Below are 72,089 nucleotides of genomic sequence, written 5' to 3' on the forward strand. Positions count from 1 at the left end.
TATATAAATTTAAAGATTAATTTGAATATTAATTCGAAAACATATAATAGTATGTAAGATAATTATTAATCAACATATAAATTTAACTTTTTATTTAACTTTTAATTACTTTATCATGAGTATATGCAACCTCTTTGTTACACATTGATATTTTGTGTTATCGTATTTATTTTCATTATTCATAGTTTATACGATGTTTTTTTACTCTTTGTCTTAATTGTCAATTAAATGTTTTCAACCCTTTAATGCCGAATTTAATCTTAATGTCATTGCGCGTGAAAAAATTTTAGTCGTAATCGTAAAATGGAGCATCTTCAACATGGTAAAAAAATGTTTCGCTGTGATTGGTCGATTTCTTTAAAGTTACTAGATGGTAACGACAAAAATGTTTTCTCACCGCAACTCTACGTTAGTTCGCGACTTCTTCTCCTGACAGCGCCACCATCACGCAAATTGTAGTTGACTCTCTTTCATTGCATATATCGTGCCTCTTCTCGTATACAAGTCAACATGGTGAGTAAGATATTGTGAAATATTCCAATTTTAATCTGTAAATATTGCAACAATCCGCAAAATCTCGCAGAAAATCTATGCATTTTCGTTTCATGAATTATTCACTTAAGCCGAAGATGCAAATATTAATTGATTAAACGTTGTTGTAATAATAGAAAACTCGCAACTTTAGTTTTAGGGTTACGTTCGAGTTTTGATCTGACGTCACAACAATAACGGATGAAATATATTGCACGAGATTCTTGACTTAATTATAATGCTTTTTTGTAATTTCTAGAGTCGTGTCAGAACAAAGACGGTCAAAAAGGCCGCAAAGCTAATTATCGAGAAATACTATCCACGTCTCACCTTGGACTTTCATACGAATAAAAGGATATGTGAGGAAATCGCTATCATTCCCAGCAAATCTTTACGCAATAAGATTGCGGGGTAAGTACACGATAATATCAATTTCAAAATAAAAATATTCGTATTATTTCGTCAAATAATCAATACTAAATTTTATACTTTCTGCTTCAGTAAAGAGAGTGAAGATAATTACTTGTAATTTTAATGTTCAGCGTAATAGCATAATATTTAACATAATAAATAACTACTATATTTTTATATATAAATTTCTAAACTTTGTATCGATTGCTTAATTCTTATTTTTATAATTTTATACAGGTTTTCAGTTGAGCGATCTTAAGATTTTCAGTAATAATAATAGTACAATAATTAACTATCGTAAAAAGTTTTATAATTATATTTTAACATATAATTTTTATAGTATTACGATAATATAACACAATTTCATATATAAATTAATTTGTGATGATCGCTGAATTCATTATTTTGTTTTTCTTTATCAAGCGACTCAAATAAAATACCAATACGACAACTGTAGGTATAATGTATTAACTATTTTTATTATTATTAGATTTGTCACTCACCTGATGAAAAGGCTTAGGCATAGTCAGGTACGTGGTATTTCCATCAAACTGCAGGAGGAAGAGAGGGAACGCAGAGACAACTATGTTCCTGAAGTTTCTGCTTTGGAGCACGACATTATTGAAGTCGATCCTGAGACCAAGGAAATGTTGAAGATGCTGGAGTTCAATAACATCACTGGACTTCAGTTGACGCAGCCTGTTCCACAATTCAGCAGACGATCTTAAGAAAATTTACTTCGCTTTACACTATAAACAAAATGGTTGGTCCTGCACTTTTTAAAAAATAAAACTGCGAACCAACACTCACGAGTTTGTACTACGTGTCTTTTCCACACAACACAAGGTATTTTCATAAACCTCAATAATCATTCCTAATCTTGTCAATTTTAGTAGATAGTATTAGTAGTTAAATGCTTTAGTAGTTTATTAATAGTCTCTATTAGTCTCTATATTACCTTCAATCATTGAAAGAAATATTTATTTAATTGAAAATAATTTCGATCGCAAATATTTTATATTTATTCAGTCATATATATTTTCAACGTTGAATATTGAAAATGATACGATATACAAATAGTCTGAAAGGAAAGAAACAGCTGATACGACGATGCGCGTGCGCTCAGTTCGCCATTTTAATCGCGTTGGAGACATGCAGAAGCATTATTCGTAAACCGGAGTACTGCGACGAAAAAAAAAAAAAAAAGCGCTTAAAAGATCCTGTCCACCGCTCGATTCCTATGTAAAGGCATAATCATCGTCGTACATGATCCTGTATTCTGTAAATCCACGTCACACACATAGATGTACAGATAATCTCGTCGCACATGTGCGCGCTCATCAGGGCCATCGTCGCAGCTGATCGCATCGAGTTCCTTTTTTTTGTACCCTTTTCCGATTCGATAATGTCTAACGTCCTCTAGCCTTCGACATCCTCGCCGGAGGATTGCGCTGCCGTTTCAGAGAAACTGGTCCTGCCGGCTCGCGACGTTTCTTACAACATCGTGCGCGATTCTACATCAAGGAGAGGGACAGGAGGGTTTACATCCCTGACGTGTCACATCGGCCAGGTGCAGCTCGAGCATTTCTCAGCGCCCCAGCAAGGGTGTCTCCTATCTCTCTCTCTCTCTCAACGATCCGATTCTCTAACAATGCTATTCTCGAATACGAGGGAAGGGAAACGAGCCGTTGCATCGAGGCAACCCGCTTTCTCCGGAGGATTTATCGAATGCATCTCCACCCAACGGAGCGTACCCGGTCGCGTGATCACGGAGCTATCTCATCCTCCATGCGCAGTGATTTTACGCGGCGACGAGACGTAATAAAGTCGGCTCGATAAATTCGCGCTCGCGACGAAAAGCGTCGTCCTGCGCAAACCCTGATTTCGGCCCTGATGAAAGGCTGCGCGCGACCTAGCGCGATCCAAGGCTAGGCAAGACCTAGCGCAACCTCGCAGGAGGAAGAGAGAAGGCGATAGCGGAAGAAAGGGCGCGACGTGAGCAGGAAGAGAGAGAGAGAGAGAGAAGCTGTGACGCTGCAGGCGGTGCGGAGACGCGGGGACAAAGAGGAAAGCTCGTGCACGACCGACGAGAGTCAGTCGACTATTAGTGGTCTGCGCCTGTGGAGGTGGGCCGGCCACCGCAGAACCGAGCTCGGGCGCGCTCGGCCGCACTCGGCCGCGCTCGGCGCCACTCGGCCGTTCTCTTCGCGCTCCTTCGTCCGTCCGTTCGTTCGCGCTCGCTCGTCAGTACGTCGGGAGCCGCGGAACGGGAACGACGCTCGCAACATCAACTCCCACGGTTCGTGTCCGTTTTTATTTTTTATTATATATATATATATATACACACATATATATATATATATATATTATTAAAGGCGACGTAACAGTGTCCTCGCCATCATCGCGCTATGTGACGGATATCGCGGGACACCCTGGTGTCTCCTTCGCTCGTACTCGTTCCCTGCCCCCTCCAACGACGCGCCTCGGGATCCCTCGCCCTTTACCGAGACACCTACCTACCTCCCCTCCCCCATCCCTCCCCTCCCCCCTGACCGATCTTCGTCCACCGCCCCGCTGTGGAAAAAGAGAAAGACGAACTGCCTCGTGAACGCTCGCACCACAACGACGACGACGACGACGACGACGAGGCGGCCACGAGGGCCTCGTGGAGAAACGTGCCTGGAGGAAACATGGAGTGCCCGCACCTCGCTCAAAGCGTGCAATTCGGCGATGACAACGTAGAAGGATCGGGCTGTGCTGTGAAGGATTTGCCGTTCGTCTGCGCAGGTAGGAACTTGTACAAAGCCTCGGGAAAGAAAGAGAGAGAGAGAGAGTTGTCTACTGATTCTAAGCTAACTCGAGCGAGAAAGAAAGAGATGGAGCCGGCTCTTCTTTCTTCCTCGATTCTATCTCTCTTACATGGAACGCCGCGGTTCTCTCTCTCTCTCTCTACATCTATCTACGTGTCTATCTTTCCCCATCTTCGTCCCTTTCTCCCGTATATGTCGTGGCACGTTCCGTCTCTCTCCATCTCGTGACCCAGGCCCCGGCCGTTCCTCTCGCGGCCTTGAGCCATCGCAAGAGCCGAGACGAGACGGTGCGAATCTCGCCGCTCGTTTCCCTCGGGAAAAGCGCAGACAGGTCGCTCTCCGTTGCGCATATTTTCGCGAACGCCCGCTATCTCTCTCTTTCTCTGACGCGCGAAGCAGCAACGAGCGGTATCGAACGCATACGTGTGTATTTTTCGCACACACACACATATATATATATATATATATACAAGCTCTCTTTCTCCAGGGTGATGTGCACGCGTGAGATGCGAGCGAGCGTGCAAAGTGATATAACGATGTGCATGTGTGTGTACGTGCTCTCTCTCTCTCTCTCTCGTGTTCGCGGTCCCATGGCTCGTTCCGCGCGGCGTGGTTAGGTGATGGCGATATGGTGGTGTTGGTGGTGGTTGTGTGCGCGTGTGCATCGTCGTTGTCCTGCTGGGAGTTCTCAGTATGCGGCGCGCGGCCGTCATTGGAAAATCAATACCAGACGGCACTAATCAGCTGGCCCTAAGACACTCCGTCATTGAAATTCGCCGGTGAAGCTAACTGACACGATCCTCTTCTCCGAGACGACTCGCCGTCTTCCTCCTCTCTCGTGTCGAACACTCGAAAATGTCCACGGGCGTCCACAGAATTTTTTTTTTTTTTTTTAGCATAATTAATTTTATTTTTGTATCAAATATGCATAAATTTTTGCGGTGTTTGTTCAAGGGGAGGAAATTCTGAATGTAAAATATGAAAATGTAATATTAGATGTTGATCGATCGAAAGATCGATGTTCTACCCGAAGAAGGGTACCTGAAGAATGGATGTCTGTATAATGGATCTTCGTCCTTCGAGTCAGCCAGTGACATTGTGGTCGTGCTCGCTCCGAGTTATCGATTTAAAGATACACGGGCAATTATATATATAGGCAGCCGTCATTATAGAGGGGTGCTATAGAGACACGGAGGCCGTTGCCATAAACATTATAAAGTTAAGTTTCGATCGATCGATTCCTCCTTCCCTGGCCTCGTAGATTTTTCCAGGTTTATTTTTAGCTGCGGAATCCTTAAAAAATACGTCATTAAGCGTCGAACGACGATGATTCATATATTATGTCGAACCGAAAAAAAAAAAAAAAAAAACACGTAAACTCGCGCTATCGCTCGTTTACAGAGATTAGAAAACTTGAAACGGCGGCGGATAAGGGTTATCGCGGGCCGTTGTTAAAAATGACGGCGTTCACGAGAGACAATGCATGATGGAGCCCGGAGAGACTCGGGGTGGGAGAAAAGAGAGCAGACCGACGACGACGAGTCGCCCTCGGAGGCCATGAGATCCACGACGAAGGAGAAAGAGAGGAGGGCACCTTATTCCCCGAATCCTGGTGCAATCCTCTCCGCGCTTCTCGAGCTCCTGCCTTTCTCTTTGCGCGACCTCGGGACTATATTTATCCGAAACGTACGTGTTTTTTCTTCCCTTACGCGTTTACCGTCTTCCTCCCTTTGTCCTGAGACCCCCCATTAATCGGCGCAATTGAAAAGCAAAGTACGCCAACCAGAGACTCCACCCGAGTAAGCTAATTCCGTTCGGTGATTCGCGCTTCTTGCTTTCGTGATACCGTCGATATCTTATGTAAGCCGATGCCTGGCATCGTTTGCGATGTCTGCTCTTGGAGTGACAGTGAAATATCTTTCCTTTTTTTTTCTATTTTCTTCCCCATATCTAATTGCACGGAGAAGGAAGATGTAGAGCATTGCAATTTCTGCACTGAAAAAAAAATGTTCGACTAAATATTATTTTGTTGATTGAACATAAAAAATATTTAAATTGAATATAATATATTAAATTTAACACACAAAACGCGTATATTTGACTTTAATATTAATATATGTTCGATTAACAAAATAGTAATTTAGTTGAGAGGTTTAGTCAAATTAACAAATTTTTTTTTCAATGCGCTAATGATGAATTATTTGATTAGTTTCTTTAAATCGAAAAGTAAAAGCAACGATGACTCTGTCCAGTATCTCTGAGTAATCAAAGTCCAAAGTAAAGAAATAAATAATGAGTTTCGTCGGACGAAAAATATACTTGCGTTTATTTTTACGAAAAGATAAAGCAAAATATGATATAATAGAAAAACTAAATTGGACACACATACTTTCTCTCTACCGACAATGAGTTAATTTACAACGTTAATTGCTCTTCTCAACGCGAGCGAAAATTCTCATTTACACAATCGATTTCGTCGAGTCAATTATCTTTTTTTTTTTTTTATACGAACGAACAGAATATAATTCGCGATTTGTATGACGTCGGTTGCGATTTTCGAGCCATAGTTGCTCGTTACCAGCTAAAGTTGCGGCGCGTCTTTCTTCTCGCCGCGACGAAATGATGGAGGGGATGAGGTATCGGTAGGAAGCGTAATACACAGTCAGACCGCGAAAGAAACAGGCTGCCATCAATTTCGGGCGTGGGCAACGAAGGGACGTGGATCGAAGAAGCTCGAGATGACATTAGAGCGAGAATTTGCTATTAAATGATTAATTTCCAACGTCGCGCGAGCACTTTGACATTTGTAGCCACAATTTATTAGGACAATTTCTTAATTGCATCTTAAAATCTCTTTTTTATATGTTGAAATATATATATTTTTTATATATTTACCACAAGAAAAAATATTAACATGTACATATTAAAATTAATCAAACATTTTATATCTTATTGTGGTAGATATTAATCAGAGAAACTGTTATAAAATTCTTCCATTTTTTAATTACGTTTAAATTACATCTTAAAATCTTTTTTAAATTCGAGTTGTAGGAGAATAGATATACTTATATAGCAATGCAATGCGAAACGGTGTGATTGAACATTATATTAAAGATAAAAATAAAAAGTTATTCTCTCCTCCAAATATGTACTCTATTAATGATCTTGGTATATTTTCGTTGACCTGAGTTCTTCGATATTTTTCGGTGAATAAAAAACAGTTCTTTATTTATCCGTATTTACAAATGTGTGCGTTGTGTATATAAAAATCGCGAATGTTTTTCTGCGATTATCTCTCCCTTTCGCAAACTATATAATCGTACTGAAGACAATAATGATTATTATTATCGACCAGATTGAATCAGAGAATAGAATATAGTTATAATATTAAGATAGACAAAAATATTAAAAAAACAAAATGAGATTATTGCTCCATTGTTGTTCAACATAAAAGTTCATGAGAGAATTTCGCAAGATGGTGTAATTTCAATGTAATGCTATAAATCGGCAAGAGAAAGATGTGCGAACATGAATCAAGCTTTATCTTACTTATTGTTAAATGGGAACGAAGTTATCTATTAGTTAATGGAAGAAAGAGAGAAATTGAGAGAAAGAGAGAAATGCATAAACATCCAAATGTCCGCATCAAATTGCATACATAAACAATAAATATTATGTCTATTATGCTTATCGGATGAGGAATAGCTAGCTGTTTGTTGTTGTAAATTCTAGCTCAAGTCTAGGAACTCGTAGGAAGAAAACTTTAGAGATAACTTCGTATCTGATAATACGTAGACGCAAGAAATAACACACACGTACATGTACATATACAATGAATAGTACGTCGGTGTAGGAGATTGATACGTCACTGACAATGATGAGTCAATATTCCGACGAATGGACGGACCGACAGACGCGCACTTTCCTCTTCGTGGACGTTTGATTACTCAATGCGATGCTATCAGTGATTAGCCTCCGGGTCTATGGTACTTTCGGCGATCTGTCACCATGGTCATCTGCCAAGGATGACCATCGACACGCGGATATCGAAAAGGATCCATATATATATCTACTAGAATCCTTTCCAAAATTAAATACGAATTAAAAATGCATGAATTTTTATTCTTTGCAATATTTAAATATATAAAATTTTAATTTCTCCATTTTATTTGATATAAAAATTATTTATAAAAATCTTTCCTCAATGGTAAAAGTCGACCAAACTGCCAATCATTTAATATAAATAATTAGTTAAAATACAACGTTTCGGCTGTCATTGCAGCTCTTTTCACAAGTAAATCTATAAAAAGTTACATAAAAATTATTATAATTTTAATACATTTCATCGCAACAAATAATTATAAATTCATATACAAAAATTATTTATATTCAAAATTCTTATCTCTGTACTTGATGTTTAATTTATTCGTACAATACTTTCAACGTTGTATATTTTAGTGATCGTTATTGTAACATTTAGATTGACTATTTTCGATTTCTTTATAATAAATTTCATGACTCATCGGCAGATCACTCAGGAGAAACATTAATTGACAATAAAATACTCGTAGTATCGTATAAGGCGTATGAATCATATGTATATATGAATGACATTTCGCGAGGAGCAAAAAAGCATCGAGAAACTTTTTTTTCGAAACTTCCTCGTCGCCGCTCTCGAGGGTGTCGACGAGAGGACATCATCGCGTCCGCGATTAGCGTTGATTAGCGTCGCGAGAAACCGGGCGCGAGAGCGCGGTTCATGCTCGACGAATCGCGACGTATCCGGCGGCGGATCGATTTAAATGCCTCGGCGGAATCGCGTCGCCGTGCGTTCCGCGCCGGCTGAGAGCGAGCGAGAGACAGGGAGAGATAGGGAGAGAGGGAGAGAAAAGTATCGCCCCTTACGCACTATAAAAGGACCGCGCCGCCGCCCCTCTTCCGCCGCCGCTTTTCCTGCTGTTGCTGCGCCGGCTGCTGTTGCTAGTGCAGGCCGCCTGCCTGCCTTCGGCTACACGGCATTGCAAAATCGATAATCGCGCCGTTGCTAATCCGATAGCTCGTTGCGAGCGAGAGAGAGAGAGCGTGGACGCTTATTCGATACCGCTAGCGCGGATACTTTGCCCCTGATATCGAGCACCTTTGACATTGACAGCTCGTCTTTTTTATGGTGGATATGCCGAGGCGTTGATAAACCTTCCGAGTAGTAGGATAGCACGTGTGGGTGCATGTGTTAAAAATATCGTCAATAATTCTTGGGTGATAAGATTTTTGTATAATGTATGCACAGGGAGTATCTAAATAAGTGCGAAAAATTTTAGATTATTCTTTGTCGTAAATTAAGCGGGGTTTCTTATATAAAAATTACATTTTTTTTTAAATTAATAAATATCCTTTTTATCAATGGAAAATATCCATCAAATTTCATTTTTTTAATTTGTCTGAAATTTGAGGGAAAAAATAAAAAAAGTTCCCTTTCTTCAGGGAAGGGTAATCTTAATTTTCGATAAAGAATCATCTCCTAAAATTTTTCGCACTTGAATATACCCTGTATGTATAGAGAAGCGTGTGATAAGATTTATAAGATATTATTTTATATAAATATGAGCGAGTAAGAGAAAATGCTATTTTCTTAATGATTAATAATCTTTATTTATGATTAGTTGCTCATACTTATTTTATATAATATAATGTATAATATACGGAGCATTTATCTAAAAATCTAAACATTCATATCATTTCACTTCAATTAAAATTGCACGAAGAGAATTTTCTCTTGCAAGAATTTATATAGAGGGAAGTATTGAAAGAATTTTATGAGTTTCTCTGATTGATATTTACCACAAAATAAAAAATAATATGTACACAATAAATTTGATTGTGTACATAGTAAAATTAACCGAACATATTTTATATCTTATTGTGGTATAGATATTAAGATTTTTATCTCTTATAAAATTTTTATAAAATACCACATTATCTCATACGATTACCATGATTCTCAGGGTAAATTCTAAGCGAAAATTTTATGTAATTATTTTAAAAGAAAATAATTCAGTTATAAAGATTTTGACGTATCAGCGATTTTAGCATCAACATTACATTTCTTCACTTAATTGCCTCTTTATGTAGACACTTTTGGAAATAATTAGAATTTTGAATAGGCGATATTCGATACGGAGTATGTCGGGATATCGATACACCTATATCTAAGGTATCGTGCTGTCATGGGCAAAGTTCTTTCCGCCACTCTTTCAGTGTATCGTGACTACTTTTTCGATCGTCGACTTTTGGGTGACAACGATGATGACATCGTTGACATAGGCGTGGCAGAATCGAACGAGTCGGAGAAAAACGAGACGAGGAAAAAATCTTGCTCGATACAGTCGTTTTTTCTCGAGCACGCACGAATATTTCCACCTGCTCAGATATACGTTAACGGTATTTCGCAACTATTAAAACGTATTCTCTTGCAATTCTCGTTTTTCTGGTTCATCATCGCAGATGCTCGTTCCTGATGCGTCGTACGCTGATGCAACATTCCGGAAAATACATAACTCTCGAAGCTTAATCAGCGACCGTTTCTCCTCGAGGATCGTCATCGGTGATTTGCGAACAAAAAAAACCGCGAAATATGTGTTCGCGACACGTATGTAATCTCTCTTCGCGTATATCTCATATTTCTATCTCTTTATCTTTTCTTATATACGTAGCTCTTATCTTTTCTATAATCATAAATGATTCACGTGATCAGTGATTTTTAAGAGTATATCGCTAACAATTTTTAATGTTAAAATTGTAAAAGATTTAGAAATTTTAATTTAATATAATTTTCAACAAATTACATTTAAAAAATATATATTAAGTGGACATTTATATAGTATATTTCAGGACCGATTTTTTATTGAATACCAATTTTCTCATAAAATATTCCATGAAAGTGTCACACTTTTTAATATTTTTCAAATACCTTTGTCCCCCAACTTTGAAATTAAACGACGTGAAGAAAGAAATAATGTTTAATGTTAATAATAAGACTTTATATATTTAATTACTTCCCTCTTGTATTCGATGTCGTTATATTACGACAAACATTGTCATCGTAATAACTATTATTCCGACGATCCACGAGGAACATCCGCGTACACGAGGATACGGTTAGACCGATTCATTGAGCAGGCGGACATTGAATGAATGGACGAATGTCTGTGCGAACGACTTGGTGTAGTATATCGTGATCGACTGTAAAAATGTATGCATTTTTGGCTGATAACATTCCTCGTCACACATGTGCGTTTTGTCTCGCAAGAGGATGAGATGTTGACATATTTAGAAACGTATCGCCAACTCGCTGCAGCGATTTATTTTTCAGCTAATTGTTGTAATAAAAGGAAGGAGGTGTTAAACACACTTCTTTTCTAGTCCATATTTCAACGGATAATGAAAAAATCGCAACGATAATTGATATTTTTATTTCGTATACCTGACTCGGTTAATTAATTTTAATCAACGAATCTTATCTCTATAAATCATGCTTTTTTTTCTCACACACATACTCTCTCTCTATGTCTCTCTCTCTCTCTCTTTTATTTATATTTGTTGTAATCTGCAAGAATAACATCAGACACACAAAATGAATTCGAAATAAACATATCGCAATAGATAATAAATGAGCATTAATAAACATTAAAAATTCTTGACTTGTTTACTGTTTTAAACAGCTATATCAATGAATGATTAATTCATTAAAGAACTTATTTTCGCTCACTTTTAGTATAATTCTAAGAGAAAAATTTTAAACACACAACTATACGTATATTTTACTATGACATACTTTAAGAGCAAATGTTTGGGTAATAAAAGTTAAAATTTTGCTAATATCCAGATTTATATAGAGTTGTTATTTTGTAGAGACATTTCATAAAATTTTTTATCATATTTTTCTGTAAAAAAAATTGCAACTCAACAATGAAAAGAAAACATCTTTCCCTAGCAATTTTCACAAAATATTTGTACTTGCAAGCAAGATGTTTTTTCTTGAATTAAATTCAGATTAATTCTTACCTATTTTTTTCTTGCGAGGAGATTCTCGTGGCAACGAATCACTGATTAAAACGTGCCGATGGAGCACTCGGTGTGTTTTAAGGCTTCCTTACATCGGCAAACCGCGAAAATGAACACGACTCCCCAGATAGAAACGACCTTCGATGAGATCAGATTTCCTTGCACGGACTTTTGGCCGTTTCACTTTTCACACGTTCGCGCTTTTTAACCTCCGTTCTAGAAAATCGTCTCCCGTTCTCCATATTGTATAAGATTACACACCGTTGTTCGTGAATGCTAGATAATTGGTCTCCTTGAGAAAAATAAGAGAGAGAGAGAGAGATCATGCACGATTTTCGACGCAGACTCGCGAAATTGTATATGCTTTGCATATGTAAATCGATGACGAATTTACATCTACTCAAATCAGTTGATTCGAGTCATGTAATTATGAATGTTCTCCTTTCATCTTAACCGTTTATTATTTATGCATGATAATTAATTCATTTCTTGATTCTAATCCAATTTTTTTTTTACAAAATACCCGTCGAAAGGAATGAATGAGATCATCTACGAAATTATTTATTTTCATCCGTATACTCGGTTATTGTACTCGAGTTTCTTTCCCTAAACTTGTATAAATAATAAGTTTCTTGCTGTTTCTCGCTCGTGTCACCTTGATTATCATCGTGTTTTCTGGAGAGGTTTTCGAGTGGTCAAAAAAAAAAAGGGAGAAAAAAGCAACGAATCGCCGGGAATCCGAAGCCCGATGGAATTCCGAGACATTTCGCGATCGATCGACTGCGAAGGGGGTGTGTCGAACCCCCACTCGCCACCACACCCCTCTTTTACGCGCTCTCTCGAGAATTACGTAAGCTGAGACGAGCCGAAACGGCTGGGCCGACTCGTAATTTCGCAACCGCCAGATATATCATACCCTGCGACTGGACTGGTTGTCGATCGGTTCGTGCCAGATTGTCGAAAATCATTCCGAGAACAAATGCATCGATGCATTGTACGAACTGCATATGCGCATCATCGCGCAATTTAATCTGGCAATGGATTGAAAAAAAATTAATTGCAAAAAATTAAATTGCTCGTATGATATAAGAATACGTAATATGACGACGTCATCATGTGATTATGACTGTTATTATAATTTTCTGCATGTTTTTTGGTCTTACGTGGAATATTTTAGAATATCGCTGTGTCATCTGAAGCACGTATAAACATATATTAATATTGAATGAGCAAATTATTGTAAACTAACAGAATTTATATTTCCGTATGCATATATTCTCTCAACAATCTTTCAAATGCATTTTTATCATCTAGAAAAGTATATGATAGAAACAAGTGTACTTTTTTAGATATATAGATAAAATATGCATAATTTATTTGGATTTAATACAGCGAATGAATTAGAATAGAGATATTGTCTCGAAATCCATATATTCTTTTCTCCTCCCTATTAAAATTTTATATATTTTTTTATTAAAATTTTTATTTTCTCTTAGAATCTACCCTGAAAATCATGGTAATCGACAATATATAATAATATTGGAAGAATTTTCTAAGAATTTCTATAAATTAATATTTATTAGCACAATAAAAAATATTAATATGTACATAGTAAAATTAATCAAACATATTTTTTACATCTTATTGTGGTAGATATTAATCATGGAAACTAATAAAATTCTTTCAATATAGTCCCATGATTACCATGATTTTCCGGTTAATTAAAATCTGAATATTTTACACATTATTTTTCTATATTAAAGCTAATTTTTCCAACGCCACACGATATTTCTATTTGATTAACACAGTTATCGAGCTTATTCTGCAATTGTCATTAACATTTTATGTTCTTATCGTGTTTAGTGTGCGGCACCGAGAAGAGTCCCTGGCTCTGTCTGCACTGCGGGACCGTGCACTGCGGACGATACGTGGCGGGTCATGCGTTGCAACACTACGAGACTAATACTCAGCACTGCGTGTGCATAGACTGTGAGAGCCTGGCAGTATTCTGGTGAGTCCGACCCTTCTATACCCCTTTGCTTTCACCGCCTGCGCGTGCATCCCTTCCTCCTTCTCCCTCCACTGTGCATATACTTTGTGTAAACCGGTATAATTTCGGAGAGCTGTAAATTTTCGGTACGAGACACGCGAAAATGTGCCTTACGCCAATATATTATCGCGAGCTTTTATTATGTCACGAATAAATTGGTAGACTTATTAATTAAACGTCAAAATGTAGATAATTTTTTTTTTTATAATTTTGTGTTATATCGATTTCTTTTCACCGCAGAAATGCTAAATTGTGTCTCGTTTCTTGCAGCTACACCTGCGACGAATACGTGGTGAACGACACTACGAGCGGGCAGATCGAGAAGATACGGCGCGTCACCTTTCGCAAGGACGAGCACAAGGAGAATGACGAGAGCTGGAGTACGTCGCCGCCCGCGTCACCGCCGTCCTCGAGGACGCGCGACAGCGGCGGTGATCACGACAACGATCCGGACGCCCTTTGGAAGGCGGAGGTGGTCGTTAGAAATCTACGACCGAGAACGGCACGCAAGAGGCTACACTCGCTGGACGCCAGCAGCGCGGACAATCGGCCGGCCAAGCGCCGTAGTTCCAAGAGTACCAAAGAGAAAAAAGTCGTCGGGCTGAGAAATCTCGGTAACACCTGCTTCATGAACGTGGTGCTGCAGTCGTTCAACAACATCAGCCATTTCTGCGAGTACCTCACGCAGATGCCGTGCCTGGAGGGCATCGCGTTCGACGAGTCCACGGGGCCGCCCACGCATCGCGGTCGAATCGTCACGCCGGGACGCGCCAAGGAGATGTCCATGAGCGACGCCTTACTTGCCGAGGAGCTACGAAAGGTGCTGCTTGGATTAAGCCTAGGTGGCTCCAACGGCCAGGCCATATCGCCCGAATGTCTGTTTCTGGCCATTTGGAAGGTCGTACCGAGATTTCGTGGCTACCAGCAGCAGGACGCCCACGAGTTTCTCACCTACATGCTGGACCGGCTTCACACCGAGCTGTTGCAGCTGCTGCCCAGGCTGGGACACGAGCCTCTAGGATTGCGCGGCAAACAAAGCATCGTCACTGCCGTATTTGGAGGCACTCTTCTCAGCGTGGTAAGTTGACCCGACCCGACCCGACCTTAGACAAAGAGCCTCGATTGCGCGCGAAACGTGCCGTCCTTGCAGCCTATTTGGCAGGAAGGAATTTCTGCGCTCTCGAGAGACCGATGTCGCTTGCCAAAGTCACGTTCTTCTTCGTTTTTCTTCTTGGGAGAAGCGCGGACGAATTATGGATCGCGTTTCCTCGCGCAGGTTCACTGTATGAACTGTCGAACGGACTCGAAGACGCACGAGCCCTTCCAGGACCTCTCGCTGGACATACCGGACAGGCTGCAGAGGACTAGGACGAAGGAGCAGGAGGAAGTATGCAGTCTGACTTACAGTTTGACAAAATTCTTCAAAGTCGAGGAGTTGGCCGACAGCGAGCTCTACTTCTGCGACAACTGCATGGGCAAGCAGAGGTCTACCAAGAGGTTCTGGATACACAGGCTGCCTAACGTGAGTATCGTTTTCTTACTTTTTGGGGAAAACTATATGCAATCCAGTAAGAATAGAATCGGATAAAAAAAAAAAAGTATTAAAAATTTTATTTTGAACAATTTCAATTTAAAAGTTGTGTATTTTTGCCCGAGTTAAATTTTTTCTGTATACCATTATATATTTCTACCGTCTCTCTCTTGATGTATCGATTTTTTAACGGTGCTCTAATTTTACTGGACGGCAATGCATTCGTAGACACGCGTGTCTCGATCGATATAGTTTGCACGAATAAGTGTGACCCCAAAAGCCAACTTTAATCGAATAAAAAAATATACACGTTCATACGTAGGACTTAATGATCGTGCATTCATGCTTTACTCTTGCTCTTTCCAGGTGTTGTGCCTTCACATTAAAAGATTTAGGTGGTGCAATTCCTATCGCTCGAAGGTGGACACGCAGGTGGATTTCCCGATGGAGTCTCTCGATATGTCCGCGTTCACAGTGCGCGGCGTGACCGGGACGAGATTGGGCGCTCAGAATAGTCATCTCTACGACTTGGCTGCCGTTATCGTACACCATGGTTCTGGGTACGCTCTCCCTTAAATTGCTTTTAATTAAAATAAATTATTTGACGAGGAGAACATATCGCAATTTTCCTCAATAGTTGCAACTATCACGCGATGTTGATATTTGATAAGATAATATACACTTGTTCAATACGTTTATAATCTATAATTGGAAATAATATCTCTAGCATTTCTCAATGATCGTTGAATTGATACTCGCAAGTGCATTCTTAATTTTGAAAAGAAGGAAATTCTCGTGTTTATTTAAATTCGCAATTGCGTTAGTTTACCAATCGTTGCATCACACAATCATATATCCATAGATATTAATCTTTATTAGATTTAATCTTTAGATATCTACATGTGTTTTGTAGAAACTTTACATAGTTTTATAAAAGAAAAAAGTTTATAATCAAAGTTAATAAATGCAAAAATGCAACCGTGGAGAATTTTATATTTATATTAATATTACATTTTTTACAGTGCCGGTACTGGACATTACACTGCCTTTGCCGTGCATGACGGTCAGTGGTTCCATTTTAACGACAGCTCCGTGCGACCGGCGACTACCGACGCTGTCGCCAAATGTAAGCCTTACATTCTGTTCTACGTGCGGAGAGAGTTCTCCATTCCACCCCCATTGTGACGTCGTTTCTCCGACAAGAAGCCCCGTCCTGGCAGTGCGAGCCTCGACGACGATGACGATAATATGGATGTGGAGCGAATAAAAGAGAACTGAGCGAACGTTCCTTGCGGAATCTCGCACGAAACGAACAACCAAGCGGAAGAAAAGCAAGAGGATCGCCGGATCGCGCCTCGAGAAATCGGAAGACGGAGACTCGTCCGCTTATCGCATTAATGATTGCTCATCGTTGCCAAATCGTACAATCTTGTTAGAAGCATAATTCGTCCGCGTTCGTTATCGCGCCTCGACAAACTGCGACCTTTGAGACGCGATTAGGATAACCGGCTGCAGATATAATTGCGCCGCACGCAGTCGCTTGAGCGCGTTTCTCCTCGTGCTTTATCAGGCGTCGTTAAGATAATTCGCGCAACTCTCGAATATCCGTGAAACAAGAAATTGGTATACGAGCACGTATCGCGTCATAGATAATTACTCTCACAATTTTTCCAATCATGTTTGTTATTTTTGTTGAAAATACTTTGGCCTGTCTATTCATCGTTGTTTTACAGAGATAGGACTATTTTTTTTCTTTTGGACAGCATCTTTTTTCGTTTACTTAGTTTCGATCAAGATCATAATTGTAACATAAAATGTTTTTATTTGAAAATATGTGGAATTAGAAAAAAAAAGCTTGCGCTCTTGCAATGTATATTTAGTTAAAATGAATCGAGGTGCTCATTTAGACGATGCGCTTGGATGAGTATCGAATCGTACCGAGTTATTTGCTTGGAAATAAGTGAAAGAGAGAGAGAGAGAGAAAGAAAGATTCGGAGAAGGCGAGAAGATGCGAGAGAGCGTTACGATGTATGATTGATGCCGGACACGCATGCGTAACGTGTCAATGTACGTAGCACGCATGCGGTCAACGTGTACGTGGAGGTGCGCGATTGTATGCGAAGCGTGTGCTGGCGGGCGAAGCTTCTCTTCCTTTCTCGGTAATGGTAGAGAGAAGGAAAAAAAACAGAAGAAGAGAGAAAGAGGAAGGTAGAGAGACAGAGAGAAAAAGAAGGAAAGAAAGATGGATGACCGTGCTCGAGGTGGATCGCGGAAACGCATTGCCTTTAGCGTCGATTTTCTTACTTTACGCTCTTAAGCGGCGGCGACCGTCGACCGCCCTTCCCCCTCCCCCTTCCCTATCCTTGGTCGGATCGATTAAAGCCCTCCTCGGTAGCGGAATAATCGCGTTCCTCGTGTGTAGTTCTTAAAAACGCGAAAAACGACTGGTCTTCTCGGTAGATAGATCTTTTTCTAGGCTTAGCGCACGCGGCATCGTTGTTTCGAGGGAGCTGATAAAAGCAAGTACCGTATAGGGCCAACACAGCGTTACTTCTCAAGCGATAAAACACCTCCCTTTATCCTTCCCCTTCCCATCCTGGATCCGTATCTCGGATCTCCCTCACCTCGTTCCTTCATTATACATGCGTTATTCCATGTATACTCACGCATGCACATACACACACGCGCAACGTATATGTGTTCATGCACGTACATACGCGCATGCATGAATGTCACGTGTTCCAGGATCCTTTATCCTTTCCCAATTCCTTTGAGTCCTCCTTCTCCTCATCTCACGAAAGGCTCTCGACGACTCTTATGTGATTATTTAAAGACTTATTTTTTCTATAATGATAACGATAATAATAATAAGTTAATGCGTAGCGAAGAAACGTTTTATTAAGGCGATAAACTGCGATAACTGCGCATCTTCGGCAAAGACTTACTCTTCGTGTATGAATATGACGTACGGAAGTAAGCGTGCAGCAACAATATTATTGAGAACAAGTGGATTATGTACGAACGGCGAATAAATAAAGAAAACACATGACTCGACGACACGCATCGATTACGTGCTACCAAAGCTCTGTCCGATTCAATCCTGTCGCAATCCTGAATATTCGTAAAATTTATGTCAATTCCCTGTGCTGTTCTTTATTTATTTAGACCGTTTATTCTCTCTCCTTTTTTTTTGTTATACACTTAATGAACGCAGATTTAAAGTTGAAATAGTACTTTGTCAACTATTCCGAGAAAATTTATACACGAGCTGTTATAATTACATGCGAAGTTGTTATAAAATCTAATTGTTACATTCTAATTCTATATGTACAAAAATTTAAGAAAAATCAAATGTTACTGCATGTGAGAATTGCAAAGGTAAGATCATTAAAACAAATATTGTTAAATATCGATAGTTGATATTTTACCTCAGCCGACAATGAAGTCTAGTACCAGTACCTGGTATCTCATCAAGAGTATCAAAGCACACCTTGTTTTCTTATGTATCGTCTGGAGGAAAAGTATCAGTTGTCAATGTCTCAGAAATATTTTACAAAATTGGCAAAATTCATTTCTTTCTTTTCCACAGCAGGAAACTGGATCTCTTCGTTCTTGAAGAGGAAATTTGCTCCCTTATTGACGAGCGATATCTGGATGGCGCGATTATACGACAAAGTCTCCAGCAGATGCAACCAGTCAGATCTTCTATCTCTTCAGGTAGAATATTTGATGTAATATTTCGATCGATACTCTGTTTACTTTCTAATGTCACATGATCAGAAGTTGCATCGCAATGCTGCTTCGGAAAGCTATAATCAATATTTGACTTTGATAATTTATCGGAGTGGAGATCCCTTGCGAGAAAAATCGAATATGGATCTTTTGGAGAACTGTCCATCAAACTGTTTGCTTTGTCCTTTGCTCGCGACGTGTTATCTTTTTTTATATTAAAAGATGACTCTTTGATGTCTTGAATCCATAAATCATCTCGATCGTATTTTCTGTAGGGATGTTTCCGAGCGATTGCTTGAAGGCTCTCCGTCTTCAGGATATTTCCGGAAGAGCATTTTTCAGCACGATGTTCGATCCAACGATTGTTCGAAAACTTGTCAAAATTTATTTTACGAGCTTCCTCCGTCGACGAATCGCCCGAACAGCTGTTTGCTTTAGAGTCCACTTGACAGGCGCGATTTTCGTAAATGACCTTGGTTGATTCCAAAGTTTTATCATCGTTCACCTGCTTCGGGGCTCTCCTCGGTTTCGAGGAGAATATTCTCTGCACAAATGCCTTCATTCGAGATTTCGAGGACGATTCAACTTCTTTTTGTTCCTGTGCGACGCAACACAGAATATCAGCCACAGTATCCTCCAAACCCGAAGTAGCCAATCTCGTTATACTAGGATGCGTCTGCAACCGATGCATAGTCTTCTCCTCCAGCTGATCCTTCGTTTTTTCCCTGCGGTCGAGATTTTTATCGGGCAACAGATAATCGCTCACGTCTTGATGTTTAATTGCCGATGCTTCGGAGATCGTGAAAGGGAAACGTTCTTGGCTCTTCTTCTTCCTCTTCGACTCGTAGTTCAAGTTAAATGTCGACGACGATATTTCGGATAACTCTCGTTTTCTTTGAATCCGAAACGCCATCTTCTCGGATTTCGCAAAATTTGGATCAAACCGATCGCCCTTAAATGCAGGAATATCGCCAGCTTGTTGCTTTCCAGCGCCTGTCTCGATCTCTAGCGACGGATCCAACCGAAGATGTTGAATCGTAAACGGGGAGGATGGATTGCACGTTCTCTCTGTCGCTGATTTAAAATGCTCTTTTGTCCGCAGGTATAATTCATCTGGCTTCTCGTCGTACAAGCTATAATAATCTCTAGCCTTCGCGTCTTCAGGGTTTTCTTCGTCGTTAATGGACGCGCAGTCGTCCTCCGTTCTCCAGGTGGCATTTTCCTCCGCATTTCTCAACGACTCGTTCTTCTTGCTTTCAAACATATACGGCGACTGGGTGACGCTTGTGACGTCATCCCCGCTCTTCCGAGACATGCTACGATCCGATCTGGACCGCGCATCATCGTCAATCTTCGCGTAATCGCGATCACCGGAGTAAACCGTTTTGTCAAAGAGCTGGCAAGTTTTTCTCCCAGATCCAGTCGCGGGGAAACATCGCGTTCTGTCGTAGATATAATCGCCGAACGGGGTGCTCTGAGGATCCCGTGAATTCGAGGACGTTGAACTTTCAAAGACGCGATCGTTGATCTGGTATTTCATCGTCCCTATGTTTACTTCACTTCTATCGTTGATAAAGATTGTTTGCGCATCGTTCTTATTTATCATCTCCGAATGTTTGCAGCACTCCGAAAATTCGGCTGGTGTAATCTTACTGTTGATTCTTACAGGTATTCTGGAAGGAACGCGCGACAGGGATTTTCTAGGCGACTCTGAGGATCTCGGTACACGCCACGTTTCGCCTTTCGCTGGGAAATTCGATGCGTCGATCGTGTTCTTAGCGTGGCGATAAAAGTCCTCGCGTTTCCTCGAGACATTCTCCTCCTGTCGTTTCCGCTTCAGAGACACATCCGATAGGGCTCTGATCAACGCGTGAGGATCCAGAGATCGCGTGGCCGAATATTCGCGACTACCTGCTGACGTCGAGTACGAAATGTCTTGCGAGTTCAATGCGAGTGCCGGAACTTTCGTCAGGATTTCCTGGTCGTAATTTTCCGACGTGTCGATGTCGTTATTTTGACGTCTTCTACTCGAGAGAGCTTCTTGCTGCAAATATATTTTAGGCGTACAAGATGACCGGCTGCGACCTTCGCTCTCGAATGGTCCTGAAGCTCGAGACGATGATAAAACAGCCTCTTCTAAAGTGTCACTTTGAATCCTTTCAGTGAAATGCGGAGTCTCGACGACTTCTCGAGTATAAAGACTCGTTAATCGATTCCATTCTGAAGTATCGAGAACATTTCTGTCGATGTTTCCGGAAGAATTTGCCTCCAAATTTAACTGGTCCATCGGACAATCGAAGATAAATTGATATCTGTCACCGCGATGATGTATTTCCGTTTCTTCTTTCTGATTGCGTTTATCCTCAAAGCCCAAGGACTCGATCTGTTTAAATTCGTTATACAGGGTGATTCAAAACAACCGTTTGTCCTTAAAATGTCGTATTCCTGACTCAATTCTAAGACGATTTTTCCTTTGCCAAAATTTTATCCGAAGCTTAGTTTTTGAAATATAAAAAGAAATAGTTAGCGAATTACAGCACGAGTACGGGCGGTAATCAGGAGCGGCGCACCACATTATCCGACGCTGGCGATTACGTGGGCGCTCGAAGCGATCAGCTGTTTGTTACACGCGGCGTTTTGTGTGTGTGTGTGTGTGTGTGCGTGTGTGTGTACGCGTATACACACACACACACACTCTCTCTCTCTCTCTCTCTCTCACTGATTCTTACCTTGTAGAGATGTTTGATGTCCTTTGACGAATAATTGTTGCCTGACTGGATACAATCCGATATTGACACACTGTGACACACTGCATAATGAAATCATTTTTTTGTAATAAATTCTATTGACACTTTGACTCACGCACTTGATTAAAAATTATTGTAATAAATAACTGATTACAAATTACAACACATAATCACAATCTGAGATAATTTTCTCTTAGAATTTGCCCTGAAAATTGTGGTAATCGTAGGATAATATTGTATGGAAAAAATTTTATTAGAATTCCTCTAATTAATATTTATCACATTCAAAATAATATCTATCACAATAAAATATGAAATATGTGTGATTAATTTTACTAAACTGTATAGTAAAATTAATCAAACATATTTTATATTTTCTTGTGATACATATTATTATTTTTAATATGATAAATAGTAGAGAAATTCTAATAAAATTCTTTCCACATCATAATGTCCTACGATTACCATAATTTTCTAGGTAAATTCTAAGAGAAAATTCTCTTAGATTGTGATTATGATTGTCGTGTCCTTGCCGTGTAAACTATTGCCGTCCGCATTGAGTAACGTGTGCTGTGCGCGCCGCGCGTTTTTACAAGTAATTTTTAATAATTAATCAAAACACTGAGAGAATTTTCTCTTAGAATTTACCCTAAAAGTTATGGTAATTGTAAGAGAATATGGTATGGAAAGAATTTTATTAGAATTTCTCTGATTAATAATTATCACATTCAAAATAATAATATTTATCACAATAAAATATAAAATATATTTCATTAATTTTACTTTACGGTTTAGTAAAATTAATAAAACATGTTTCATATTTTATTGTGATAGATATTATTATTTTGAATGTGATAAATATTAATTAGAGGAATTCTAATAAAATTTTTTCCATACAATATTATCCTACGATTACCACAATTTTCAGGGCAAATTCTAAGAGAAAATTATCTCAGATTGTGATTATGTGTTGTAATTTGTAATCAGTTATTTATTACAATAATTTTTAATCAAGTGCGTGAGTCAAAGTGTCAATAGAATTTATTACAAAAAAATGATTTCATTATGCAGTGTGTCACAGTGTGTCAATATCGGATTGTATCCAGTCAGGCAACAATTATTCGTCAAAGGACATCAAACATCTCTACAAGGTAAGAATCAGTGAGAGAGAGAGAGAGAGAGAGAGTGTGTGTGTGTGTATACGCGTACACACACACGCACACACACACACACACACACAAAACGCCGCATGTAACAAACAGCTGATCGCTTCGAGCGCCCACGTAATCGCCCGCGTCGGATAATGTGGTGCGCCGCTCCTGATTACCGCCCGTACTCGTGCTGTAATTCGCTAACTATTTCTTTTTATATTTCAAAAACTAAGCTTCGGATAAAATTTTGGCAAAGGAAAAATCGTCTTAGAATTGAGTCAGGAATACGACATTTTAAGGACAAACGGTTGTTTTGAATCACCCTGTAGGTCTTCGCTATCGGATCCTCGTGAATCTGTTCGTTGCGAATGCTCGTTACAAGTTCCGCTGACTCTGACGTAAAACTTCTCGCGGAGAAAGTCAATGTCTTTTGTGGCATCTCTTTCTTCTCATCATCCCCGTATTTCGGATCGATTCCAAGTTCGTCGCAAGTTTTCGTCGCAAATTCATCGCATCTCGCTCGTTCGTTAAACGCGGCAACGTTATGATTTATTTTTTCCAGCTCGTTAGACATCACAAATCCGTCACGGTTTACCTGACCGAGGACGCAACTTCGCGAAGGATCTTGAAAAATTCGCCGATCGAGATTATCATCGCCAAGCGATCGCGACGAAGGCAAAAGATTCGGCAGAATCGATCCGGTAATGTCATTCCTCGCGGACATGATCGGCATCTTCTTGATGGGTTCGTTAACGAAAGCTTGGATCTTGGACTCTGGCGAAGATAATTCCAAAGTCTCGACGTAGTTATCGATTTTTCGGGCAGATGCGAGTCCGCGACTCGTCCCGTTCACGGATTCCGATTCGCTGCCGGAGCTCAGCTGCTTCAAAATCACACCTGAAGACGGACGATACCCACCGAACCTCCTCGGTCGAACGCTGTTGAGACAAAAGGGCGAAACCGATGGAAGATCGGTCGATTTCGCATTATCGCGAGGCGCGAGACTTCGACAACTATGCAAGGTTGCAATTTTGGTATCGCGCGAATTGCCATTATTACGATAGGAATAGCGAGTAGAGGACGGTTCGGATGAAGACGATCTAGCTTGTTTTCCTGGTATTTCGATCGCTGGCAGCCTCAAACGCTCTTCTCCATCTCGCGCCGATCGGTCCACGGAGGATTCGGCAGGATTCGACTTGTCGGCGATCTTGGCAGGATCGATAGGACCTCCGGTTCGGGAGATCACCATCTCTCCGTCCTGGGACGGACTTTCCAAGCGAATTCGCGCTCTTCTTCGAGCTCGAGCGTCCTTCGACCTGGACGCTCCCAAGGAGCTTGATCCTTCCTCGTCCTCCCACTCGTCGTTCTCCTCGATTCGATTCGCCACTTCGTGCAGACGTTGAAAGAGCTCGCGTTTGCGACCGATCCTTCGACCGAGGGCGGCCACGCGATCGGCCAGAAGGGAAAATTCGTTTGGCGACGGTAAATCTTCGAGACGTCTTCGCAGATCGGACGGCGAACTGTCGCTAGAATCGCTGGACAGTCGGTCCTCCGATGTGGTGTTAATTACTTGATCTGCATCGCATTCGTTGGTGTTAATCGTGTCAATTAACATCGTGAAATTTAATTAAAATGATACATGAAAGAACATCGCATTTTTTTTTTTTTTTTATTTCGTAAAGTCGATTTAAATTTTTAATTTAATTTGTGACTTTAATTTTTGTGATTTTTTTTTTGATTCTTTAAATTAGGAGAAGCATTATTTATTTCATGAAACTATCGAATAATACGATTATTGCATAATCTTGCAATGCAAATTGAATATCCGTGTAATTGTGGTTATTACGAAATAGAAATTATTTAATAATGTTACATGTATGACATTCTGTTTCCAATAACGTTAAATTGTATTTGATTTCGAGAAACAAATGTTATTGCATTGGACAAAGCAATACCAGGTTATACGTTTAATTTAGAATTCAACAGTTTACGACATACATACATATATCATCATATTTTTAAATTTATCTATTATATACGTAAGGCATACAATTTATAAAAATTTATAAAGAAATAGACAATGCAAAATGCGGAAATTTTACAATATTTAAACAAATAATTTTAATACCTCTCGGGGTAGATAAAGGACTGATAGTTTTTATTTCGGGAATGCTTGGAATTGCGGTGTCATCGCTTTTCATATCGTCTCCATGTACTGTTGTTTAAAAAATATCTATTTAAATAATAAATTCACATCACACACAGTTCATAAAATACACGTATTATTATTATGACAGATTTCACTTCTGTCGTATAAAAAACATAAGAATAATTTCTATATAACTCGATTAGATCGAATGCGCAGTAACGTCTGTTTAAAATGAATATTATTATTTGTTGCGAACGCGCGGCTTGAACCGTGGTCCGACGCGAAGCTGCGGCGAACGAGCATGCTCGGCCTTTTTAGGGCCGCGTCTCGCGCGCCGCCTCTCAAATCCTTCACCCGTTTTTTTTTTTTTTATTGGAAAGAAATCATAGGAATCTCATGAGAGATGTGATGGATGGACAATAGGATAATTGTTGAGTGGACTGTATCTTAATAGGGTGATCGCGCACCCATGTGTGCGCTGAGATTGATGATTTACGTAGGAAGCCGAATTGAAAAGAAGTCTTGAAGTTGATGAACAAAAACAGATCAATTTATTATTTCACATGTCAGAAAGTCACCTGGACTTGACACAAACAAATCAAAGAAGAAAAGAACAAAAACTCGATATGAGAATCGAAAGCGTTTGCTGTACACGTTTCGAAGCTCGCGATCACAAAAGAAAAAACTGTTTGTTCGATATCGACACCAATGTTTTTTGTCGCAAGAGAAAACAATGTCTTATTTGAAAGTCACGATCGCGAATCGTACAACAACAAATTTGTCCTCTTGTGGACGACCGTTATAATTTATCGAACACGCGCACATATGATTTGACGCGACTTAATAATTGTCTTCAATTATGTGACATTCAATCCTCCAGCAGGATCCGAATATTCGTAATGTTCGATCACGTGCATTTATATGCAATTAACTATCACACAGAATCCTCCAGAAGGATTCGAGTATTCGCAAGAGTCGATCACGTGTACGCAGCGTGCACAATACGACGGCGAGTTCGTCGCGACGGCGTACTACGACAATTGTGAGAGAGAGCGCGGGAGAGAGAGAGAGAGAGAGAGAGAGAGAGAGAGAACGAGCGAGAGAGAGAATGCACGACATGCATTCACCGATACGCGAATATCGCAGTGAATCCTCCAGCAGGATCCGAATACTCGTAATGTTCGATCACGTGCACGTAGCATGCACGAGACAATGGCGAATTCGTCGCGAGAACGTGTATGTTGCGTCGCGAACGAGATCCGATTACTCGTTAACTCTTCACTCTCGATATGTCACACAATACCGCGCAAATCTGTTCGTATTTGTCGCGATAATACATTCACGCACTTATTACACGGTAACGCGAATTCTTTGGTCTGACTTGCGACCAACGCCGGCTCTCTCTCCGCGACGACTGTTTCCGACGGAATGCTACCCTCATCGATCACGCTATCGACCGCCTGATCGCGAGGGGTACACGCGGAACGCGCTAATTGGCCGAAAATTTGCTTCCGCGGCGCTTCCCGCGGTGCGTGCCGCGAGGTGCTGCCGTGTTAGGCCCGCGGCAATTGCTTTCACTTAAATTCTCGACTGTTCGTGAATTTTCGTTCGATCGAGCGCGGCAAATTTTTCTGAATCCTAAACATACCGCCCGCCTCGAAATTTGAATTTCGAAACTACTCGATCTCGCGGTATACCTTACACAAGGATGCATCGTTCACTCCCGTGTGAGTGAGGTTTGCTTAATGAAAACTAATTGCGTGTGATTGTTCGTCACGATTGATCCCATGCAATATATAAGATACTGAGATGTAACTTCTGATTACGCTCAGATCGCACTAAAGTGAAATTGTAGACCTGAAACGGCTGACAATATTGACTTAAAGTTGACTTCTAAAGATCACTGTTGTTATCGCGGACGGATTTTAACATTTAACGCAGATCGCGTAAACAACAGTATCCGCTGTTCGTACTAATTCGCACGACCTTAAACTTAGGATTGCAAGCGCCGCCCGCCTTGGCGACTTTACTTGCACGCTTTGACTTAACTAATGAACATAAACTTGACTTACTTGCTACATAAATTATAACGTAATTAGAATTAGAATCGTATAATTAACTTACACTAGAATTATCGCTAATTGCTTGACACTCGAGGTTGATCCTCGATGGAATCGTCAGAATCAACGTCGATTGGAAGCACACATAACTTAGTTATGGGACGCTTATATTCCGAGTTCGCTGTTTTGACGGAAACTACTCGAATTAATCCGTCAGAGCCTGGTTGACAGTGGATTACGCGTCCGAGTTCCCATTTGCAAGGAGGAAGAAGAGGATTTTGAATCAGAACCATGGAACCGATATGGATAAGTGACTTTGCCTTTCGCCACTTAGTTCGCTGTTGAAGCGTGTTAATATAGTCGGCGTGCCAATGCTTCCAAAAACGCTCCGTGATCTGTCGCAACAACTGCCACCGTGACAGTCTGTTTTCATTGATTTGCAGAACAGAAGGTTCTGGATTGATTGTGATTGCCGATCCAATCAAAAAGTGACCCGGAGTGAGCACTTCAAAATCGTCAATCGAATCAGTCAATGGGCACAGGGGCCTTGAATTTAAGCATGCTTCAACTTTACAAAGCACGGTAGTAAGTTCCTCGAAAGTGAGGGTGTGATTTCCTAATATCCTACGAAGGTGGTATTTAACGCTTTTGACCCCTGCCTCCCACAATCCACCGAAGTGTGGAGCATGGGGAGGGATAAAACTCCATGTGATGTTATCTGACACGATGAAGTTGAGAAAGTTAACATCGCTTTGAGCGTCTCGATACGCTTGCGACAACTCCTTGTCTGCTCCTGCGAACGTAGTACCATTGTCCGAGTACATGACCTCTGGTAATCCACGTCGCGCACAAAATCTTTGAAAAGCGTTAAGAAAGGCAGCAGTCGAGTAATCACTAACCAGTTCGAGATGAATAGCGCGTGTGGCTAAACAAATAAAGAGTGCTATGTAGGCCTTTCGCGAGGTAATTCCTCGGCCGGCTGAAGCACGTGTGAAGACTGGTCCGGCGTAGTCGACACCGCTATGTAGAAACGCTCGAGAGGGCGCCGAAACACGACTTGTAGGTAGCTGGCCCATCAGCTGACTAGCTACTTGAGCCTTTTCTCTTGTACACGGAACACATTTATAAATAACCGACTTTACTAGACTTCTTGCTCTCAAAATCCAAAACTCTTGTCTAAGTTTTGAAAGAGTGGATTGAAGACCGGCATGGAGAGATACAACATGCGTATAACGGATGATCATGGTAGTGATCGTATGGTTGGCTAATAAGATTGGATGCTTGGACTGGAAAGATAATGACGAGTGTTCTAATCGCCCCCCAACGCGAATTAGACCGTCAGAATCCAGGAACGGATTTAATGAGAGAATTGGACTGTGAGTAGGCAACGGTTTGTTTGACTTTAAATTATGGAGCTCGTTTTCGAATAGTTCTAACTGAATGAAGTTCAGCCAGAAGTTTCGTGCTTCGTTGAATTCAACTGTAGTAAGAGCGTGATATTGAGACTTGTTGTTCGATCCTATTGTGTGTTTCTTTCTACACTTCCTTATGAAACGGTAAATGTAGGCGGTAATACGTATCAATTTTGGCCACCATGAATATCGAGTAGTGAGATTCCACGGTTCATTAGCGTTCACTTGATGCACTTGACACGGTTTTTCTTCTAACTGTGTTTCGTCTATCGGCGTTATTGTGAATGTGGGCCAATCATCCTGTTTAAGACTCAACCATGAAGGTCCGCGCCACCAAATGTCGAAGGCGCTTAATTCTGTGCCGAGTAAACCGCGAGATGCACAGTCAGCGGGATTTTCATGTGTACTGACATGATGCCAAATGCCATCAGATACTCGTGTTTGAATCTCTGTTACGCGATGCGAGACGAAAGTTTTCCAATGAGATGGGTGCTTGTTTAACCAAGCAAGCACAAGTACTCGAATCTGTCCAACAATGGACTGGCATTTTCGTGAAATGAAGAGATTTTCTGATGAATTCAATTAGGCGCGCTAATAAGACCGCAGCTGACAATTCTAATCGAGGGATTGTCAGCGGTTTGATAGGCGCGACTTTGGATCGCCCAGCGAGGAGCGAAACAGTTGTATGACCGGATAATGTTGTGACTCTCAAAAAAACTACTGCGGCGTAAGCTACTTGGGAAGCATCCGCGAAACCGTGTAACTCGATGCTCTTGGTATCTGAATCGCATCCAATCCAGCGACTAAGTTTTATGCTTTTGATGTAAGGAAGTGATTTATAAATCACGCTCCATTGTAAAAGGAGATCTTCTGAGAGATTGTCGTCCCAGCCTACTTTGTGTCGCCATAATTTCTGCATAAAAACTTTCGCTTTGAGAACCACGGGTGTGACCCATCCAAGTGGATCGAATATTCTGGCTATGGTAGAGAGAATCGTTCGTTTTGTAGAAGGGAGAGTCTGTGGTAATTCAATTTGAAACTGGAAACAATCGTGCGTCGGATTCCAAAAAATACCGAGAACCTTCAGATTGTTGTCAGTCTCGAATAATTTAAGCTGTGCGAGCCCGTGATGATCCGATGAAATATCTGAGAGCAACTCCGGTTTGTTACTCGCCCATTTGCGAAGATCGAATCCACCGCGTTTCAACAATTTGCAAACTTGATCTCGAGTCTGTTTAAGGAGAGGCATATCTTCGGCCCCAAACAGCACGTCGTCCACATAGACGTTCTCGCTTAAAACCGCAGATGCTAGTGGAAATGAGCTTCCTTCATCATCGTTTAACTGATTAATGACTCGAAGAGCTAAAAACGGTGCGGAAGCCGTACCGTATGTTACCGTAAGGAGTTGATGTTCTTGAATATTCGAATTTTCATCTATCCATAGGATGCGTTGATAATCTCTATCTCGCGAGTCGACCAATATTTGTCGATACATTTTCGCTATGTCTGCGGAGTAAACGTATTTGTGCTGTCGCCAACGTAATAAAACCGATTGCAGATCTAACTGTAGTTTAGGCCCAGTAAACATGTGAGAATTGAGCGAGGTACCGTTAGAGGTTGTGCATGAGGCGTCAAATACGACTCTCAACCGAGTTGTCGAACTAGTCTCTCGAATGACCGGATGATGAGGGATGTACACGACTTGTGAATTTACTGAATCCACCGGTGCGATTGCTTTCATATGATTCAACTGTGCGTATTCGCTCATGAACTCAGCATACTCCTGCTTAATCGCAGGTTGATTATTAATTCTCCGAAGTAACGACGAAAGCCGACGCGCGGCTATTTCGCGAGATTCACCGATTTCGATGGGTGGGCCGTTTCGAAACGGCAGACGCACGATATATCTCCCATCCGATGTTCTCGAATGCGTTTGTTTGAAATGTTCTTCGCATTGTTCGTCATCTGGGGACATTTCAATTGATTGAGGTGTTTCTTCTGCCTCCCAGAATTTAGACAATTGATTTTCGAGAGAACAACAATGAGCGACAACACTGTAACGTTGATTTAACTGAGCTGATTGCACGACGCGACTCGCATCCTCAACAGGCGGAATTACGAGAGTTGAAGTTACCACATGAGAGGGTTGTGTCACGTGATTCGGGATAGAGGTTGTTCCGGATAGGATCCATCCGAAATGCGATTCAATTGCACCTGGTTGACCGAGCGGTCCGTTACGTACGTGAACGAGTACGTGATTATATAAATCGGATCCTATTATGAGATCAATCGGTGTTGATCCGGTAGGATCATCGTCAGCCAATTCCAGATTGGAAATATGTTTCCAATCTTGCGATTGCGAAGCGTTTCTGGGAGCATACCTCGTTAATGCCTTCATAATATAGGCAACCGTTGTGAACCTTGGTTTCGATTTTTTGCGAGGAGTGATGTGAATCAGAGCCGCAGATCGGCATGTACTGGTGTCAGCGCAGCTTATTCCCGACGTTGAAGTAAGCGTTCGTATACGCTTGAGACGTAATATTTGAGCAACGCGCTCCGTCACAAACGTGAGCTCTGATCCACCGTCAATCAAGGCTCTGACAACCAATGAGCGTCCAGAAGGCGCCTGCAAATTCACCTTTGCAGTAGATAAGACAACAGGAGTCGGCGCAGTTGTCACTGTAACTGATGAGAGTGCCGTAACGTTAGGCACGTTGTCGATGACGTCATTCGCGTTTGACGTATTGTTCGCATTTGTAACTTGTTGCAATGAGTCCGAATCGAGATGAATCATAGAATGATGTCGTTTATTACATGTTCGACATGTGAAATTACTTTGACAATTGATCGACATGTGTTTATCACTCAAACAATTAAAACATCGTCGAAATTTCTTAACCAATTCGCGTCGCTGAATCGGACTCTTTGCTACAAATTGCGGACATTTTGAGAGAATGTGCGATTGCTTGCACATTGAACACACTATATTAGATGACGCAGTCGCTGTTGCGCTAGTCACTTTCGCATGTGACTTGGTCTTGTCGTTATCGCGAGGGTGAAGTTCCTCTAACGCGAGAGCACGCGACGAAATAAATTTTAATACTTCTTTGTATGTTGGCGGATTTTCGATATCGCTCGTTTTTAACTTCCACGCACGGCGCGTGGCGGGATCGAACTTCTGAGAGAGAAAATAAACTAACATGTCGCTGACTATATCGTCCGGCGAACGATTAAGACGTTGCAATGTTGAGATCGCTTGTTCGGCTTTATCGCGTAAGGCGTGAAGCTCGACAGCTGACTCACGAGTCATTTTCGGAAGATTATACAAATTCGAAATGTGAGTCTCAATTAATCGGCGCTTATTTTCAAAACGCGCTGTTAATGCTTTCCACGCAACCGAGAAGTTATCCGCGGTGACTTTAATACCTGATATCGCATCGCGAGCTGAGCCTGTTAAACTTGACACTAAAAAATGCATGCGACTGAAGTTCGATAATTCGCGATTGTCTATAATAAGCGATTGAAACCGATCGCGAAAAGTCTCCCACTCCTCAATCTTACCGGTGAACGGCGGCAATTTGATGGGAGGAAGATGTTTGACCGATAATGACGCAGAGTCTGTATGCGCGAACGAAGCGTTGAAAGAGGTTTCACGACTTACGACTGGAACCAGCTCCTCCAAGCACTCGTTCATGTAGTCCATAGCTGATTGATAGAGGTCCTCGTGGAAGGCAAAGGTCTCCTTTTTGAAGTAGTGAATTGAAACTTGCTTCTCGTCAGGAACAAGCTGCAGCAGTGTCGCGTGATTGCGCACACATTGTGTCCACGTGTCTTGTAAGCTCGTCATTCGCGAGCGAATTTTGGCGGCCGTCAGATTTGACCGACCGATCTTCTTAAAATTGTCGAGAGCTCGAGCAACTGAATAGCAACCAGTTTGTTGATTTGCGAGAGCTTCTTCCATTTTGACACTGAATTTAATCAACTAAGGTTTCAACGACACTGAATTTAATCAAATGAAGTTTCAACGATACTGAATTTAATCAAATTAGTCTTTTACGAACCGAGCTGTCACTCTGTTTGAATGCACTGATAGCGTTTGATGATGTCCGATTTTGAATGTACTTGCAATGTCACTGTATTTTTTACTTGCGTTTTTCACTTTTCAATTCGTCACCAATCTCAAATCCGGCTCGAAGGACCAAATGTTGCGAACGCGCGGCTTGAACCGTGGTCCGACGCGAAGCTGCGGCGAACGAGCATGCTCGGCCTTTTTAGGGCCGCGTCTCGCGCGCCGCCTCTCAAATCCTTCACCCGTTTTTTTTTTTTTTATTGGAAAGAAATCATAGGAATCTCATGAGAGATGTGATGGATGGACAATAGGATAATTGTTGAGTGGACTGTATCTTAATAGGGTGATCGCGCACCCATGTGTGCGCTGAGATTGATGATTTACGTAGGAAGCCGAATTGAAAAGAAGTCTTGAAGTTGATGAACAAAAACAGATCAATTTATTATTTCACATGTCAGAAAGTCACCTGGACTTGACACAAACAAATCAAAGAAAAAAAGAACAAAAACTCGATATGAGAATCGAAAGCGTTTGCTGTACACGTTTCGAAGCTCGCGATCACAAAAGAAAAAACTGTTTGTTCGATATCGACACCGATGTTTTTTGTCGCAAGAGAAAACAACTGTCTTATTTGAAAGTCACGATCGCGAATCGTACAACAACAAATTTGTCCTCTTGTGAACGACCGTTATAATTTATCGAACACGCGCACATATGATTTGACGCGACTTAATAATTGTCTTCAATTATGTGACATTCAATCCTCCAGCAGGATCCGAATATTCGTAATGTTCGATCACGTGCATTTATATGCAATTAACTATCACACAGAATCCTCCAGAAGGATTCGAGTATTCGCAGGAGTCGATCACGTGTACGCAGCGTGCACAATACGACGGCGAGTTCGTCGCGACGGCGTACTACGACAATTGTGAGAGAGAGCGCGGGAGAGAGAGAGAGAGAGAGAGAGAGAGAGAGAGAGAGAGAACGAGCGAGAGAGAGAATGCACGACATGCATTCACCGATACGCGAATATCGCAGTGAATCCTCCAGCAGGATCCGAATACTCGTAATGTTCGATCACGTGCACGTAGCATGCACGAGACAATGGCGAATTCGTCGCGAGAACGTGTATGTTGCGTCGCGAACGAGATCCGATTACTCGTTAACTCTTCACTCTCGATATGTCACACAATACCGCGCAAATCTGTTCGTATTTGTCGCGATAATACATTCACGCACTTATTACACCGTAAGGCGAATTCTTTGGTCTGACTTGCGACCAACGCCGGCTCTCTCTCCACGACGACTGTTCCCCGACGGAATGCTACCCTCATCGATCACGCTATCGACCGCCTGATCGCGAGGGGTACACGCGGAACGCGCTAATTGGCCGAAAATTTGCTTCCGCGGCGCTTCCCGCGGTGCGTGCCGCGAGGTGCTGCCGTGTTAGGCCCGCGGCAATTGCTTTCACTTAAATTCTCGACTGTTCGTGAATTTTCGTTCGATCGAGCGCGGCAAATTTTTCTGAATCCTAAACATACCGCCCGCCTCGAAATTTGAATTTCGAAACTACTCGATCTCGCGGTATACCTTACACAAGGATGCATCGTTCACTCCCGTGTGAGTGAGGTTTGCTAAATGAAAACTAATTGCGTGTGATTGTTCGTCACGATTGATCCCATGCAATATATAAGATACTGAGATGTAACTTCTGATTACGCTCAGATCGCACTAAAGTGAAATTGTAGACCTGAAACGGCTGACAATATTGACTTAAAGTTGACTTCTAAAGATCACTGTTGTTATCGCGGACGGATTTTAACATTTAACGCAGATCGCGTAAACAACAGTATCCGCTGTTCGTACTAATTCGCACGACCTTAAACTTAGGATTGCAAGCGCCGCCCGCCTTGGCGACTTTACTTGCACGCTTTGACTTAACTAATGAACATAAACTTGACTTACTTGCTACATAAATTATAACGTAATTAGAATTAGAATCGTATAATTAACTTACACTAGAATTATCGCTAATTGCTTGACACTCGAGGTTGATCCTCGATGGAATCGTCAGAATCAACGTCGATTGGAAGCACACATAACTTAGTTATGGGACGCTTATATTCCGAGTTCGCTGTTTTGACGGAAACTACTCGAATTAATCCGTCAGAGCCTGGTTGACAGTGGATTACGCGTCCGAGTTCCCATTTGCAAGGAGGAAGAAGAGGATTTTGAATCAGAACCATGGAACCGATATGGATAAGTGACTTTGCCCTTCGCCACTTAGTTCGCTGTTGAAGCGTGTTAATATAGTCGGCGTGCCAATGCTTCCAAAAACGCTCCGTGATCTGTCGCAACAACTGCCACCGTGACAGTCTGTTTTCATTGATTTGCAGAACAGAAGGTTCTGGATTGATTGTGATTGCCGATCCAATCAAAAAGTGACCCGGAGTGAGCACTTCAAAATCGTCAATCGAATCAGTCAATGGGCACAGGGGCCTTGAATTTAAGCATGCTTCAACTTTACAAAGCACGGTAGTAAGTTCCTCGAAAGTGAGGGTGTGATTTCCTAATATCCTACGAAGGTGGTATTTAACGCTTTTGACCCCTGCCTCCCACAATCCACCGAAGTGTGGAGCATGGGGAAGGATAAAACTCCATGTGATGTTATCTGACGCGATGAAGTTGAGAAAGTTAACATCGCTTTGAGCGTCTCGATACGCTTGCGACAACTCCTTGTCTGCTCCTGCGAACGTAGTGCCATTGTCCGAGTACATGACCTCTGGTAATCCACGTCGCGCACAAAATCTTTGAAAAGCGTTAAGAAAGGCAGCAGTCGAGTAATCACTAACCAGTTCGAGATGAATAGCGCGTGTGGCTAAACAAATAAAAAGTGCTATGTAGGCCTTTCGCGAGGTAATTCCTCGGCCGGCTGAAGCACGTGTGAAGACTGGTCCGGCGTAGTCGACACCGCTATGTAGAAACGCTCGAGAGGGCGCCGAAACACGACTTGTAGGTAGCTGGCCCATCAGCTGACTAGCTACTTGAGCCTTTTCTCTTGTACACGGAACACATTTATAAATAACCGACTTTACTAGACTTCTTGCTCTCAAAATCCAAAACTCTTGTCTAAGTTTTGAAAGAGTGGATTGAAGACCGGCATGGAGAGATACAACATGCGTATAACGGATGATCATAGTAGTGATCGTATGGTTGGCTAATAAGATTGGATGCTTGGACTGGAAAGATAATGACGAGTGTTCTAATCGCCCCCCAACGCGAATTAGACCGTCAGAATCCAGGAACGGATTTAATGAGAGAATTGGACTGTGAGTAGGCAACGGTTTGTTTGACTTTAAATTATGGAGCTCGTTTTCGAATAGTTCTAACTGAATGAAGTTCAGCCAGAAGTTTCGTGCTTCGTTGAATTCAACTGTAGTAAGAGCGTGAGATTGAGACTTGTTGTTCGATCCTATTGTGTGTTTCTTTCTACACTTCCTTATGAAACGGTAAATGTAGGCGGTAATACGTATCAATTTTGGCCACCATGAATATCGAGTAGTGAGATTCCACGGTTCATTAGCGTTCACTTGATGCACTTGACACGGTTTTTCTTCTAACTGTGTTTCGTCTATCGGCGTTATTGTGAATGTGGGCCAATCATCCTGTTTAAGACTCAACCATGAAGGTCCGCGCCACCAAATGTCGAAGGCGCTTAATTCTGTGCCGAGTAAACCGCGAGATGCACAGTCAGCGGGATTTTCATGTGTACTGACATGATGCCAAATGCCATCAGATACTCGTGTTTGAATCTCTGTTACGCGATGCGAGACGAAAGTTTTCCAATGAGATGGGTGCTTGTTTAACCAAGCAAGCACAATACTCGAATCTGTCCAACAATGGACTGGCATTTTCGTGAAATGAAGAGATTTTCTGATGAATTCAATTAGGCGCGCTAATAAGACCGCAGCTGACAATTCTAATCGAGGGATTGTCAGCGGTTTGATAGGCGCGACTTTGGATCGCCCAGCGAGGAGCGAAACAGTTGTATGACCGGATAATGTTGTGACTCTCAAAAAAACTACTGCGGCGTAAGCTACTTGGGAAGCATCCGCGAAACCGTGTAACTCGATGCTCTTGGTATCTGAATCGCATCCAATCCAGCGACTAAGTTTTATGCTTTTGATGTAAGGAAGTGATTTATAAATCACGCTCCATTGTAAAAGGAGATCTTCTGAGAGATTGTCGTCCCAGCCTACTTTGTGTCGCCATAATTTCTGCATAAAAACTTTCGCTTTGAGAACCACGGGTGTGACCCATCCAAGTGGATCGAATATTCTGGCTATGGTAGAGAGAATCGTTCGTTTTGTAGAAGGGAGAGTCTGTGGTAATTCAATTTGAAACTGGAAACAATCGTGCGTCGGATTCCAAAAAATACCGAGAACCTTCAGATTGTTGTCAGTCTCGAATAATTTAAGCTGTGCGAGCCCGTGATGATCCGATGAAATATCTGAGAGCAACTCCGGTTTGTTACTCGCCCATTTGCGAAGATCGAATCCACCGCGTTTCAACAATTTGCAAACTTGATCTCGAGTCTGTTTAAGGAGAGGCATATCTTCGGCCCCAAACAGCACGTCGTCCACATAGACGTTCTCGCTTAAAACCGCAGATGCTAGTGGAAACTGAGCTTCCTTCCTCATCGTTTAACTGATTAATGACTCGAAGAGCTAAAAACGGTGCGGAAGCCGTACCGTATGTTACCGTAAGGAGTTGATGTTCTTGAATATTCGAATTTTCATCTATCCATAGGATGCGTTGATAATCTCTATCTCGCGAGTCGACCAATATTTGTCTATACATTTTCGCTATGTCTGCGGAGTAAACGTATTTGTGCTGTCGCCAACGTAATAAAACCGATTGCAGATCTAACTGTAGTTTAGGCCCAGTAAACATGTGAGAATTGAGCGAGGTACCGTTAGAGGTTGTGCATGAGGCGTCAAATACGACTCTCAACCGAGTTGTCGAACTAGTCTCTCGAATGACCGGATGATGAGGGATGTACACGACTTGTGAATTTACTGAATCCACCGGTGCGATTACTTTCATATGATTCAACTGTGCGTATTCGCTCATGAATTCAGCATACTCCTGCTTAATCGCAGGTTGATTATTAATTCTCCGAAGTAACGACGAAAGCCGACGCGCGGCTATTTCGCGAGATTCACCGATTTCGATGGGTGGGCCGTTTCGAAACGGCAGACGCACGATATATCTCCCATCCGATGTTCTCGAATGCGTTTGTTTGAAATGTTCTTCGCATTGTTCGTCATCTGGAGACATTTCAATTGATTGAGGTGTTTCTTCTGCCTCCCAGAATTTAGACAATTGATTTTCGAGAGAACAACAATGAGCGACAACACTGTAACGTTGATTTAACTGAGTTGATTGCACGACGCGACTCGCATCCTCAATAGGCGGAATTACGAGAGTTGAAGTTACCACATGAGAGGGTTGTGTCACGTGATTTGGGATAGAGGTTGTTCCGGATAGGATCCATCCGAAATGCGATTCAATTGCACCTGGTTGACCGAGCGGTCCGTTACGTACGTGAACGAGTACGTGATTATATAAATCGGATCCTATTATGAGATCAATCGGTGTTGATCCGGTAGGATCATCGTCAGCCAATTCTAGATTGGAAATATGTTTCCAATCTTGCAATTGCGAAGCGTTTCTGGGAGCATACCTCGTTAATGCCTTCATAATATAGGCAACCGTTGTGAACCTTGGTTTCGATTTTTTGCGAGGAGTGATGTGAATCAGAGCCGCAGATCGGCATGTACCGGTGTCAGCGCAGCTTATTCCCGACGTTGAAGTAAGCGTTCGTATACGCTTGAGACGTAATATTTGAGCAACGCGCTCCGTCACAAACGTGAGCTCTGATCCACCGTCAATCAAGGCTCTGACAACCAATGAGCGTCCAGAAGGCGCCTGCAAATTCACCTTTGCAGTAGATAAGACAACAGGAGTCGGCGCAGTTGTCATTGTAACTGATGAGAGTGCCGTAACGTTAGGCACGTTGTCGATGACGTCATTCGCGTTTGACGTATTGTTCGCATTTGTAACTTGTTGCAATGAGTCCGAATCGAGATGAATCATAGAATGATGTCGTTTATTACATGTTCGACATGTGAAATTACTTTGACAATTGATCGACATGTGTTTATCACTCAAACAATTAAAACATCGTCGAAATTTCTTAACCAATTCGCGTCGCTGAATCGGACTCTTTGCTACAAATTGCGGACATTTTGAGAGAATGTGCGATTGCTTGCACATTGAACACACTATATTAAATGACGCAGTCGCTGTTGCGCTAGTCACTTTCGCATGTGACTTGGTCTTGTCGTTATCGCGAGGGTGAAGTTCCTCTAACGCGAGAGCACGCGACGAAATAAATTTTAATACTTCTTTGTATGTTGGCGGATTTTCGATATCGCTCGTTTTTAACTTCCACGCACGGCGCGTGGCGGGATCGAACTTCTGAGAGAGAAAATAAACTAACATGTCGCTGACTATATCGTCCGGCGAACGATTAAGACGTTGCAATGTTGAGATCGCTTGTTCGGCTTTATCGCGTAAGGCGTGAAGCTCGACAGCTGACTCACGAGTCATTTTCGGAAGATTATACAAATTCGAAATGTGAGTCTCAATTAATCGGCGCTTATTTTCAAAACGCGCTGTTAATGCTTTCCACGCAACCGAGAAGTTATCCGCGGTGACTTTAATACCTGATATCGCATCGCGAGCTGAGCCTGTTAAACTTGACACTAAAAAATGCATGCGACTGAAGTTCGATAATTCGCGATTGTCTATAATAAGCGATTGAAACCGATCGCGAAAAGTCTCCCACTCCTCAATCTTACCGGTGAACGGCGGCAATTTGATGGGAGGAAGATGTTTGACCGATAATGACGCAGAGTCTGTATGCGCGAACGAAGCGTTGAAAGAGGTTTCACGACTTACGACTGGAACCAGCTCCTCCAAGCACTCGTTCATGTAGTCCATAGCTGCCTGATAGAGGTCCTCGTGGAAGGCGAAGGTCTCCTTTTTGAAGTAGTGAATTGAAACTTGCTTCTCGTCAGGAACAAGCTGCAGCAGTGTCGCGTGATTGCGTACACATTGTGTCCACGTGTCTTGTAAGCTCGTCATTCGCGAGCGAATTTTGGCGGCCGTCAGATTTGACCGACCGATCTTCTTAAAATTGTCGAGAGCTCGAGCAACTGAATAGCAAGCAGTTTGTTGATTTGCGAGAGCTTCTTCCATTTTGACACTGAATTTAATCAACTGAGGTTTCAACGACACTGAATTTAATCAAATTAGGTTTTTTACGAACCGAGCTGTCACTCTCTTTGAATGCACTGATAGCGTTTGATGATGTCCGATTTTGAATGTACTTGCAATGTCACTGTGTTTTTTACTTGAGTTTTTCACTTTTCAATTCGTCACCAATCTCAAATCCGGCTCGAAGGACCAAATGTTGCGAACGCGCGGCTTGAACCGTGGTCCGACGCGAAGCTGCGGCGAACGAGCATGCTCGGCCTTTTTAGGGCCGCGTCTCGCGCGCCGCCTCTCAAATCCTTCACCCGTTTTTTTTTTTTTTTATTGGAAAGAAATCATAGGAATCTCATGAGAGATGTGATGGATGGACAATAGGATAATTGTTGAGTGGACTGTATCTTAATAGGGTGATCGCGCACCCATGTGTGCGCTGAGATTGATGATTTACGTAGGAAGCCGAATTGAAAAGAAGTCTTGAAGTTGATGAACAAAAACAGATCAATTTATTATTTCACATGTCAGAAAGTCACCTGGACTTGACACAAACAAATCAAAGAAAAAAAGAACAAAAACTCGATATGAGAATCGAAAGCGTTTGCTGTACACGTTTCGAAGCTCGCGATCACAAAAGAAAAAACTGTTTGTTCGATATCGACACCAATGTTTTTTGTCGCAAGAGAAAACAATGTCTTATTTGAAAGTCACGATCGCGAATCGTACAACAACAAATTTGTCCTCTTGTGGACGACCGTTATAATTTATCGAACACGCGCACATATGATTTGACGCGACTTAATAATTGTCTTCAATTATGTGACATTCAATCCTCCAGCAGGATCCGAATATTCGTAATGTTCGATCACGTGCATTTATATGCAATTAACTATCACACAGAATCCTCCAGAAGGATTCGAGTATTCGCAAGAGTCGATCACGTGTACGCAGCGTGCACAATACGACGGCGAGTTCGTCGCGACGGCGTACTACGACAATTGTGAGAGAGAGCGCGGGAGAGAGAGAGAGAGAGAGAGAGAGAGAGAGAGAGAGAACGAGCGAGAGAGAGAATGCACGACATGCATTCACCGATACGCGAATATCGCAGTGAATCCTCCAGCAGGATCCGAATACTCGTAATGTTCGATCACGTGCACGTAGCATGCACGAGACAATGGCGAATTCGTCGCGAGAACGTGTATGTTGCGTCGCGAACGAGATCCGATTACTCGTTAACTCTTCACTCTCGATATGTCACACAATACCGCGCAAATCTGTTCGTATTTGTCGCGATAATACATTCACGCACTTATTACACGGTAACGCGAATTCTTTGGTCTGACTTGCGACCAACGCCGGCTCTCTCTCCGCGACGACTGTTTCCGACGGAATGCTACCCTCATCGATCACGCTATCGACCGCCTGATCGCGAGGGGTACACGCGGAACGCGCTAATTGGCCGAAAATTTGCTTCCGCGGCGCTTCCCGCGGTGCGTGCCGCGAGGTGCTGCCGTGTTAGGCCCGCGGCAATTGCTTTCACTTAAATTCTCGACTGTTCGTGAATTTTCGTTCGATCGAGCGCGGCAAATTTTTCTGAATCCTAAACATTATTCGTTCATTTTGTTGTGTAAAACTATTGGGCATTTTTTAATTTTATAGCGATATATCGCGATTGCACACATGGCTTATCATTTTCACATTATCAGATTAAATAAAACATTTCATGATTATTTATGAAATAATATCTATAACAAAGTATACATTTCATATTTTTTTACATTTTACATTCGTGGAAAATATAAATTTGTTTAACATTTATGTACATATTTTGTTGCGAGAATTTTAAAATGCAAAGTTAGTATTCGCAGATAATGTATCCACGTGTATGTCTATAAGTTATGCCCCTTAGTCACGTCAAATGTCTTGCAAGTCAATTTATTTACATTTTCATTGCAATATAGGATGGCGACAAGATGATGTTTTCAAGATTGTAAGCGGCGAAATAATTAAATTATGTAACGTGCAACTTTTTCCTTCTCCGATGACTAAATGCATAGTTTTAATCTAACTTAATCCAGACTTTCAGAATAAGCCACACGACATTTCTTCTTCATTTATTACTTCATGTTCCATATTAAAGAGGAAAACAATATTTGTCAATTAAATGAAATTAAACATTGATACATAAAAAAATATATTTGGAAAAATTATTCTGATCGCATATTTTGTGTTTTCAGTTCTTGAAGAATGACGAAAAATCAGTGAGACGGACAGAGAGAGAGCTAATCAGTGAGAAGTGATAAGCTCGAGAGGCGCACGTGAACGAAGGACGAGCAATTTGCATTTGCGTCGACGCGCAATTTCCGCGATACGACGAGCGCATTACGACAACCACGCGCAACTTAATGCATCCGACGGATATTTGCGTTAATGAATGCGTTTTACTCGAGGAACTGGTTAAGTGAGCCGGGGCGATCTCGATAAAATAGCGGAGACTTCAAGCAACTCTACCTATGCATGTATGTATCTCGCGCCTCGATGTATGGCTACTATTCCGATAGTTATTCTGATTGCGCCAATTTGATCGTCATCATCCCAAATATACGATACAGTTTAGAGAACGATTGAGGTACTCGTGTTGAAAATGCACCGGTATTTACATTTATATATATACGGATCATCTCTGCGTGTGCTACGCACCCCGATTATGCACATTTACAAATTAGAAAATAAAAACACATCAAGATTTCATCAAAATTTTGTTCATCGGAATTTTGAGTAATTTTACGGCATAAAATTTTAATTTTAAACAAAATACATCCCGTACAAAACATAATACAATCTCTCTTGTGGAATTAAAATAGAATTAAAGCAGGAAATTTGGCGTCGAAAAATGTTTGATGATTTTTGCTTCCGCACATATATGTATATGCGAATATTTTTTTTATTTTATCAATTCATTTTTCTTGAATATTTTAACGTTGTATTTGACGCATGTTGTTTTTTTTTCTTTCAGTTGGAGATACAACGCTATTTGTCGCCTGATATTTTCAATAGTTCAGGCTGCCATTGGTCGCGCGCAGAAATTTTTCGTCATCTGGAACGAACACACGGAACTCGACACTGTTCGAAGACGAAGATGCTATTTTGCTAGAAACTGCGTGGCATAGAGAAGACGAGAGAAGGAAAGAGAGAGAGAGAGAGAGAGGGATAGAGAACTGTGAAGCGCGCGTCGCATCCGCCGCGGTTTCTCTGGTGGCGGAGAGAGCATCGCGCCAAAGAGGAAAGTCTAGCTAACGAGGGAGCCAAGAACAGCTTACTTGGCGGAGGCAGACCATTTTCGAAAGTTCGCCGAGTTGTGTAACAAACTTTACTCGGGATTGGTTGCCCGAAGGGACGACGGGTGGGGCCGCCGGAAGTGGGAGACGGACCAAGGAGACAGACAAGAAGAGGGGAACAGAGAGAAAGGGAGCCCAAGATAGTCCTCTTTGGTGGAAACGAGAGAAACGCGTTGATAGGAGAGAAGGAGAGGTATTCGCCGAGTGTAGGTCGAGGTGAGAAGCGGAGCGAGAGACGCGGAAGAGATCCTCCGAGAGAAGAGATTCAGTTAGGATTCTATATACCCGATCCACCGTTATACGTCCGACAAGCTACGTGCGTCCCCGTAATCGTAAGCGATCCCCGGGTGCCTCTGGGAAAGCGGCAAAGACTATCGACTCTGATAACGGTGGAAAACGCGACTAATAATAGCATCGTTTTCTATTATCTTCCAACTTCTGACTTTTAGATACCTTAAGATAATACTAAGACATTTGTAGTACCATCATAGATGCGTAGTTTAATCTTTAATGATGATAGTTATTTGGTAATTGATTGAAATAGAGAAGTAATTAAGTAGTAGGGAATATGGGATGTAAGACTTGATTTTTTACATCTTTCTTTTTTCATATTTTCCTCAATTTTCTTTTCGCACAATTAAGTATCAATTCCATTATTATTATATAATTTATTATTATGTTATATTATAATTTATTTATAGTTTAGAGCTAGTAACTTTATTGCACTTCTGCATATGTACATCTTGAAAAGCTTCTATGTACCGACTATGTACATATGCAATATTAACGAAACAATTTCTATATGTAAAAATTAATTAAATCGAAGTAAGCCCGGGACGATCGCGCGCGAACAGATCGCAGATGACAGCGCATCAGGATGCACCCTGCAATCCTCCCTCTACTCCTCGCGCCGACTGTTCCTAATTCCGCCGGTTGCGCGGACGTCAAACAAACAACCGGCAATTAAATGCAAATACGGCTAATGCGTTCTGGGTCGGATGTGCAAGTCACCGCGCTCGTTATGGAGATCCACCCGCCGGCCATGATGTTTCGAAGCCGCGTGTTACATTCCGCGGTCGATATCGATGCGCCGCCGACGCCGGCAGCGTCGAAAAAGAGAGATGCCGCTCTCGGATAACCCACGTCCAACAAATACCCCACAAACAGAACCCGGACGGCTCCGGGATCGACTCCGAGGAATTCCTCCTTTTGAATCTCCCTCCCTTTTCGCTCCGCTACTCTCGCTCTCTCTCGCGCCTACCTTCACGCCGCTCGCGGTTCTTTTTTCCCGCGCAGCGCGGCGTCGCAGAAAAGCGGTTATTAAGCTATTACGAAGGCGGCACGGTGTTGAAAGCGGGTTCCTCTCGTCGACTTGGATAAAAGCGGCTGGTATACACCGATACCTCCACGATATCAGAGCGACCGATGTCCAGGGAAAGAGTAGTTCCGAGAATGCTCCGCATCTCTTATATAGGTACGTGAAATACTTTCCTTTTCAGGCGACTAAAGTTTTTCACCTCGACGAGGATGGCGAGTTTTATTTTTCAAAATGGCGAGTTTATGGTAAATGCACTTATGAAATGTTACATATTAAGAAAACAACCTTTGTTCGAGCATTCATTAATTAATACATTGTATGCGAATTTTTGCAAATTAATATAACCAACGATATATTATTTTTGTATGAACACTTAAAATATTTCACATAAAAAAAACCGTGCTGTTGCGCTTGATATTTTGTCGGAAAAATGTTCCTCTCTGCCCCGACTGTTTAAGTAGCGATACAGAGAGTTTCTACATTCTTTCTCGGCACGAAGAGAGTTATATATCGATGCAATCTCACGGTCCGCCTAAAACCGGAGTCGTCTAATCATCCCTCGCGTTCTCGGGAGAGAGGGACCGTATCGCGACTTCTTATTAGAAGATCAAGGGGATCGAGAACGGGAAAATCCGTCGGCGCGACAGCCGACTATATCTACTTGAATTCTCCGAGGACGTTGATCCGTGCCGCAGCCTATTCAGCCTCGAGATATCCTTCGTCGCGCGATTTAAGGGTGGGCGAGGAGGAAAAGGCAAGGGCGCAAACCGATGCTCGTGTGGCAGACAGGGTCTTCCTTTTCACACTCGTAGCGTGCAGACGCGGATTCGTATATGTTATCAGTGATTCTCAAAGAATTTGCCGCGACATTTTTTTTTCGATGCAAAATAAAAAAAAATAAATAAATAAAACTGCATGTAAAATTCTTGAAAAAAAATTGTCTCGTGTACATATGTGATCCAGTTGCGCATATTTTTTTTCCGAAACAAATATAGTATTTTGAAATATATTTTTGCGAATTGCAGGTCTGCGATAAGAAATCGCGATGAGAAATATCGTGCATCACGAGGAAAATGAATTGAGAACTATTGACACACGTGAATCCGTATTACGCGGATCGAGATGTATTACTGATACTACACGAAGCCGCGTTTCGCACAGAATAGACCGGAGGATCACCAGTTGCGCATAGTCTGCCGGATATAAGGGCTGCTCGATCGCGTGTATGCAATGGCGGATTCAGACATATTGAGGCCCTAAGTGCGACATAATCCGAAAGCTCTGATATCCTATATTGCAAATACTATGTATAAGGCTGAGGAACATAAAAGGCTGAAGCACATAAAGAGCTGCGTCGAGATTAGGTTAGATGACAAATTATTTTTTCTAGAAATATTTTCTAACAAAAATGTTTGTGAAAGTTGTAAAACCAAGGATGCTCCCTATTTTTTAACGAAAACTAAAAACACTAAAACTATTCAAAAAATGTTATCATGTAGTTTTCTTGACGAGCGTGCTATTTTTCTTTTTTTTTTCAAAGAAATAGATATATTTTTATATTGTTACGAATCTTTTTTGATATAATATTTATGATAATTTTATTTTATCATAAATATTTTATCAAAACAAAAAAGACATGTTCTTCGATGGATATGAGAAGACGTCTCTTCTTCAGGTATAGTCTTGCGAATGAAACCATTTTAATCAGTCTGATTTTATGTCTATATATAATCAATTGATATTTATAATAATAAAATTATAAAATATATTTTATTAAAAGAAAAAATATTTATTATAATTTTTTTATTATAATAAAAAATTTAAATTATAAATATCGATTTTAATATTATGAATTATAATCTGTCACTGCAATCGTATATGCATTTGATCAGGTACATTATATAGACATCAAATTAGATCGATTAACAGTTTCATTCGCGAAATCGCCAGAAGGAGAGATCTTCTCATATCCATCGAAGAATACATCTCTTCCAATTTGTCACTTTTGGGATTCCGAACGTGAATCCGTTAATCGAGTATTTAAAATAATTTCTTTTAAGCATTCCGCGATCGAGTCTCTAATTTTAACCCTTGAATAAAATGCTTCTAGCGTATTTTTATTACCGCAATTTGCGATTCTCTTGTACGGTGTATTGTGGAAATTTAACACATGTAAAAGTTTATTTAACTTTTAAATTTTTAAACACTAAGAATATCTATATATATATTTAGATATCTTAATTAATTTTTCAATCTTCTTCATTGAACTGAAACTGATTATAACATTAATAAATATGATCACGTGTTTGCAGTTTACCCGCGTACTTCATCTAAATTATTTGTTCACGGACAATTGTTATAATTTACTTACGTAAGCACACGTGGAACGAATACATACGATTTCAAGCGTATAACAGCACGTGGCGCTTGTAATACGAAAATCTTGATCTCCGATCTAACGTCATTCGTCAAGGTCCACGATCACCCTTCAAAATCTAGATTAAAATCTCGCTGCATTAATCCTTGCGTGAGACAGTGAAAACTATATACATGATCATTTTGCTTATTTTACTATTAAAAAAAATTTTTATTTTTCGAAAAAATTAAATAACGAATATAAAATGAATATAAAGAATTATTTCTAATGACATTATGTTATAGAATATATTGTATCTTAAAATAATTATTTCCCAATGAATAATTAGAGTTTGCACAATTAATTATCGCGACTGATAACTCATAAACTATTGTATCAAATAATTCGCGCGGTTTTAAATAAAAATTAAATAGAAATAATAAAAAATATTAATAATAATAAAAATAATAATTACGATTTATCATTTTAAAGCGAGCTTTAATGAACGAGAATTGTTTCTTCAAACAATTATATACAGATTATATTTAGATTCGCATTATATCATTGCATTTTTACATTATAAGATTGCATTTTAAATTTTTTCGCCGATGTAATTTGCTAATCATTTTCGGATTCAAAAGACTTAGTATAATAAACGAATTACAGGATCGAATTTAGTAAAAAAAAATCGTATATTAACTATTTATCAATTAGATTTTAAGATTCAAGTAATATTTCGTAATTTATTCTATGCAGGTGTTAAATTTTTCGTATAGCAGCAATACATTGTTTTCATGTGATATATCGATCGTTTATTGATAATATTTATTTCGCAGGATTTGTATGGATTCAAAATGTATTGTGCGTATATACTGCATAATACTGAATTCTGATTGTATATTTTGAAATGATTATAAGCGCGTTTTAATTAATCAGAAATTCGGAATTAAAGAAAAGAGAGAAAACATTATTATCGTGTCTCATTTTAGAATTTTCCGATTATATTAACAAAACGTCCCAGATAAATGATGAATCTCCCTATTATTATATTTTAATAAATATAATCTTATTAATCCTGTATTTTAATATTTATTATATATATATACATCGCGTATCATAAATTCGAAATACGTTTGTAATCAGTCTTTTGTTAGAACGCGTATTGTAATCTATGAATACTTATTTTTAACTCGTATGTATATTTATTTACTTATGTTATAAAACACTAATTGTATGTTTGCAGAATTGCGGCGGTGAGTGAATTCTGGTCGTGCGATTTTGAGTATATCGTATCGATCGTGGTTTTCGCATTGAAATATAATAAAGTGTCGCGTGCGTCGGGAGTGCCGTGCAAAGTGCAGCGCGATCGTTCTATTTTGTTAATTAGTGCGCGAATGTAATTAACCGTGTTTTCGCGAGTGAAGTGCCACGAAGGAGCAGCAAAGGATGAGCAAGAAATCATCGCAGGGAGGCATCGGGCGATGGCAGGACAATCATGGGGTGAGTAATTAATAACTTATTTAATTTTTATTATTTATATATATATATATATATATATATAAAAGTATACTTCAACACTATCAGTTTTATATAATTATTTACATTATTTAAATAAGAATTATATATTATGTAATCTTTCTCATTTAATATTTATTTGAGGGATGAATAAAATACATGTATATGTAATAATTAAATATTTTTTTAAATATAGTATAATGATATAATTATTCTAAATGTTCCTTTTTTAATTTGATTATATTTCTATTTTTACAGATCAACGGTATGTATTCTGCTGCTGCGCATCGGGAGCGGTGAGTGATTAATTTATCATTTATTTTGATCTCGAGCAGAAAAATGATGGAGCGCAAAAGTCACGTAAATACAATTTCATTATCGTATCCTATCATCCAAAGCCCAATGCGAATAAAGAAGCAATTAAATATATTTCTCATAAAAAAAAAAAAAAAAAAACTCAAATGCTTAAAACTTGGGCGCAGTAATTAGAGAATTTTATATTATAGAAGTATCGTAGAAGTCAGATTCTCTCTATACTTGTATCAAACAGTCAAAGGGTTTAATACCTCGCGCTCAGCTGTCAAACGAAGCTCTCACGCGACGCAGCGGACAAATTAGTCTCGCGCGTGCAACGAGGCACCCTCGCAAAGTCCGCGCATCGGTCCAATAAAGCAGGCCCCGACAGTCAACACAGTGTATTTTCGTGCGAGCGAGCCGACTCAATACGGGATGAAGGAGATCCACGAATCGCGAACCCCGCTACGGCGGAACAATGCGACCACTCGGGCAGGAGCATTTAATTGTTTCCGCTTCTGTCCGCCGTCGTTTTCGTTCCTGCGGAGCGTCTCTCTAAGCTGTCTCCTCCTCGCTCGTTAGCGAGTTCCTCTCTCGGAACCGGAAGACGTCGACGTTGCAGAGCAACGTCTCTCTCTCTCTCTCCATTCACCCCGGCTGCTATCCGTCGAATTGCGCGCGACCGCGTCATCGGTCCGAAACGATTTAATTTACTTATTTCGCGGAATTCTATACACGACGGATCGCGTTAACGACGCCAGTCCATTCGCCCGTTCGATTGACGCAATTATATAAAGATTGAACTAAATCATTGCGGTCACGGAAAACAAAATTAGCTCGATTTTAGCTGCCCCTATATTAAACATGAAATTTAGTTGTCATACCTGAATTTTGACTATGATAGCTAATATTTTTAGCTATAGCAGTTTCTATTTTTTAATAGCAATTAAATTTTAGCTGAAAATATTAGTTACCATAGATAAAAAAAATTTAGGCATGATAACTAAAATTCGGATTGTAATGCAGTTAAAATTTAGCTATGGCAGCTAAGTTTTTTGGCCGTGGTTCTGCAAAAATTGATATATAAATTAAGAAGAATTAAATGGAATTAAAGTACAACTGTAAAAAGTTAATTCTCAATTACGTCAACTTTAAAAGTTCATATTTTATAAAATATATCTAAATCTACTTTTTTTATTGCAATTATTTCTCGCGGAATAAAATTTGGCATTTATTTGAAAACTGCATATTTTTTTCATTTCTTTTCGAATTATGTAGATTTTTCTTTTTAAAAAACTCAAGTTTTTAACGAGTTACGTTGAAGATCATATTAATATACCTGCGCTGCTCGAGTGGACCCGATGCTAGAAGTAGAACGAGGTCGAATTTTACGTGTAGTCACGCACAGCGAAACTCGGTATGCAAATATGTACAAAACGCCTGGGAACATTTTATGGACCATTCTTCCGCTTGTAAACGATTATTATAAAGCGGGACAGCCACCCTTACTTTTAATATAGATCCTCATCGTACTATTTTTCATGCTGTTTTGCTTCGACGTGCACCAACAAGAGAGGCTAACAATAAGTAAGTACACTAGCATTAAGTCCTGACTCGATTGACATGATTTAGCACATGTGCCCAATCTTGGAATTTAATCTTCATGTTTCAATCATTTCAATATCTATATTTATGAAATTCTGTATTTTTGATAAATTCTATGAAATTCTGTTCTTTTCTTATGTGATGATTAATATTGAAAAGAAGTTTGCGTAAATGTTTCCGAAAAAAGGAGGATACTTGGCAAGTCTTTTCAAACCTTCGTGTTCACGGAGAATATCGTCTTTACTAAAGAGGCGAAACTCTTGGTAAACTTAAAAATTCTCTTTGTACTTTATATAAGAGAAGACGCACTTAATTTTACACTTTCCAGCTGTATCCAAAACCTTCGGTTTTGTGCAAGATGCACATTACAGATTACAAAATAAGTATTTTGATAAGTAACTTTTATTGAAACTTGAATATTTTGGCATAGTCTAATAGAGAAACTCATTAGCTATTAACTTAAAAATTTAAAAAAAACATCAGTACACTGAAAAAAAAATTTGTTAACTTGAGTAAACCTTTCAAACTAAATATTATTTTGTTACTTGAACGCATTAAAATATTTAAATTAAATATAACATTAAATCTAACAAAACGTATATATTTAACTTGAATATTAATATATGTTCAATTAACAAAATAGTAATTTAGTTGAAAGATTTAATCAAGTTAACAAATGTTTTCAGTGTATTAAAGAGAGAATTATTAGGTATTTTTAAAATATTTAAATAACGATATAAATTAAAATTCATACACTGAAAAAAATTATTAAATTAATAAATATTTATTTTACCACTGCCTTATAAATTATTAATTTGAAACAAATAAATATTTATCTGCTTTGAGAAGGATTTTTCAAATTTAAAAAAAACATTAGTACACTGAAAAAAAAATTTGTTAACTTGAGTAAACCTTTCAAACTAAATATTATTTTGTTACTTGAACGCATTAAAATATTTAAATTAAATATAACATTAAATCTAACAAAACGTATATATTTAACTTGAATATTAATATATGTTCAATTAACAAAATAGTAATTTAGTTGAAAGATTTAATCAAGTTAACAAATGTTTTCAGTGTATTAAAGAGAGAATTATTAGGTATTTTTAAAATATTTAAATAACGATATAAATTAAAATTCATACACTGAAAAAAATTATTAAATTAATAAATATTTATTTTACCACTGCCTTATAAATTATTAATTTGAAACAAATAAATATTTATCTGCTTTGAGAAGGATTTTTCAAATTTAAAAAAAACATTAGTACACTGAAAAAAAAATTTGTTAACTTGAGTAAACCTTTCAAACTAAATATTATTTTGTTACTTGAACGCATTAAAATATTTAAATTAAATATAACATTAAATCTAACAAAACGTATATATATTTAACTTGAATATTAATATATGTTCAATTAACAAAATAGTAATTTAGTTGAAAGATTTAATCAAGTTAACAAATGTTTTCAGTGTATTAAAGAGAGAATTATTAGGTATTTTTAAAATATTTAAATAACGATATAAATTAAAATTCATACACTGAAAAAAATTATTAAATTAATAAATATTTATTTTACCACTGCCTTATAAATTATTAATTTGAAACAAATAAATATTTATCTGCTTTGAGAAGGATTTTTCAAATTTAAAAAAAACATTAGTACACTGAAAAAAAAATTTGTTAACTTGAGTAAACCTTTCAAACTAAATATTATTTTGTTACTTGAACGCATTAAAATATTTAAATTAAATATAACATTAAATCTAACAAAACGTATATATATTTAACTTGAATATTAATATATGTTCAATTAACAAAATAGTAATTTAGTTGAAAGATTTAATCAAGTTAACAAATGTTTTCAGTGTATTAAAGAGAGAATTATTAGGTATTTTTAAAATATTTAAATAACGATATAAATTAAAATTTATACACTAAAAAAAATTATTAAATTAATAAATATTTATTTTACCACTGCCTTATAAATTATTAATTTGAAACAAATAAATATTTTTCACATCAAATCAATATTATTAGTCTGAAATGAACGATTTATACTATAGCAGAGAGTATTGAAATAAATATTTCTTATTCGAATTCAATAAATTTTGTTCAGTGTAACATTCCCTATCTTTACTTTCAATCGCTAATTGAATAGCGCATTTCTCTCGCGGAAGGGTAAACTTATTCGGCTCGCGCGCGAACTTAAGCGAGGTCGGACGAAAAGCTGTGCATATCGTGAACGATGAATGCGGGAAAGAAGGAAGAAATGTGGGGGCTTTGGATTTCTCTCGCACGTCGCCACGCACACATTCTGTGGGGAACGCGGTATGCAAATGTGTACAAAGCGACGGGAGCATTTTGCAGCCCGTTGTTCCTGCGCTTACATATATATATATATATACATACATATATATATATATATATATATATATATATATATATATATATTTCGCTCTTTCTCTTCCCTTTCTCGCACGTGGTCCTCCGGCATCCAGCGGGCTTTCTCCCGGGCGCGCTCGCAACTCATATACACACACACACACACACACTCGGATACACACATACATACCCGGAGGAAAATAGGGAAACACGATAGAAGGGGCCACGTCGCAACCCCATCGACCGCCCCCTCTCGACGTTGTGCAACGACCGGTCGGTCGGTTGGTCCCTAGGTATTATTTCGCTCGAGGCGCCGAGAAGCAAGGAAAGTCGCGTCTCTCTCTCTCTCTCTATAGCGTATGAATAAAATATTATTTTCACCTCGCCTCGCGCCACAAAATGTACCCTCTCGCGCCGAGCGTTGGGTCGCGCTGGGATGCTGCGAAAAGATTCGGGAAATTGAGAGAGTTTGGCAAGGCATCGAACCACACCGAACGCCCAAGTTGTTATAAACAAATAAAATTTTAATGTTGAATTAATTTTTATTGACTGATCAGTTATTGTTAATTCCTGAATTTTTTCATTTTCTTGTAATCAGAGTGTATGTCTTTTATATATACCTATATACTATTTCTTTTTATTAGCTATTAACTAACTATCATTATCGCAAGCTGTTATCAAACACCCTAATTATAAACAAAAACTCAGTTTGTCACAAAAGTGTCAAGACTGTTAAAAATTTAATTTAAAAAATTAAGTTTAAAAGTGTTGGGAATTTAATTTAAAACTTTTTCATTTAAATATCTCTATAGGTTCTTCGCAAGAAAACGAAGTAAGTACGCAACTATATATCTATCACTGTTTCTTACCCAATTGAAATATACGCACGTATATCGCTTTTTTCAATATGTTTTAGTTTATTATGAACATTTTCTAATAATATATAAATCGAAGTAGAATAAAGAAATGACAAATCTCGTTTTGTATTGTAAATATACAAAATCTCGAATTTATTTTACATTTAAGATTCTTATTTATCTATATCTTGGCGTTAAGTTTACGCACTGAAAAACAGACTAAATTAATAAATATTTCTTTCAATACTATTTAATAAATCATTCATTTGAAACAAATAAATATTGTTTTGAAATGGATTTTCTTATATTAAATAAATATCTTTCACATCAAATCAATGATTTATTTGGCAGTATTGAAATGAATACTTCTCCAAATCAATAAATTTGTCCTCAGTGTATTATGTGTGTGTTGCCTTTTTTAATTTTTTATCGGTATATTAATACATCTATTTTTCCTGAAAAATGCAAGATGACGAATTTTTTTTCACTGACAAAATTATTATTTAAAAAATTGACTATTTCAAAATAATCTACAATTTACTCATTTTTGTAAGATGATATATATAATTGATAGAATACCATAAATTTAAGTCGATAAATTTAAGGTTACGCACTGAAAAACAGACTAAATTAATAAATATTTCTTTCAATACTGTCTAATAAATCATTCATTTGAAACAAATCAATATTGTTTTGAAGTGGATTTTCTTATATTAAATAAATATCTTTCACATCAAATCAATGATTTATTTGGCAGTATTGAAATGAATACTTCTCCAAATCAATAAATTTGTCCTCAGTGTGTGTTGCCTTTTTTAATTTTATCGATATATTAATACATCTATTTTTCCTGAAAAATGCAAGATGACGAATTTTGAAGTTATTTTTTTTCACTGACGAAATTATTGACGTTTAAAAAATTGACTATTTCGAAATAATCTACAATTTTTGTAAGATGATATATATAATTGATAGAATACCATAAATTTAAGTCGAAATTCCGACGTCACCGTCCCATAATCGTTGCATCGATATCCAATCAGTTACTAATTCACCCCTAAGATTTTCACGTTGTACTCGTTATTTTTTTTCACTGACGAAATTATTGACATTTAAAAAATTGACTATTTCGAAATAATCTACAATTTTTGTAAGATGATATATATAATTGATAGAATACCATAAATTCAAGTCGAAATTCCGACGTCACCGTCCCATAATCGTTGCATCGATGGCCAATCAGTTACTAATTCACCCCTAAGATTTTCACGTTGTACGCGGCATGCTGCAAGGGGCTGCACGGCGATAATATCGTTAGGGCGCGACTAATGGGAGAGCCGCGAGAATGATTGCTCAAACGTAGAGCGTATTTATCGCGTAGCGGAGCGCGCCAACGCGCGATGCAACGTGTAATGTATTTTAAAAGCGTGCCTTTCGAGGGCGGCGTCAAAAGCCGATGTAAAATATGATCAAATAAAGCGAGGCGGGAATTAGATTTGGCAGGCTCTTTCTCCGCGCAGCGGCGCGGCGGCCCGGTTGTTCCGTGTAGAAAAAATTTCGTCGGAAAAAAAAAAAAAAAAAAAAAACGTTCGTCCGCGGTACGCGGTTGCATAAATGCGTGTGAACCGCTGCAAACCTATCGACTAGTGATTTCCTTCGGGAGTTTCCTACGGTTTCTTATTTATCTTGCGCGCATTTGATGACTTCAAAAAGATCGCATTTCAATAGGATGTATATTTAAATAATTTTTTGTTTTAAATTCAAAATTATTGCTTATTAAAAATTTAAATATTAATATTAAAATACTAATTTAAAATATTAATAAAAACTCTTAATATTAATAATTCGTGATACTAGATGTTTTTTAAATTTTTTGTCAAAATGTGTATTAAGAGTTTTTATTAATATTTTAAATTAGTATTTTAATATTAACATAAAAATTATTTTGCTCTGTTTAATCAAGTGTGGCATTATAAATTGGGAATGCGTTTTGAGTTTTGATCAGACATCGAGCGGTTAAAATACACGTGCCTCGGAAGGGTTAATCTGATAAAAAATGGACGAGAAGGCTTACATCTATCTCTGTTAATTCGGCCTCCCCAACCACGATTGCCTTATTATTCGTAAAAAAGATTTTTTAATTACTACAGCCAGACTGAAATATTGAGTCGCTCGGTAATATGATGAGCAGCTTCATCGGTTCGCCATAATGCATCGACGATTTATATAAGAGAGATCTTCCGTTTATCCCTTTTACCATGCAGAAAGTGAAATCATTGATTACAATGCATTTTTACATCCACCATTTAATATACCTTAGAGAATATCTGAGAGATCTCGATATACATATCCTCATATTTTTTTAATTAAACAGAAGCACTCAAAATCGAGTTAATTAAATCCATATATGTACCGAATAAAAAAAGGAATTAGATGACTTTGTCTAACGTCGGATATATTATTCGGAAAATAAAATTTTATTAAAAATAACTTGTTAACAATTTTTCCTTGCAAATAATTGGCGCGGTACGATAATTCGAAAATGCATATCGGCGCGAACAAAGTCTGAAAGCGCGTTCGTTCGACTCGACGGTGGTCTCAATCACCGCGATCGCTATACCGCAAAAGGTTTTTAACGCCGGCCCAGCGCTACTTCAGAGGCGATCGGCCGTTGTTGGGAAGATTTTTCATCACCGCTTGCGCTTGCACATAGTCACCGAGCAATACCCCGTGGAAAAAGGGTAAAAATTGGCGCCTCCGGTGCGTTAAGCGCGCTTCGCACTAGTTTCGCGAGACGAGAGAGATAGAGAAAGGGGGTGGAAAAGAGAGAGGACCCTGGTACAAGCTGGCGAGAGCCACGAGGATGAGGACAGAGGACAAACGTGTGTCGGTGTGTGCGTGCATTTACGCGTGTGGGTGCATGTACGCCTGCATGGCAGGCAGGTTAATACAGCGGCGCTAGAATGGAGGGTGGCTGCTGATGTAATTTTTGCCCGTTTGATGTCTTTAATGGAATCAGGCGCGTATCTAGCAGGCGCCACTCAATTTGCAGGGTGCGACTAATGGCTGCTGCGAGAGGTAGTCGGACCCGACCCGGACGAATGCCCCGAGTTGCTGGCAAGCCCGATCTCGTAGCTCGCAACTTGATGCGACGCGATGCGATTCGACTCGCCTCGACTCGCCTTGGTCCACACCTTTCCCTTGTCAACGAAATAAAATATGTATACAAGGTGTCCCAGAACTGGCGGAAGTTTTCAATGGCAGATTCCTGGTATCATTTGGAGACGAGTTTTCCTTAGTGAAAATGTTGAGGCCATCATTTTTAGCATGTTCTCAAATTTTGTTATATTATGTAGCTTTATAACTAAGCCTTGTATTAAAATTCTATTAAAACAAACTCTACCGAAAATTAACTGAAGAATATAGTTCTGTTAATATTTTATTTCCACAAGGCTTAGTTGAGGGAGGCCATCATTTTTAGCATGTTCTCAAATTTTGTTATATTATGTAACTTTATAACTAAGCCTTGTATTAAAATTCTATTAAAACAAACTCTACCGAAAATTAACTGAAGAATATAGTTCTGTTAATATTTTATTTCCACAAGGCTTAGTTTCCAAAAAAGCCTTTACTTTCAACTGCTTATAATTCGAAAATTATTGGTGTCTCGACATTTTTGCCGAGGAAAAATCATCTCCGAATGATACCAGGAATCTGTCATTAAAAACTTTTCCGCCAGTTCTGGGACACCCTATATATGTATATACTATTCGTCAGAAGAGATAAAATTCCATACCGATGTCCCAATTTAAACTTAAATTTCAAATATAGGCGTAATCTTTACTCAAGATATATAAGTATAGTTGATTCATATCTTTTCTTTTCGACAATATAAAATATATAAACTGCTCGCCAGAGAAGAGATAAACTTCTATATTGATGTCTCGATTCGGACAATCCAAACTGATATACAACATCCGGCATAAAATATTCCTTGCTCGAGATACAGGTATATTTGAAATATATCTGTAAATATAATTAACCGTTGTGAAGAGAAATAATAGAGCTCTTTCGTAGTATTATTATTAATAAATAATAAATAAATTTAAATAAATTAGTATATTTTTTAAGTTTTTTAATTAAAATGAACTAAATTGATTAAAAAATAAATTATATATAAAATTGATTTTAATAGAAGAAAATACTATTTTGCACTTAGCCTCAGAATCTGTCAAGATTCCCATTTTTTTAACGCTTTGTTAATTTTACCCAAGAAATGTAATTTTTCAAATTAGTGATAAGAATGCAATCTAAGTCTAAGAGCGACCAGAAATAATCACGCCGAGATGCAGTTTCGAGGTTGCTGCCAAATTAGATAGAAATTGCGAGAATCAATATATAGTGCGCGATATTATTGAGGAAATTATGGAGGGTAATCGCGCGCGTCGGGAGATGCTTTCTTGAGATTTCCTTGGAAGATAGAAATTGCAAGAGCATAAACTCTGTGGCTTGGTACTATAAGCAAGAAACAAAACTTAACCGTGAGAAATTGAAAATTAAAAAAAAATATTAACTTGACGTAGCACTGACATAGACGTTTAATTAGACGAAGCAAAACCAACTTTGACATTTCTTCAAAATTAAACACATACATTAATAAAGAAAAATCCAAATATTTAAAAACCAGTGTTGGATAGTACATCTAGATACAAAACATGGTATCTGAATTGCTTTTTTCTGATACATTTGCAGATACATTTTCACTTATTTTTTTGAATAGCCCAATTCTTTAGATTTTTAAAAGATCAAGACTGCGAGTTGACATATCGTTCAAAGGAGGTTGAGCGATTATTAAGCATTGGTCAAATTTTAGTACCATGGCGAAATAGTTTGAATGACGATATCTTTGAGGCATTTTTAAAAATATTAAAAATATTTTTATTATTATTTTATTATTTATTATTTTATATTAAAAATATTAATAAAGATAAAAGAATTCATTTTGCGCATATTATCATTATTATGATAAAATATAGTTCAAAAGTATCTCTATCTATACACACAGTTTAATTTGTGTGTCTGTATCTAGATATATTTTTCACGTATCTATATTTGTATCGAGATACATTTCAAATGTATCTTATCCATCACTGTTAAAAACTGTTTAATAGTACATATAACTGCGTTCAATTTATACATTAGGAGAATTACGATCGATCACTTTTAGTAGATCACTAGAAGTAGTTCGCGAGGCGAGTCGCCAAGGCCAAGAGAATCGTCTCTCGCTGTGTATAGGGGGTGTCCTATAAAATATATATTATATCCCTCTCATTATCACGCTATTCTTCGCGAGCGGTCGCGCGGAATGATAGGATCGCGACGAGTGAATGTATTTAACCGAACACCCCCAGAGTTCGACCTAAATGTTTGACATTACCGAACGTTGGCGCGAAGGGTGAGAGTCCCCCCTTTCTCTCGGCATCCACCCCCACCCCCCACCCCCTCGTAAATCCCACACCAACGTTTCTGTCCCCGAAATGCGTTTTCACGCCAATTTGTCTCTCCGGAAGCTTTCACGAGTCTTTACGCTGCTCACCCTTCCTCTTCCTCGCTCGATAGGTGGGCGCGTATTCCTGGATATAACCACGCATAAGCGAGCGTATTCCGTCGTCCCTGACCCCGCTGTCACCCGATATATAAACGCGCGTGATCGACGAAAGAACGAAATTATCCTTCCGAAGATCGCGGATCACCCGAAATTTGCACGATTTTACGATGATTGTTAATGCGGAGAGCTAATTAGCCCGCGAAACTTTTTGGCCGGAAATTAGTTCCTTTAATTGGAAAGGTTACATGTATTTTTGACATATTAACTATTTTTGACACTTAACAAAACCTTGATATTGGATTGAACGAGAAAATAAAAAATTAATATTTTAATTGGAAAGGTTACAATTATTTTTGACATATTAACTATTTTTGACACTTAACAAAACCTTGATATTGGATTGAACGAGAAAATAAAAATTTAATATTTTAATTGGAAAAGTTACAATTATTTTTGACATATTAACTATTTTTGACACTTAACAAAACCTTGATATTGGACTGAACGAGAAAATAAAAAATTAATATTTTAATTGGAAAAGTTACAATTATTTTTGACATATTAACTATTTTTGACACTTAACAAAACCTTGATATTGGACTGAACGAGAAAATAAAAAATTAATATTTTAATTGGAAAGGTTACAATTATTTTTGACATATTAACTATTTTTGACACTTAACAAAACCTTGATATTGGATTGAACGAGAAAATAAAAAATTAATATTTTAATTGGAAAGGTTACAATTATTTTTGACATATTAACTATTTTTGACACTTAACAAAACCTTGATATTGGATTGAACGAGAAAATAAAAAATTAATATTTTAATTGGAAAAGTTACAATTATTTTTGACATATTAACTATTTTTGACACTTAACAAAACCTTGATATTGGATTGAACGAGAAAATAAAAAATTAATATTTTAATTGGAAAGGTTACAATTATTTTTGACATATTAACTATTTTTGACACTTAACAAAACCTTGATATTGGATTGAACGAGAAAATAAAAAATTAATATTTATACACTGAAAAAACGACTAGATTAATATATATTTAGTTCAATACTACCAAATAAATAATTTATTTGAAATAAATAAATATTGATTTGTTTTGAAAAGGATTGTCTTATATTAAATAAATATTTTTCATATAAAATAAATACTATTACTTGCAAATAAATGATTTATTTGGCAGTAATACATTTTCTTTTCAGTGTATGTACACAGAGAATTTTCTTTTAGAATTTACCCTGAGTCTAAAAATTTCTCTGTTTCATATTTGCCCTAATAAAAAATATTAATATCTATACCACAATAAGATATAAAAAATATGTTTGATTAATTTTACTATAATAAAATTTACTATATGCATATTAATATCTTTTATTGTGATAATTATTACCATAATTTTCAGGGTAAATTCTAGAAGAAAATTCTCTCCGTGTAACAATAATTTTTGCTTGGTTGCAATACTTAAATTTATTTTCTCTTTACGTTTATAAGTTCTACAAAAATATATATAATATAAAAATATATAAGATTCTCTCTCTCCCTTGAGTTAAAATTTAATCCAAACTGACTTTTTTGATTGAAAAATTTCTTACACAATGTACGAAATTGATATCCCCTTGTCGCGAAAAAAATATCATTTCGAAATAAATCATCTTTAACCACACGAACGATACTTACAGCTCTCAAGAGTCCGAGGAGAAAGAGAGATAAAATTTACTATGTGCATATTAATATCTTTTATTGTGATAAATATTTATTAATCAGAGAAACTCTTATGAAATTCTTCCAATATCGTATTGTCCTACAATTACCATAATTTTCAGGTTAAATTCTATAAGAAAATTCTCTCCGTGTAATAATAATTTTTGCTTGGTCGCAATACTTAAATTTATTTTCTCTTTACGTTTATAAGTTCTACAAAAATATATAAGATTCTCTCTCTCCCTTGAGTTAAAATTTAATCCAAACTGACTTTTTGATTGAAAAATTTCTTACACAATGTACAAAATTGATCTCCCCTTGTCGCGAAAAAAATATCATTTCGAAATAAATCATCTTTAACCACACGAACGATACTTACAGCTCTCAAGAATCCGAGGAGAAAGAGAGATAAAATTTACTATGTGCATATTAATATCTTTTATTGTGATAAATATTTATTAATCAGAGAAACTCTTATGAAATTCTTCCAATATCGTATTGTCCTACGATTACCATAATTTTCAGGGTAAATTCTATAAGAAAATTCTCTCCGTGTAACAATAATTTTTGCTTGGTCGCAATACTTAAATTTATTTTCTCTTTACGTTTATAAGTTCTACAAAAATATATATAATATAAAAATATATAAGATTCTCTCTCTCCCTTGAGTTAAAATTTAATCCAAACTGACTTTTTGATTGAAAAATTTCTTACACAATGTACAAAATTGATCTCCCCTTGTCGCGAAAAAAATATCATTTCGAAATAAATCATCTTTAACCACACGAACGATACTTACAGCTCTCAAGAGTCCGAGGAGAGAGAGAGAGAGAGTGAGCGCGCGTTGCCAAGCTCGTGGAATTAATTTAGCAAAGCCGCGCCGGTTTCCTTAGGTATTATACGCGAAGGGTGGGCCGGTCCTCAAAGGACCGAAGATCGCAGAGATAGCCGCGGTTCCGCGTGTGTATATAATAACGAGAGGAAACCCGGGCGAGCTTTATTTCCCTCGGGGGCCTCCGCGAGAGCTTAACCAGTCGTCGCCCATCCGACTCGAACGAGAGAGCAAAGACGCGGAAGATCATATCGGAGCAGATAATTGGTCGGCGATCTCCAGCCCGCTGTACTCTTTCCGCTCGTTTTTCCTTTCCCGCGACCGGGGGATGTGGTTTAATTAAAAACAACCGGACCACACAGTTGGCACAACGCGTCAATTTCTCGTCCCAAAGAAAAGAATGATAGGAAGGGATGTAAAGATTTTTTTTCAACGCAGTCTTGACGATACACTGAAGAAAAGTTTGTTAAATTAACTAATATTTAGTTCAATACGTTCGAATGAATGATTCATTTGAACATTTGTTAATTTAACAAACTTTTTTCACTGTATCTTTCAACTAAATTACAATTTTGTTAATTGAGCGTATATTAGTATTTAACAGGGTGTCTAGCGGTCAGGGAATTTGATAAATCTGGAATTGTCAGGAAATTTTACTATTTATCTCGATTTTTCACATTATTCTATATTTTTCTCAATAATTTGACATTTTTTATTAAATGAATATAAACTTTTCCTTGACAGCGTGTTCGTTAATTTATATTTTCATCGTCGTGTTATTTTATTTTAATGTGTTTGATAGAGACAAAACTAAAAAATTTGCTATAAATAAAAAGGGTGATGATAAATTATTAAATTAAGGCCATGTGTAACGAGCAATACGATATTATTTTATTATTGAGAAGAAAATTCTTAATTTGAAATAATAATTATACAAACGTTTCGAGCTCTACTTGCTCCTCTTCAGTGCGCAAAAAAATAGTGATAATAAATAACGATAATAAATAAATACATAAAATTCTAATAAAAAATCCGCAATACATAGTCAATATAAGTTATATAGTTGAGTCATAGTTAAAACGCAAAATATATTTACAATGAATTGAGACCATTAAAATAGTTAGACTTATGTAAATGTTTATTTTGTGAGATCTGACACCTATTTATTCGACTTTTTAAAAGACTAGACAACAGTCAAGTACTAACAATAAGACCAACAACAATTAGAAGCATCGTCATCTCAAGTTATTCGGAACAATTTGTAAGCATAAAGGTTCAATATTTTAGTAGTTAGTTTAATTTATAATTTTTAATCTTTTTTTCACATACACATTAGTGGAATCCTATTTTACAATTGAATAAATTCTTTAAATTCAGTTAACAAATATCAAATAATTTGGAGAGGATGAACATAATCATTGCCAGATCGAGGGACTTTCGTCAAATAACGATAAGTGGTTCATTTGGAGTAATGTATAAGTGTCACTCCAAGTTTTTATTAATAATTCTAATATATTTTATGAATAACCGGACGAATCATTCTGCTTCTAATTGGGTTCTTACTTTGTTGAACTATTTTAATGGTCTCAATTCATTGTAAATATATTTTGCGTTTTAACTATGACTCAACTATATAACTTATATTGACTATGTATTGCGGATTTTTTATTAGAATTTTATGTATTTATTTATTATCGTTATTTATTATCACTATTTTTTTGCGCACTGAAGAGGAGCAAGTAGAGCTCGAAACGTTTGTATAATTATTATTTCAAATTAAGAATTTTCTTCTCAATAATAAAATAATATCGTATTGCTCGTTACACATGGCCTTAATTTAATAATTTATCATTGTTTTTATTGTCATACGAGCTTGAGCATTGGTATGTGATGTTTTGATTAGGTATTAATTTAGCATTGCTTTTTACGCTGGCCTGAAAATGCGTTATACTAATATTCCGTTTAGATTTCATCGTTTCAAAAAGGGTGATTATATTTAAATAGTTTATAGTGACATAATGCAAAGTGTATAATTGTTTAAAATTTTTGTTTTAACTTGTGCAAATTATATATTTGGAAAAAATAATACTAAAAAGTCAGGGAAAAAATTTTTTTTCAGTGATTCTGCTGGACACCCTGTTTAAGTCAAATATACATTTTGTTAGATTTAATATGTTACATTTAATTTAAATATTTTTATACACGTTCAATGAACAAAATAATATTTAGTTGAAAGGTTTAGTCAAATCAATAAATTCTATTTTCTCTCTCTCTCAATGTATCGAATGCGATATAAATCGAAAATGAATTTTTTCTTATCTAAATTAAAAAAAATATATAATTTAATGACTTTTTTAGGGTTAAATTAAATTCTGTTTATTTATCTCGATTTAATAAATGCAATACTGTTGGGAAATATATTTTATTGGAGACTTTTATGTGCAAACATGAAAGCTTGTGTGTTTTTTATCTTTAAAATTTCTATTCATTATTAAGGACGATAATAACGTGCCCTTCAAAGCTTCCCCGACTTGAGAAAGGATCTTAGATAGACATCCTTACAAAGTCAGTTTATGCTCCGGGCGTCCAAGTATCTTTATCACGTTGAGATACGAAGGCGCTTGAATCTCCCCCTTGAAACTCCCTCGCATCTTGATTTTTCACCGGCCGGTTGTCGAGTATATCAAGTGTCGTACGTCTTTATAAAGTCGAAGCTCGACTTCATCTCTCTAGCCGCGCGTTGCGAAGAAGATACCGTAATTACGTTCAGATATTCCTCGCTATAATGATAGGTAATCGATAATTGCAATTTCGAAGCAATTAGATATTAAGTTAAAAATCATTTAATATTTTGCTAAAACTATGAAGAGAACGTCGATTTGCTCGAAACATTACATGATGAGTACATATTTTTTTCATACGCGAAAACAGCAAGGTTAATAAGCATAATTAATTTTTTCTATATATATATATATATATATATATATATATTTTTTTATTATAATTAATTATGCTTTTTTTTTTTAAAAATCAATTTTTTCTATATATATATATATATATATATATATATATATATATATATATATAAGCATAATTAATTGTTTCTATATATATATATAGAAAAAATTAATTTTTTCTTATATTCTATATAATTATATATATATATATAAAATTAATTATGCTTATTAACCTTGCTGTTTTCGCGTATGAAAAAAATCTGTTTGTACTATATATATATACGGCGACGCGCAAATACGCGCACGACTTTGGCTGTAAAATATTACCTAGGAGAAATGTCAGTGTCATCGCTATCCATCGCTGCTGTTGGCGGTGATCGGAAGCCATGGGCTTTACCCATGGGTGACGGCGGCATCGGACGATGATTACAGGCCGCGGTTCGACAGGCGAGTCGCGAGGTCGAAAGCTCGATCGAGAAGATGCGAGAAGAAAAGAAGCTCGTGTGAAGGCATCCGCCGCACGGACGATCAAAAAGCCTTGCCGCGGAAGAAAGAAACTCACTCGTGACTCTTGAGTGAGACGAATGTGGCAGGCAGACAGGTAAAGGAGGAGGGTATCGAAACTCCGCGAGAAACGAGAGAGCAAAGGCAACAGGCTGGACAAGGAAGAAACGAAATTCGAGAGGGTGAGAGATGGCCTCGTGCGCGTGATATAAACGAGAGGGTGGCCCGAAGAAAGAGAGAGAGAAGAGCGAGTGTGTATATTTGCTATCATCGTGCTGGAAAAACCAAGGATTTATACTCTAGGAGTTTTCTGTCAGGAGAGAAAAAGACAGAGGCAAACATATAAAGAGAGAGAGACGAAGAAAGGGAAGCTGTGGAGCTCGAGCGAGAGGATGTTAGTGGCAAAAAAAAAAAAAAAAAGCAACGATGACGAGAAGAGAAGATCAAGAAGGATGGACGTAGGGGGCAGGAGCGTAGCTCTCGGAGAGCGGGCAGGATAAATAAACGCGGCGCGCCGCCCTCTCATCTCAGACACCTCTATTTCGCCGCTCCTCGTCGACGCAAGTCATCCTCCGTTTCTGAGATACCAGACGAGACGAGACGAGGCGAGGTGTGCGAGCAAAAAGGGAGTGCCGCGAGTACAGGATCACGGCCACCTTCCTCGCGCAACCGCTCGTCATTAACCCTTTCTCGGCCAGATACATCTCCGATAATGATCGCGGCGGCGAGCGAAATCGGGGGACGAAAGCGCGAGAGTTATTTTTTTTTTTTTTTTTTTTTTTTTTTTTTTTTAGGCTCTTATAAGGAGAAAGTTATAAATATATACATATTTATAAATATAAATATTATATACGGGGTGTTTCAGAACTGGCGGGAAAGTTTTTAATGGCAGATTCCTGACATCATTCGGATGAGACGAAAATGTCAAGACATTGCAATCATTTTCGAATTGTGAGCAGTTGAAAATAAAGGCTTTTTTGGAAATCAAATATTCTTCGATTAATTTTAGGTGGAGTTTGCTTTAATAGAATTTTAATATAAAGCTTAGTTAGAAAGATACATAATAGAATATATAAATCGTCTCCAAATGATACCAGAAATCCGACATTAAAAATTTTTAGTTCTGCAACATTCTGTATATTTATATAATATTCATATAAAAGTTATAAATATATACATATTTATAAATATAAATATTATATACGGGGTGTTTCAGAACTGGCGGGAAAGTTTTTAATGGCAGATTCCTGGCATCATTCGGATGAGACGAAAATGTCAAGACATTGCAATCATTTTCGAATTGTGAGCAGTTGAAAATAAAGGCTTTTTTGGAAATCAAATATTCTTCGATTAATTTTAGGTGGAGTTTGCTTTAATAGAATTTTAATATAAAGCTTAGTTAGAAAGATACATAATAGAATATATAAATCGTCTCCAAATGATACCAGAAATCCGACATTAAAAATTTTTAGTTCTGCAGCACCCTGTATATTTATATAATATTCATATAAACATATATTATGATATAAATATATTTGAATTGATCAATCATTGACGAAAAATAATATATTACACATATTTTACATGATTTTCCGCACGATAAGCTACGATGCACTGGAATTTACATTTAGTTTCTATACTATTTTATTTCGATGTAAAATGTGCGTGTGAAATTTCCATTTGCATTAATTTTTTTTTTTAATTTTTTACCCGCGTTTTTATTCATATTTCATTGCGTTAATCAGCGACTTCGCTTACGGTACTTGCTTGCGGTTGTTCGATTTTCTATGACCTTACGAACGAGCAAAGTTGCCTGCGGCACAGCACAAGAGATCTAATGATTAGCCGTGCTCGTTATTATTTATCGTCTAACAACGTGCCAACTAATCATTACGAGCGATAAATGCATTTCTCAATCGCGAGAGCGATTTCACTAACGATCTACGATATAACGCGGAAGAATCCGCCTTCTACTTTGAATCGGAGCATTACGGAAACCTTCGTTCGTGATATGTTGATATATTAAAAAAAAAAAAAAAAAAAAAAAAACAGATCGAAATATGAGGAAGAGTCTACGGACACATACTTTTGCCATTTTAAATTACGATATCAAGGAAGAAAAAATACAGACGCGAATAATTTTTTTTTCTCGTAATTTAAATCAAAGGGTAAATTATTTTCAACAAAAATATATTGCTTTTGTAAAACAAATATTCATTGTCACCCGTTGCGCAAATAATTCATATGCAAATCTGGGATATTATGTCAAAATAACAAACGGTCACAAAATATCGAGAACCTTTGATCTGATGAAGTAATTTCGAAAGCTCAACAATTTTAAGCTTCTTGTAATAATTCCCTTCGCAGAAGCAGAAAAAAAATTACATCGGGGAAAAGAAAAGGTACCATGCACTAACGAACTTTCTTATAGGCAAAATGCAAAAAATCAATGTAATCATTAAAACAACAGTCTTATTTTCATAAATATTTTTCCGAAAACTTTCTTTGATAAAATATATCTTTAAAGAGAACAATAGAATGAACAGGTGAGCTTTACTAAAAGAAAATATGAAACGTAAAAAATTTTACCAGTAATCCTTAATTATTTTTTTTTATGAAGATTTAGCAGTGTTTTACAATATATATTAATTTTAAATATAAAAATCTGTCAAAATTGTTTTATACTTCAACATTAAGATAACAGCTAAAATCTTCCCTTTTATCTTTTTAAGTTTGTTTGGACACAATAAAAGACCAGAAATTTCATGAAAATCTGTTAAATGTATTGTTTAGTCTTAATAATATATTAATTGCCGAATTATTTAGCATTATGGTAAAGTGCGGAAAAATTAGCTTTCGATTACACTTTTTCGAAAGTAACTATTTCGGTTTTCAAAAGTACTTGTAAAAAACACGCTGCACAATTATAGTAATTAATATAATAATATAAATATCAAGTGAATATTAACAGGGTGTCTAGTGGTCAGGGAAATCTGAAAACCGAGCATTGTCGGGGAAAAGTCAGGAAATTTTACTATTTTATTTGGATTTTTCTCATTATTCTACATTTGTCTTAATAATTTGAAATTTTTTATCAAATCTAAACTTTTCCTCGACTCCCAGCACGCTAATTTTCTGTGTTAAAAATTGATTCGTTAATTTATATTTTCATCGTCGTGTTATTTTATTTCAACGTGTTTAATAATAGAGATAAAACTAAAAAATTTGATACAATATAAATAAGAAGAGGTGATTATTTAAATAGTTTAGATTGTATAATTAATTCAAATTTTTGTTTATTTAACCTGCGAATCTTTTCATTGTTGACAAAAATATCTCAAGAATTTCATGATTTAACATCGAATTGATTTATCATGTGCAAATGATATATTTGAAAGAAATAATCCTAATGGGAAAAAATAAATTTCTGGTCTTGGAAAATCTGGGGAATAAAATGAGGGAATTTTTTTGTTCATTGAGTCTGCTGGACACCCTGATTATATAATAAAAATCAATACGAAACTTATTGAGACCGCTACGCGATTCTTCAAGTCTCCTTTTCATTAGGCATCAATGTGATCAACGATAACGTGCGCAAATAGATTTACGAGACTCGATTGTTCACGGTCTGAAAACACGATCGACCAATCGAAATCTAGCTTATCGGAGGCTCTTTAGGGAGAGGAGAAAGCCAACGAGAGAAGAACACGAGAGTCCGGAAAAAGAGTCGGGGAGGCTGCGAAGAGGGCCGAGGGTTGATTTTCTGGATCGCGGAATAGGACGGATCGCGCTTGCGGATCGTGATTTGCGCGATTACCTGTAATGACGTTCCGCCACCGCCATCACCACCCCCTTTGCGCAGTATCCTCCCCCCCCCCTTCTCCCTCTCCTCCTATCGCGGTCGTGTGTGTGCGGGTTCAGGGATGCGACAATGGTCGCTCATTATCGGCTCGCCATTGGCCCATTGTTGCCGATGAGAGAGAGCCGGAACGGGCCTTACCGAGTGTGGCGAGGAATGATACGGGGTCGTCCTTTTTCGATCGGGCATTAGCAGCATGTCGGGACGTATGTATATATGTATGTATGTATGTGTGTGTGTGTGTGTGTACGTACGTTTTGCACCGCAGCTCGTTGACTGATAAAAGGCGCGGCTAAAGTGTCACTCACATTCAAATATCGCAATATTGATTGCGGTATTGATCGTTGTTGCGACGAGATATTAATACAGAGGAGTATATATAGCCCTTCGTGTACAAGTATCTTTTTTTTATTATTATTATTATTATTTAACGAGCTGGAAATATTTTATTCTGTTTTGCATCGCGCGAGAGAAGAAGAACCAAGCAAAATAATTTCCTTTCGCGTCGAGTCGACGTCTCTCTCTCTCTCTCTCTCCCTCGGCTTTCCGATTCCAGCATCCGCGTGCCGGCCATGCCGTAGCCAGAAAAGCAAGCAGAAAACGTAGGCAGAAACCCGATGGGCGCAGCGCCGGGGCGCGCTAAAACATGCAAAATCATGCAAATTGCGTTCGTTCGAACATCCAGCGCCCACCCTCGTGCACCCCATTCTCCCAGCAGCACCGTCGACTTCCTTCGATCCCTCTCTCGGCATCCTCTCCCTATATTTCTCCTCTTTTCTTCGCTTTTTCTCCTCCTCCGTTCCATCGCTCCGTTCCCTTTCATCTTGTCCGCTCTTGCTCTCTGTCGCGAGCGGGAGAGCGAGCGTCAAAAATGTTTCGACGATTGTATGCCGCGGCGTTTGTTCCTTTATTTTTGCCGAGGGGGTGGAATACCAGGCCGGGGCGGGGCCGCCGCTGGCGGGGGATGAAACCTCGCCCGCCATATTTACGTCTCTCTGTCGCGCGAGTGGGAAAGTCCGGGCGAAAAAAGTCCGGGAAATCGCGAGATCCGCGCCTCGATGACAGCTCTGATACGCCTGGCGTCGCGTCGCGTCGTTTCCGATCGCGAGGGATGTATACATCCGGTCGAAGCCGCGGCCAATCAAAGTGCTGGGATGTATCTGTGTGATATGGAATTTAGAATGCGTCTACGTGATTTTCTGCGCCCGGAGATTACGAAATCGGTAGATAATTTTATGGTACAACGGGCGCGCAGACGATAATTAAGACGCAATAATTAGGTAATTGTAGATCGTATGTAGAATGACGTGTTAAAGGAATGATGATTTTATTCGCGCGGAGAAAGAAACAGAATAATTAACGTATATATATATATATATATTGATTAAATGTTAAATCGTGAAATCTTTGAGATATTTTTGTCAACGATGAAAAGATTTGGAAGTTAAAACAAAAATTTAAATCAATTGTACAATCTGCATATATATATAAAATATCAAAAATATCTCAAGGATTTCATAATTTAACATTTAATCGATTTATCATATACTTAGATATGTACATGCAAATTGTATATTTGAAAAAAAATACTAAAAAAAAGTCAAGGAAAAAATAAATTTCTTGGAAAATCCGAATAATTAACGTGTATATATATATATATATATATATATATCCAGATAATCGTATATATATAAAATCCAGATAAATTTCCTGACTTTTCCCCGAGAATTCTCGATTTATAAATTTCCCTGACAATGCTTTTCCAGATTTTCCTGAGCGCTAGACACCCTGTTTTACTTATTTTTAAAATATATAGTTTCTTGAAAAATGGCAATAATATTATTTAAGGAGGAATGTCGATATTTAATATTAATATAAAATGATTAGTAATTGAAATTAAAATATATATACCCTGAAATGCAATACATAATTTATTAAATAATGGGAAAAGTCAGGAAATTTATCTGAATTTTTTTCACATTATTCTACATTTGTCTCCATAATTTGAAATTATTTATTAAATAAATCTAAACTTTTCCTTGACTCCCAGCACGCTAATTTTCTGTGTTAAAAATTAATTCGTTAATTTATATTTTCATCGTCGTGTTATTTTATTTCAATGTGTTTGAGATAGGGATAAAACTAAAAAATTTAAATAAAAAAGGTTATTACTTAAATAGTTTATAATGACATGTTTCATTGGATTATCATACATATAATGTAGATTGCACAATTGATTTAAATTTTTGTTTTAACTTCCAAATCTTTTCATCGTTGACAAAAATATCTCAAGGATTTCATGATTTAACATTTAATCGATTTATCATATACTTAGATATGTACATGCAAATTATATATTTGGAAAAAAATACTAAAAAAAAGTCAGGGAAAAAATAAATTTCTTGGGAAATCCGAAAAAGTCAGAAAATTTTTTTCATCGAGTCTGCATTTCAACAAAAATATTTAAAAAAATAGTTTGTCATGTTTTTGACACAAAGTGAACTTGTAATAGTTATTCGTTTTGCGACGCTTTTATCTTAGACTCTTTCGCATAGACTATAATTATATAAAATATGCAGAGAAAAAAACAATTTAACAATTCACGAGAGAGATATGCAGCTTGCTTTGTAGTCTGAAGTCGAGCATGAGCTTTCACAGAGACGGAGGTTAGCACGCGAGCGCTATTAAAGTCATGTCTTCTATTTGCGACTAATGGCGAGAGCGTGCTGTTATTTAGAGCAGGAGCGCGCTTGGGAAAACGTGCTAATTTCCAGAGTGAGTTTGCTATATGCCCTTCTCTTCTTGCTTCTTTACAGCGAAGCGTAATCACTGTAATCCTACAAGCGCGAGGCGCTATGCCATTCTCGCAAAAAGCGAGCGGAGC

The 72,089-nt window shown here is 38.2% G+C and overlaps 6 protein-coding genes across 7 annotated transcripts; 2 read left to right on the forward strand and 4 right to left on the reverse strand.

The window, feature by feature from the left end:
* Window positions 1–429: 429 nt before the first annotated feature.
* RpS17 (ribosomal protein S17) lies at window positions 430–1,751 on the forward strand. Its single transcript, XM_029303989.1, has 3 exons — window positions 430–513; window positions 791–942; window positions 1,433–1,751. Exons 1-3 carry the CDS (start codon window positions 511–513, stop codon window positions 1,668–1,670), a joined length of 393 nt encoding a protein of 130 aa, XP_029159822.1. The 5' UTR covers window positions 430–510; the 3' UTR covers window positions 1,671–1,751.
* Window positions 1,752–1,822: 71 nt separating this feature from the next.
* LOC114931846 (ubiquitin carboxyl-terminal hydrolase 3) lies at window positions 1,823–18,448 on the forward strand. Of its 2 annotated transcripts, XM_029303988.2 has the most exons (7): window positions 1,823–3,241; window positions 3,318–3,729; window positions 13,677–13,824; window positions 14,134–14,941; window positions 15,140–15,385; window positions 15,761–15,954; window positions 16,417–18,448. In XM_029303988.2, exons 2-7 carry the CDS (start codon window positions 3,633–3,635, stop codon window positions 16,577–16,579), a joined length of 1,656 nt encoding a protein of 551 aa, XP_029159821.1. In that variant the 5' UTR covers window positions 1,823–3,241; window positions 3,318–3,632; the 3' UTR covers window positions 16,580–18,448. The 2 variants fall into 2 exon arrangements, with proteins under 2 accessions (XP_029159821.1, XP_085341630.1); XM_085485504.1 differs by having other exon boundaries at window positions 1,823–3,729.
* LOC146722092 (uncharacterized) lies at window positions 18,201–25,787 on the reverse strand. Its single transcript, XM_085485505.1, has 3 exons — window positions 25,153–25,787; window positions 23,354–24,599; window positions 18,201–21,528 (listed from the first exon to the last, which is right to left on the reverse strand). The coding sequence occupies exons 1-3, from the start codon at window positions 25,223–25,225 to the stop codon at window positions 18,963–18,965; spliced, it is 3,885 nt and encodes a 1,294-aa protein (XP_085341631.1). The 5' UTR covers window positions 25,226–25,787; the 3' UTR covers window positions 18,201–18,962.
* Window positions 25,788–27,310: 1,523 nt separating this feature from the next.
* Window positions 27,311–32,606, reverse strand: LOC114940572 (uncharacterized). The gene is made up of 2 exons (XM_085485421.1): window positions 29,257–32,606; window positions 27,311–29,051 (listed from the first exon to the last, which is right to left on the reverse strand). Exons 1-2 carry the CDS (start codon window positions 32,604–32,606, stop codon window positions 27,311–27,313), a joined length of 5,091 nt encoding a protein of 1,696 aa, XP_085341547.1.
* Window positions 32,607–34,747: 2,141 nt separating this feature from the next.
* LOC146722093 (uncharacterized) lies at window positions 34,748–37,417 on the reverse strand. Its single transcript, XM_085485422.1, has one exon. The coding sequence runs from the start codon at window positions 37,415–37,417 to the stop codon at window positions 34,748–34,750; it is 2,670 nt and encodes an 889-aa protein (XP_085341548.1).
* A 165-nt stretch (window positions 37,418–37,582) lies between these two features.
* Window positions 37,583–40,043, reverse strand: LOC114945487 (uncharacterized). Its single transcript, XM_085485423.1, has 2 exons — window positions 37,632–40,043; window positions 37,583–37,588 (listed from the first exon to the last, which is right to left on the reverse strand). Exons 1-2 carry the CDS (start codon window positions 40,041–40,043, stop codon window positions 37,583–37,585), a joined length of 2,418 nt encoding a protein of 805 aa, XP_085341549.1.
* Window positions 40,044–72,089: the final 32,046 nt, after the last annotated feature.

The sequence above is a fragment of the Nylanderia fulva genome, unplaced genomic scaffold (assembly GCF_048542155.1).
Source record: "Nylanderia fulva isolate GAGA-0341 unplaced genomic scaffold, ASM4854215v1 Scaffold37, whole genome shotgun sequence".
Lineage (NCBI taxonomy): Eukaryota > Metazoa > Arthropoda > Insecta > Hymenoptera > Formicidae > Nylanderia > Nylanderia fulva.

Coding starts and splice junctions, on each gene's coding strand:
- LOC114931846 (XM_085485504.1), top strand. CDS start 3,633: ATGGAGTGCCCGCACCTCGCTCAAAGCGTGCAATTCGGCGATGACAAC. Junction 3,730..13,676: donor TTTGCCGTTCGTCTGCGCAG/GTAGGAACTTGT, acceptor TATCGTGTTTAG/TGTGCGGCACCGAGAAGAGT. Junction 14,942..15,139: donor GAGGCACTCTTCTCAGCGTG/GTAAGTTGACCC, acceptor TTCCTCGCGCAG/GTTCACTGTATGAACTGTCG.
- RpS17 (XM_029303989.1), top strand. Junction 943..1,432: donor TTACGCAATAAGATTGCGGG/GTAAGTACACGA, acceptor TATTATTATTAG/ATTTGTCACTCACCTGATGA.
- LOC146722092 (XM_085485505.1), bottom strand. CDS start 25,225: ATGAAAAGCGATGACACCGCAATTCCAAGCATTCCCGAAATAAAAACT. Junction 24,600..25,152: donor TCCTTTATCTACCCCGAGAG/GTATTAAAATTA, acceptor AATGCGATGCAG/ATCAAGTAATTAACACCACA. Junction 21,529..23,353: donor GAGGATCCGATAGCGAAGAC/CTACAGGGTGAT, acceptor TTGAATCACCCT/GTATAACGAATTTAAACAGA.
- LOC114940572 (XM_085485421.1), bottom strand. CDS start 32,606: ATGGAAGAAGCTCTCGCAAATCAACAAACTGGTTGCTATTCAGTTGCT. Junction 29,052..29,256: donor ACAATCCCTCGATTAGAATT/GTCAGCTGCGGT, acceptor GCATCATGTCAG/TACACATGAAAATCCCGCTG.
- LOC114945487 (XM_085485423.1), bottom strand. CDS start 40,043: ATGGAAGAAGCTCTCGCAAATCAACAAACTGCTTGCTATTCAGTTGCT.
- LOC146722093 (XM_085485422.1), bottom strand. CDS start 37,417: ATGAGGAAGGAAGCTCAGTTTCCACTAGCATCTGCGGTTTTAAGCGAG.